Genomic DNA, 72,089 nt, shown 5'->3' on the forward strand with positions numbered 1-72,089 from the left:
CAAAATATGTTTTGAACGGTCATCCAGCTCAGAATTCCAAGTTGGGAACTCTGGCTTTTTCAAGAGCTCCGACCTGAAGATCACTAACGTCATGATTCGATCTTGTTTTTTTCAGAGTTCCCAGTTGTCTTGAAAGCACAATAAATCTAGAGAATGCCAAACTTTGATGACAACGTTTGATGACAAAATTTGCCCAGCAAGGACCGCCTCGCCACCTTCCTGTTCAAGTGAGCACAACACAGCAAGGTGAGTCCAAAAATCTCTTGTATGCTGCTGCATAAATTATGTAATATGCCAGGGAGATATGTATACTGTTGCTAAGAAAGTAATACTAAGTGTATGTTGTATAGTAAGCGGTTAATAGCCCATGTTCCTCACCCTAATAATTTGGTCCCTCTCCCCCCGCATAATTTAGCCTACACTTCTGACTTGGTGCACGTGTAGCCTATAGCCTATTTTAGAGAAATGTCATCATCGCATATTGTAAGAGCTTTCATTGTTTGCTTATATGCCCCCTTTATTTATCCTATGGTTCTGACTTGGTGTACAGAGAGAATACTGTAAGAATGCCACATGTTCTGACTTCTGTCTCTGTACATTTCAAAGCTGCTGAACAAATAGTTATATTGACTACGTCCGACGTCGCTCGCTCATTAATGTCTTAATCAAAATTATGGATAGCCTCTTATCCGCTCGTCGTCCCCTTATGCCATAGTTTGTACATCTCAATTGTCAGTACAAACCACATTTGTTTAAGCAATTCAGCCATATCAGCTATGTTTTTTAAAGGCAGTAAATGAGGCTGAATGAACTGTTTCGCTGCCATACAAGGCTCTGCTGATAGCCAGGTGTAACAGTGGTAATGTGTTGGGACTGCTGTTGGGACTCTGCTGTTGGGACAGCTTTATGTAGGCCCTAACAGTTTGTGGGCACCATTTGTCACTAGGCCCTAACAGTTTGTGGGCACCATTTGTCACCATTAGAGTCCAATTCATGTATTGTTTAGTGTTGTGTTGTGTAGTGACTTTGGCATGCATCTAAAACATTATTTTTGAGTTTGCCCCACCAAGATTTACATGCTAAAATCGCCACTGGACACGCCATGTCTACGCCACACACCCCTCCCCTTCTTGTTGCGCTGTGGGATTCCCAAATAGGCATAGGCCTAAGGCACCTATGATCTGTAACAATCCACAGCTATCTTTTTAAAAAATTAGCTAATGATCCACTGTGTCTACGTCATGCTCTCTGGTGAAGTTTGGGCGACGGGGTAGCCTAGTGGTTAGAGCATTGGGCTAGTAACTGAAAGGTTACAAGTTCAAATCTGTGAGCTGACAGGGTACAAATCTGTCATTCTGCCCCTGAACAAGGCAGTTGACCCACTGTTCCTAGGCTGTCATTGAAAATAAGAATTTGTTCTTAACTGACTCGCCTAGTTAAATAAAAGCATTGTGAATGTTTTTATTTAGACAGGAGTAATTCTATAATTATGGCAAAACATCAATTTACTTTAGGGGAAGCCAGCATCCTAACAGTGCACTGTGCACCCGCCAACTTTCCTTACCCATTCGCAAGAGGCTGAAACCAGAGATCTGTATATAATGACGAGATGGTTATGTCTCCGTCCTAACAATGGGAATCGTCCCAAAGGCTGGAAGGCAGGCAACAAGCTTAGGTCTGCATACTATGCCCATAGAAACGCATTGTGCTTATTCTGAACAGATTATGGCAAAAGTGAGCCCTCTTGCATCACCTCTTTCTCTCTGCTGAAGGTCATTTCAATTTCAATGTCAATTTAAGTGCTTTATTGGCATGGGAACCATATGTTTACATTACCAAAGCAAGTGAAATAGATAATAAACAAAAGTAAAATAAACAATAACAAAAATTAACAGCAAATATTACAGTCACAAAAGTTCAAAAAGAATGAAGACATTTTAAATGTCATATTATGTGCAAATAGTTAAAGTAGAAAAGGGAAAATAAAAAAAACACAAATGTGGGTTGTATTTACAATGATGTTTGTTCTTCCCTGGCTGCCCTTTTCTTGTGGCAACAGGTCACACATCCTGCACCAAACACTCTCACCGGAGAAAGCATCTCAGTGAGCGAGATGTAACCCATGTGACTGATGGTGTCTGGCCAGGAATAGAACGACAGGCCACACTCGTTTCGTCCAGACAGCATCAGATACATGGTCGACATGTACAAAGACAGAGGTGCGCTGTTTCGCTAACTCAGATGCTTTATCTGCTTAGATTTCTGTTTTATTGTGATCTCTTTTAGTCCTCATTTGGACTAATCTTCCAAAAGTCCTTAAACATAAAAATACAATTTATAATACGATCACATTACAAACAGACATAATACACTGACATATTGACCAGATAAATACTCTAACAGTCTAAACAGATAGATGAGTTCCTTCATCTACCATAGTCCTGCACAACCTTCCAATTTATATTTAAATGGTTTTAAAGTATTGTTTGAATGTATATATTTAAAGGTTTCTGATTTGCTCAGATAAATTATTACATTTCTTTGTTGCTCTGAATCTAAATGTTATTTTGCCGATTTCTCTTTTCTGCTGGGATAACACATGAACTCAGCAAAAAAAGAAACGTCCTCTCACTGTCAACTGCGTTTATTTTCAGCAAACTTAACATGTGTAAATATTTGTATGATCATAACAAGATTCAACAACTGAGACATGAACTGAACAAGTTCCACAGACATGTGACTAACAGAAATGGAATAATGTGTCCCTGAACAAAGGGGGTTGTCAAAATCAAAAGTAACAGTGAGTATCTGGTGTGGCCACCAGCTGCATTAAGTACTGCAGTGCATCTCCTCCTCATGGACTTCACCAGATTTGCCAGTTCTGGCTGTGAGATGTTACCCCACTCTTCCACCAAGGCACCTGCAAGTTCCCAGACATTTCTGGGGGGAATGGCCCTAGCCCTCACCCTTCAATCCAACAGGTCCCAGACGTGCTCAATGGGATTACGATCTGGGCTTTTCACTGGCCATGGCAGAACACTGACATTCCTGTCTCGCAGGAAATCACACACTGAACAAGCAGTATGGCTGGTGGCATTGTTATACTGGAGGGTCATGTCAGGATGAGTCTGCAGGAAGGGTACCACATGAGGGAGGAGGATGTCTTCCCTGTAACACACAGCATTGAGATTGCCTGCAATGACAACAAGCTCAGTCTGATGATGCTGTGACACCATGATGGACCCTCCACCACCAAATCGATCCCGCTCCAGAGTACAGGCCTCAGTGTAATGTTCATTCCTTCGACAACAAACGCAAATCCGACAATCACCCCTTGTGAGACAAAACCGCGACTCGCCAGTGAAGAGCTGTCTGGTCCAGCGACGGTGGGTTTGTGCCCATAGGCGACGTTGTTGCCGGTGATGTCTGGTGAGGACCTGCCTTACAACAGACCTACAAGCCCTCAGTCCAGCCTCTCTCAGCCTATTGCGGACAGTCTGAGCACTGATGGAGGGATTGTGCGTTCCTGATGTAACTCAGGCAGTTGTTGTTGCCATTCTGTACCTGGGCCGCAGGTGTGATGTTCGGATGTACAGATCCTGTGCAGGTGTTGTTACACGTGGTCTGCCACTACGAGGATGATCAGCTATCCGCCCTGTCTCCCTGTAGCGCTGTCTTAGGCATCTCACATTACGTTTATTGCAATTTATTGCCCTGGCCACATCTGCAGTCCTAATGTCTCCTTGCAGCATGCCTAAGGCACGTTCACACAGATGAGCAGGAACCCTGGGCATCTTTCTTTTGGTGTTTTTCAGAGTCCGTAGAAAGGCCTCTTTAGTGTCCTAAGTTTTCATAACTGGGAAACAGTGTTTAAACCCTTTACAATGAAGCTCTGTGAAGTTATTTGGATTTTTACGAATGATCTTTGAAAGACAGGGTCCTGAAAAAGGGATAGATTGTAGTTTATATGGTAGACAACCTATTCCTAGTATTGACTGAATGTCTGTCTCTTACCAACTGAATATGATTGATGAGATTGATGTGTCTTTCTGTTGACGTGCGCCTCTGTCAAAAACATCAATATTTCAATATTTTATTTGGACCGGCAAGGAGGTGCAAACAACACAGACAGGAATGCAGGAAGATTTTAATTCCCTATATAGCAAATAAGGCAGGTGAGTCTCATCACCAGTAGCCTATCTAACTCTTCTAGTTTGTGTGCATTCAATCCTATTGACATTCAGCTTCCCTGAGTTTATGCCTTTCATTCAAAGAAATACAACTGTATTCACTTCTTATGTTGTGGAGAAAATATGTTTAATTTGGTTTGATACTGTATTTATTAACACAATCATGTTGTCATTGTCACCAAGACCCATGCAGCTTCAGTCTTGAACACCATTGTAATTATGCCATACTCTCTCTACATAAACTCCTGCTACCTCCTCTTCCTAATAAGTATACTCATATTATGCCATACTCTCTCAGCAGGATAGTTCTGGGCACTCCACTGCCACAAAGCAGCCATTGTGTGACTGGGGCTCGGCTGATTGGCGTTGCCACACTTGACCAACTCATGGGTTCAATCACGCCATGGGATCACACAGGGAATGAGATCACTTCTTAAACGTTCAGTCATTTCAATAGCAGCAGACTGCATCCAAATCTAACAGTAGCCTATGCACTTGAATTCAGCAATAGTCTTATAGTTAATACTTACTTACATTAAAAAGGAATGTTATATAATCCAGTCCATTGCTATGATCCAAAAGTAGAAATTGTGATTTATGCAACAGGCTTCATGTCGGCCTTTTGTCGCACTTATTCTGTGCCCTCCAATCAGCCTAATGGATGACATTTAGACCTAAATCAGAGTTGCTAAATATGGAAAGTACAATGCTTATGAACCCAATCCCAATCTGACTGTGTTGGTGCCTCGTATTTTTCCTTGTGAGCAAGGAAAAGTAAGCTTGACTATTCTCTGGAATTAATCATCTGTACCCTACTGTATCTGTCTGACAGAGCCAACACAATACATTCGACTTATTCTTTAAACTAACAACTATACAGATCATTAATAATGACATCCTGTAAGCATAGACAAGCTAGAATAGCTGTATTGGTATGGAGTGCATTGTACAGTATGAGGTTGATTTGGTAAGAAAACAGAGCCATCTAACGAAGCAAGGAACAATATAGGATTAAGGTGGAATCATATTACGCAGGTTCCGACGTCCCCCGCATGTGGCAGGGGCTGCAGTCTATTATGGATTATAAAGGAATACCCAGTCGTGATCTTCTCAACGCTAACTCTCTACCAAACGAAGTTAATGCATTTTACGCACACTCTGACAATATCAACATCATGCCGAGTGTGAGGGCCATCACGAACCCAGAGGACTGGAGGATCTCGCTCTCCTAGGCCAACATGAGTAAGGTCTTTAATCAGGTAATCACCCGCAGGGCCTGACGGTATTCTATGGAGCGTTCTCAGAGTATGTGCAAAACATCTAGCAGGCATATTCAACCTCTCCTTGTCCCAGTCTGTAATCCCCATGTTTTAAAATGACCACCATCATTCCTTTACCCAAGAACTCTTAAGGCATCATGCCACAATGACTACCGCCCTGTAGCACTCACATATGTAATCATGAAGTGGTTTGAAAGGCTGGTTATGGCACACACCAACTCCACCATCCCAGACCCACTCCAGTTTGCACACAGATCCATTGACAACACAATCTCAACTGTGCTCCACACTGCCCTCATCCACCTAGTCAAGAGGAATATCTATGTGAGAATGCTTTTCATTGACTACAGCTCAGAGTTCAACACCATTGTATTCTCCAAACTCACCACTAAGCTTAGGACCCTGGGACTGAACACATCCCTCTGCAACTGGATCCTTAACTTCCTGACGGGCTGACCCCAGGTGGTGAGGGTAGGCTATAGAGGGTGGTGTTGACAACCCAGTACATCATGTATGCATGTCAATCTCTCCTGGCTCAAAGTAGAGGACAGATTGACTTCATCACTACAGTACAGCATTGATATGTTGAATGCACCGAGCTGTCTGTTTTAACTACTGGCACACAGCCAAAACACCCATGCATACCCCACAAGATGTCACTTCACAGTCCCCAAGTCCAGAAGAGACTATGGGAGGCGCACAGTACCACATAGAGCCATGACTACATGGAACTCTATTCCACATCAAGTAACTCATGGAAGCAGTAAAATTAGATTTTAATAACAGATAAAAATGCACCTTATGTTACAACGGGGACTGTGAAGCAACACAAACACAGGAACAGACACATGCATACACACACGATAACATACACACACACATACACATGGATTTTGTGCTGTAGATATGTAGTAGTGGAGTAGGGGCCAGAGGGCACACACTTGGTGTGTTGTGAAATCTGTTTTGAATGTGTATATATGCCTTAATTATGCTGGACCCCAGGAAGAGTAGCTGCTACAAATACACAAACACTCACTTCATAATTTGCTCAAACACACATAATATGCATACACAGTTGAAGTTGGAAGTTTACATACACTGAGGTTGAAGTCATTAAAACTCGTTTTTCAACCACTCCACAAATTTCAAAATGGTTAGGACATCTACTTTGTGCATGACACAAGTACTTTTTCCAACAATTCTTTACAGACAGATTATTTAACTTATATTTCACTGTATCACAATTCCAGTGGGTCAGAGGTTTACATACACTAAGTTGACTGTGCCTTTAAAACCTTGGAAAATTCTAGAAAATTATGTCATGGCTTTAGAAGCTTCTGCTAGGCTAATTGACATCATTTGAGTCAATTGGAGGTGTGCCTGTGGATGTATTTCAAGGCCTACCTTCAAACTCAGTGCCTCTTTGCTTTACATCATGGGAAAATCAAAAGAAATCAGCCAAGATCTCAGAAAAAAAAATTGTAGACCTCCACAAGTCTGGTTCATCCTTGGCAGCAATTTCCAAACACCTGAAGGTACCACGTTCATCTGTACAAACAATAGTACGCAGGTATAAATACCATGGGACCACGCAGCCGTCATACCACTCAGGAAGGAGACGCGTTCTGTTGCGAAAAGTGCGAATCAATCCCAGAACAACAGCAAAGGACCTTTTGAAAATCCTGGAGGAAACAGGTACAAAAGTATCTATATCCACAGCAAAAATGAGTCCTATATCGACATAACCTGAAAGGCCACTCAGCAAGGAAGAAGCCACTGCTCCAAAACCTACAGTTTGCAACTGCACATGGGGACAAAGATTGTACTTTTTGGAAAAATGTCCTCTGGTCTGATGAAATAAAAAAATAACTGTTTGGCCATAATGACCATCATTATGTTTGGAGGAAAAAGGGGAGGCTTGCAAGTCAAAGAACATCATCCCAACCGTGAAGCACAGGGGTGGCAACATCATGTTGTGGGGGTGCTTTGCTGCTGGAGGGACTGGTGCACTTCACAAAATAGATGGCATCATGAGGCAAGAAAATGATGTGGATATATTGAAGCAACATCTCAAGACATCAGTCAGCAAGTTAAAGCTTGATCGCAAATGGGTCTTCCAAATGGACAATGACCTCAAGCATACTTCCAAAGTTGTGGCAAAATGGCTTAAGGACAACAAAGTCAAGGTATTGGAGTGGCCATCAAAGCCCTGACCTCAATCCTATAGAAAATTTGTGGGCAGAACTGAAAATGCGTGTGCGAGCAAGGAGGCCGACAAACTTGACTCAGTTACACCAGCTCTGTCAGGAGGAATGGGCCGAATTCCACCCAACTTATTGTGGAAGGCTACCTGAAACGTTTGACCCAAGTTAAACAATTAAAGGCAATGCTCCCAAATTCTAATTGAGTGTATGTAAACTTCTGACCCACTGGGAATGTGATGAAAGAAATAAAAGCTGAAATCATTCTCTCTACTATTATTCTGACATTTTACATTTTTAAAATAAATTGGTGATCCTAACTGAACAAAGGCAGGGAATTTTTACTCAGATTAAATGACAGGAATTGTGAAAAACTGAGTTTAAATGTATTTGGCTAAGGTGCATGTAAACTTCCGACTTCAACTGCACATTTATCCGGACTCTACACAAACGCACTCACATACATGCCGCTGCGACTCTATTTGTCATATATTCCGATGCCTAGTCACCTTACACCTATACATACTGTATCTACCTCTATCCCTGCACATTGTAAATATGGTTACTGGAACTGACTGACCCTGTATATAGTATGCTTACTGTCTTGTGTTCTTTTTCCTTATGTTCTTTTTCTACCTTACAGTGCATTTGGAAAGTATTCAGTCCCCTTCTCTTTTTTTATATTTTGTTACGTTACAGCCTTATTCTGAATGGATTTTTGAACATTTCAGCAATCTACACACAATACTGACAAAGTCAAAACAGGTTTATAGAAAGACCCATTGCGATGAGACTCGAAATTGAGCTCAAGTGCATCCTGTTTTTATTGATCATTCTTGACATGTTTCTACAACTTGATTGGAGTCCACCTGTGGTAAATGCAATTGATTGGACATGATTTAGAAAGGCACACACCTGTCTGTCTATATAAAGGTCCCACAGTTGACAGTGCATGTCAGAACAAAAACCAAGCCATGAAGTCGAAGGAATTGTCCATAGAGCTCCGAGACAGGACTGTGTTGAGGCACAGATCTGGGGAGGGGTACCAAAGCATTTCGGCAGCATTGAAGGTCCACAAGAACACACTGGCCTCCATCATTCTTAAATGTTAACAAGGTTTGAACAACAAAGACTATTCCTAGAGCTGGCCGCCCGGCCAAACTGAGCAATCGGGGGAGACGGGCCTTGGTCAGGGAGGTGACCAAGAAGCCGATGGTCACTCTGACAGAGCTCCAGAGTTCCTCTGTGGAGATGAGAACTTTCCAGAAGGACAACCATCTCTGCAGCACTCTACCAATCAGGCCTTTATGGTAGAGTGGCCAGATGGAAGCCACTCCTCAGTGAAAGGCATGACAGCCCACTTGGAGTTTAACAAAAATAATCTAAAGGACTCTGACCATGGGAAACCAAGATTGGACTCTTTGGTCTGAATGCCAAGCATCACATCTGGAGGAAACCTAGCACCATCCCTACTGTGAAGCATGGTGGTGGAAGCATCATGCATCATCTTGTGGGGATATTTTTGAGAGGCAGGGGCAGGGAAACTAGTCAGGATTGAGGAAAAGATGAACGGAGCAAAGTACAGAGAGATCCTTGAAGAAAACCTGCTCCAGAGCACTCACGGCCTCAGAATGGGGTGAAGGTTCACCTTCCAACAGGACAACAAGCCTAAGCACACTGCCAAGACAGTGGTGGAGTGGCTTTGTGACAAGTCTCAATGTCCTTGAGTGACCCAGCAAAAGCCTGTACTTGAACACGATTGAAAACCTTTGGAGAGACCTGAAAATAGCTATGCAGCGACGCTCCCCATCCATTCTGAGAGCTTGAGAGGGTCTTCAGAGAAGAATGGGAGAAACTCCCCAAATACAGGTGCTCCAAATTTGTATCTGGCTTTGTCATTATGGGGTATTGTATGTAGATTGATGAGGGGAACAAAAGCTATTTAATCCATTTTAAAATAAGGCTATAACGTAACAAAAATGTGGGAAAAGTCAAGGATACTGAATACTTTCCAAATGCAGTATTATGTTATTGATTACTGCATTGTTGGGTTCAAAAAGGCATTTCATTGTACATGTGCACGTGACATTAACTTGGGGAAAAAACAGATCGGCTGTCTTTCTATGCTTAACTGTGTGGAATTGTTGGAGAGGAGCATCTCTAACACTGCTTTGTGTGAATACCAGTGTCTAACAAGTTGCCTCAGGCTCCTTATGTGTGTGAATCTTAAATTGGGTAAATAAAACGCGAACTGACTCATAAGTATTTTCCCACTGAAAAAGCTCCTGTAGTGACAGACAACATAGAATGTGAAATAAGCCAAACACTGCTCCTGGTAAAGATTACCAGCTTTCTCTTTTTATTGAAAAATATAGCTGTTATTTCAGAAGAGGAAGAGTGAGGAAGGTAAATATATATTAATATACAGTAGAACAAGAGAAAGAAGAAAAATAGCACATACTTGGCATAAAAACTAGCCACAGAAGGAAAATAAAATGTAACATTCTACATCAGACTGAAAAAGAACAAACCCTTTTTACCACAGGCATCAGGCAGGACACTTTCAACTGCAAGAGGATTTCAGCCACTTTACCTTCTGATGGCTCTTACATTAGCGTCACTAATGCCTATAACGAAACATAGCAATAGTCACCATTTGTCATAGATGATACAATTAGCATTTAACTACTTCTCATCAGCAGCAAATAACATGGTGGTGAATAGGAAGGAGTGTTTTGACAGATGAAAATATCCCCATATTGGGTAAGAACAGATAAGAGATTACAGCAGCTCAACCCACTTTCCATGGACAAATTCTACAACAAATGGAACAAGCAACAGAGTTTCAAATAACAAAGCAATCCCAAATTTTACCCATTTACAAATGAACAGTGCGAGAGGCCTGAGAATTATCGTAATTAGCCTATACTGCTGTAGCCTGTAAATGTGTCATTCAAAAATCAAAATGTCAAAAGGTTGACTATTACATAATTGGCACATTTACATCTAGTCATTTTAATCAATGAACTCGACTGATCTCTTTAATACAGACATGTACACATGGAACTGACATACATCGCATGAACGCATGGCTGAGTGATGTCACATCCTGGAATTGTCCCTTGCCTCACTTCAACACCATAGGATAATATGTGCCCCCCCTCCCTCCCTCCCTCCCTCGCCCAACCAACGCCATAACAGGAAACAAGAACAGTGCTCCCCCAGTGTCACAAATATAATTTCCTTTCACAGGCATAAAGGCAATAGATTACTCAGGGATCCAGGAAGGATTGAGCAGGTACTTCCTGCTTTACCATAACAGATGAGATCATAATCTGACCAAATTAATGAATGTGAGTGGGGGGGGGGGAACCTAGTCACATTGCATGCATCTCAAAAGGAACCCTATTTGCTATATGGGCCTTGGTCAAAAGTAGTGCTCTATATAGGGAATAGGGTGCCATTTGGGATGTACAACTGTAGGAGAAACTAAACAGGTGCACCTGTCCTTTCCCAGACATGTGACTCATGAAGGGATGAGTCGTTGGGTCAGTTACCGACCAATCAGCCAAATATGTTTATGAATGAGAGGGTGGAGCGAAGCCAGATGGTGTTGATTCAATCTTCTCCTACGGTAGCCCAGGCCTACATGGCGCAATGGAGAGAGGTGGGTAACAGTCACTTATCACTAGTGTTCTCTTATTACTTATATCCTCCTCCCTTCAGACGTCTCTCCTCTTGCTCCTAACCTGCTGATCCTACAAGCATGTGGTGTGTGTGGGGCAAGAGATGACCACATACAGATATAGTATCTTAATTAGATCACCCTGTTGCAGAAATTTCCTGCAATGCAGGAAATGTAAAGGTTTTAGTGTATTAAAGGTTTAAAAAGGCTTTGAAGTTTAATTTCCACTTTGAAATGTCAGACTTGATTTTCCCTTATGAAAAATGTATCAACCCTTACAAAAATGTAGAGGAATTATAATTCCCATTTCCTGTTGCTGCAGGATTATTTGTAGGAAACTGGCTCAAATTAAGATCCTACATCTGTAGACATGACAGTCTACTACTGTACGGTCACCACTCTTGTTCACAACCACTTTCTCTGCTCCTGTAAATTGTCTTTTAAAAATCAGTTTCTAAAACATATGTACAATAAAAAGTGCTACTGGACACGATAGCGGCAACAAAAAGGGCACATTTTCTTAGCAAAATGTACATTTGTCCTTAATAATAAGTCAAGCAAAACAAAAGAGAAAAAAATGTACATGAAAATAAAATAAAAGTGATTCTTTATGTACAATAGTGTTTTAGGGAGTGGGCCATCGTGCTATACCTTGGCAGTGCTAGCAGGGGATATATGACTGAGATCAGTGTTGTGTGTGTTTCTACTGAGTCCATTGATCTGAGCTAACAAAGTGTCATGGACTCATGGCCTAACAAAACAACTCTAAAGCTAAGGCCTAAATCGGTTAACTGGGTTGGATAGTACCACCTTAGTTCATCTAAGCCTAACTTTAACAAAGCTCCCTATAAATCAAAATGATGGTGACTTAAAACGGGGCACATCCAATAAGTAGTTTCTAACAAATGAAACTTTTGCCTCATTTATGACATCATAGTGTGCTGGGTATGTATAGAGCATGTTTAGAAAACGGGTCCATTGTAAGTGAACAGTTGACACAAAAGCTGACTAATGGTTAGAATAATGAACCACCAAGTTGTGACATTGATTTAGAACCTGCTAGAAGACCAACTTATCAATTATGTATGTACATACAATGTATAAACTTAGGGAGAAAAAATAAAAGAACATTAACAAACCAATATTTTAACTGCATCTCACAATTCTCACTTCACTCAACACACACAGTTAATTCAAGGCCCCAAGGCTACGCTAGCTAAACCCTGGGATACTTTTGTTCTTCATTTTATTTCCCCCCTCCAAAGCTGTGTGAGAAACATACAGTTCATCCCATTACATCATATGACCCGGCCTCCACCTAACGCATCACACCTCCCTCGAGGAGGACTGCCGTTTGATCAAAAAGTAACCTCGGTCAACCTCCATACTTCCGCTGTTAAAGAATGTGACGATCAGTGTGACAATCAGTGACCGCTGGTTGGTGGTTGGCTTTCCCTTCCTTATTAATGCGCTATAAGGAATGTTAGCGAAGGGAAATCCTCTGGATGAAAAGACAATGGGGGCGTGGGTGGGATATGTTCATGTTGGATATAAGTGGATATGAGGGTTGAGATCCTTGAGATGTGCCCCCTTAAAGCATAAACACACTGATGACATATTGGAACTGTGGGATTAGATTATCATAATGACAGATCGTATTTCTACAAAAGGAAACCCTCAAACCAATAACCGGTGTGTGTGTGTGTTTGTGTGTGGAATTCCGTAATGGCTAGAGTAAAAGGACTCATAGGACAGGCATTTTGTTTCTATGAACTGTAGAACACACACACACACACACACACACACACACACACACACACACACAGGAGTGAATAAGGCTCAGTAACAGACAGTGAGTGATTGAATCCTAATACAGGAAGTAAAGCAGAATAAGGTGTGCACATAGAGATTCGCTGGATAGATCCATATGTAAAAATGTAGGCGCACCAACCCTTCCCTCCCAGGCTTGTACTAGCTTCAAAACTCATGAAGAATACTAGTCTCCATCTGTGTCCTCGCAAACCATGTTCTGGTGTCTTTATAAATCACGTTCTGTGTCGGTGGTGTTACAGCCCTGTTCTGTTTCACACCCTGATTTCATCTTCGTCCTCGTCCATAAAGGAGAAGTCTTTGTCATCCTCCCCCCCAACACCTGGAGAGCTGTACTTGGCGCTGTCCGTGTCCCCCTCCTGCAGGTGGTGGAGTGGTTTCTCCTCAAGAGCGGCGGAGCCGGAAGAGGAAAAAGAGCAGCTGTCCAGGTGGCTGTGGTAGTTCCTGGGAGGAGTGTAGGGGGGGTCTGCCATGATTTTCTGCTGGGGATAGGTGCTGCGTGGGGGCCTGACTGGCGGCTGTAGATTCACCTGGTCCTCAACATTGTCCTCCGTGGTGGGAGGACTGAGGTGGGGTGACCCACGGCCCTCGCTGCCCTTCCCCTCCTCGTATCCCAGGTCGTCCTCCTCCCAGCCCTTCTTCTCCATGACGCTGAGGATGTCCCCCAGCATAGAGGGACCCAGGTCGATGTGGAATGACATGATGGATTCCGCATGCTTCATCCCACCACCTCGAAGATGGGACGGTGGCAGGTCAGTCAGTTCACCGAAGTTCCGCTCATCGAACTCCAGGTCCATGGCCGCGGCACCGTTGACCGGTTTTCTGATTCCTTCGACCTCGAGCAGCTTCTTTAGAGGGCTGGAGGAGACGCTCTTGGGCATCGGGGGATCACCGCCCATCCTGCCCTCGTCGTTGAGGTAGGGCAGGGAGATGGCATTTTTCACAAAGTTTGGCGAGCCACCAGGGGTAGCCAACGCGTTCTCGCCACGGTTCACGGACTGGGAGCGCTTACTGCTCCTGAAGGTTCGGGATAGCAGGCCTGGTTTGGGGACAGGTCCAGGGGAGCTCTGCTGCACCTCTGGAGCTGGTTCTTTAGGGGGCTCCCCAGACCGGGTACTGAGGAATGAGGTGTCCCCAAAGGCATCTCCGCCACGACCCACATGCATGGTGTGTCTGAAGTCCCCGAGAGGGGCGCTGATCATCTCTGCAGTCAGGTCGACTCGGGAGCGACGCTTGGACTGGTTCGAGGTTAGCTGCTTGAGGATAGGCATGGTGATGTCTGATGAAGTCACTCAGTGATATAATACTCAACAGGAACAGAAACAGTTCAACAAAGAAACTCCTGGTTGATGCTAAGTATTCTGAGATGTTTGTGTCTTTCTCACGTTTAATTGTAAACTGTATTGTCAAGGCAAGGAGAAATCCAGGTGTCTGGAGTACACAGCCATTGTGGTCTGGCAAACAGCTATGTTGAGGTCTGGTGCAGATAATCCACAAATCAACCTAAGGGAATAACAGAAGAGAGGACACATTAAAACCACATTGCAAGACCTATGCAAACCAACTCAGATACTCAAAGTTAGCAGGGAACATGGAAACTAACTTAACACAGAGTGGCTTTGTCATTTTATTCCCTTGGACTGGAAGCAAACAGCAATTATTTCCAATCGCTGCTGATTGCATCTGAGGCACAGAATCAAGACAACTTTCTTAATCTATGCCGCTGTGCCTCAAATGTGGAAACCTTTGTTGCCAGGCCGGGGCTTTTAAATAAAACCTCCAGTTGAGTGGTTCATTTCTTTCCCACTTAACTGAAACTCGTTAACCTTCCAAGTTTTAAAAAAACTGGGAAACACATAAATCCTTGATTGTAATACATTGGTATTCATGACCATACTTGATTTCTTAAAAATGGCACTTCCAAGCTCCCAAAAATGTTGAAAAATTGTTTAAAATCGGCAGCCGGAATATTAATCAGTTTGGCTTTTCAATTTTTAGGAGGCGGCTGTCTGTCATCTGAAGTCCGCACTGCCAATACAGTACTCTGCTCCACTGCTGCAGTTCCCATTTGGGCCCCTGCATGCCTCCCTTTGTTACATGACCCTATGGTCCCAGGATACTGAGAGCCCGGTGGCTCCAGCTGCCAGGGATAAAGACAAGATGGAAAAGGGAATGGAGAGGAACATAATTTCTTCAGCAGCTTGGATTAATTTAGAGCAACAGATCAGACTGACTGCTCGCACCCTTCTGTCACCGGCAGATCAACTCGGTCTTGGCGTTTTCTCTCCCTCCGTGTGTGGCTCTCAGTTCAGACACCTTTAAGGAGGTTGTTTAAAGCTTACTCCCACCGCCACATCGTCCATATGGTCAAAGGTGACTTGCATTACTGAAAGCATGGTGTGACTGATCACTGTGTTCAGAACTTAAATTGTGATTAGAGTCAGGGACCCTGATAAGCCTACAGCACTGCCATTGGGAGATGATGTACTGCTTAAGTGCTCTGGATTTCACAGCAGATACTTTGATCTGCAACCCGGCAGCACTATGACCTATTACTCAATAAGCCAGACAATATGGGCCATTTCAGAACCTGGTGAGGAGTATCTGCTTACCCAGGCCAATCGGTCTTAGTGTTTCATTGCTGGGTCAATGGTGACACGATCCCAAAACATAATGGTGTGAGTGGACAGATCAGCAAAGTTGGTGGCTTTTCGTCTTTTCCCTCAAGTAGGGCAGCAGCCTGCAATAGGGCCTACTAGGCAAATGAGTAGGCCTAGGTGATGTCAGCGGTCTCAAGTGTGGCTGCTAGGCGCCATCCAAGCATTCTCGTGTTTTCAAACCAGAGCGCATGCATGCGCACACACACACTTCACAGGCCTCCTCTCTGGTCTTGTGTGTTCATACCTCTGGATGAATGGGGCCTCTGGTAACAATATTCCAAAAGCAGGGTCTCCTTCAAACTTTTACATCTAAGACAACAAGGGCCGATTCGACTGAAAAGGCAACTGTAGCAGCAGAGAGAACAGACAGCTTTTTGATAGCCGTGTTAACCCAGTTCTTCGCCTTTCAAAAGGACAGAACATCCCCAAGGACAACTCAATTATCTTCTCGTCTGCCTAACATGGATGAACCTTTTTATTCAATAATCATTCCTCAGTCATTAGGACTCAAGGTGTAGAGGTTTAGCCCCCTCAAGAAAGAATTCCCATTTAGACAGATACAATGAAAATATTAGCAAGGAGACAAAAACTGAGCATGAATGACTGCACAAGAGGTTTGCAAAAGTAGAAACTTAATACAAACTATTAAGTCTTCACCAACAACTGAAATACTTTAGCCATTATGAAAGAGCAAATTGTTTCAAGAACAACCAAACGAATTAGCTTGGTCATCACAGCTTTCAAGGGACAATTGTGAAACCTCACATTGTGCTATTGTGGCTAAGAGTCTCTTAAGTAGGCCTAGCTTACATTACTGCAGGGTGATCCATCATTACCCATTATTATCCAGACACATTATTACACAACTCACTATGCATGAGAACGCAATCCTCCAGCCGGCTGCTTCTCCTCTACATGTCAGCGTCTCGGTCTCATTTAATGGGCAGGCCTATGACCTTAGCTGTGTAGTGTACCACTGCAGGCAAAGAACAACCCACTTATATAATCATAACACTTTAATACAACAACATGTTGCTTGCCAATCGTAGTGTAAGATTTAATAGGTTGACATTTTCAATAAGGCTGAAAAAGTAAAAGCAAGACAATATGTCACTGTCAACAACAGCAGTTAAGTTTACTACCTGGTAATAGCCTACACAGGGTGCCCATGCCCATGTTTGCCAGGCCAGGAGGAAGCAGCCAACTAGGGAGACTTGGCAACATGGATTGACAACAGAGAGTGCCCTGTTCTGGATTTCAGTCAAGACTCCTCATGTGTCCCTCCCTGCCCTTAACTAGTTCTCTGCCCATGTCTCCATGGCGACCTTAGGCCAAGTACTGCTTGGCTGCCCAGCTAGCTAACTTCCTGCCCGTAAGCCTCAGATAGTGGCCCTTATCCCCTCCAGGGTGACATCACCTTTTACTCATGGCTGCCTGCCATAGAACCATCTCAGTCCCAAATGGAATCCTATCCCTTATGGGTTCTGGTCAAAAGCAGAGTACTATAAAGGGAACAGGGTGTCATATGGGATGCATGCCATGTCTCAGTCCCTACCGGTTGGGCTCAGAGTGGAATAGGAGGTAGAATACCAATAGGACTGCTAAACTAGAGGCAATGGAATGCGTTTGATGTGATTCATCATTAGAAAATATTCATACTCTGGATAAAAGATCAGCCGGTTCTCCTCAAAAGGGCGGAACCTCACACCTTGGGTCCTTATAAGAAATGACCCATAATCCCCCCCGTGTGTGTTCGGGAGCAGTGTCTTATCGCAACAGTATTACCACTTGGTCCCATTATCACATGCATGACAAAAGGAGAGGAGAAGACTCCAGGCAGCACTGCCATCTTCAATTACATCCTTTCAATATGAGTTTACATAAATCATGCAAGCTACACGAAGCCACTGACATTCCACATCAATCTCAAAACATTCCAAATGGATTGCCTATTTCTAGCCCCTTCGTTGCAGGCCAGGGGCGACAAAGCTGGGCAGTTAACTTTGAGCACCATTTCACCTCAGTGAAAAGTCCAGACAACTATGAAAATACTACTAAAAGCAAAAGCCGGGCCATTTGATTCTTTGCCTAGTACGTCCTGCATGGATGGGTAAGAGTAGTCACTTGGGAATCGACAACCAAGCTGTACGTCCCAAAATATGCTGCTCCCCACACGTTCTAAAAACACAGCCGGGGTCTGGATTCCATCTCAGTAATCTTTCAAATGCTGCCCAGAGCTGGACGAGTGGAGCAGGCCCTGCTAGCTACACTCCAGACCTTAGAGAAACACATATGACATCACAAATCTTTGTTCAACTTCAAATATGGTGTCCAGATTCATTTCAGTAACTCGATAAACTGGGTGGAGATGAGAATGAGTGGAATGTGTGCTCTTTTTCAATCTGCGTTTTGAATCTGAGCGTCATGCCAAAGCATTAGCCAGCGATGGTGACTTTATGTAACACACTTTCAAGTTGAAATATGGATCCACCCAACAAAATTCACATAGAAATGGGAGTTATAGATCGATCATTCTACTTGAAAGCAAAGTCTAAAAAGCAGAAGCAGTACATCTGTTCTGTGTATGACATTTCTATGCTTCCCGTTCTTAAGTTTATTTTTTTCGTCTTTTAGTTTAGGTTTTGGATACCAGCTTCAAACAGCTGAAACAACTTTTTATGCTATGGAAAATATTTCACTGCGGTTTAGATGGTACAATGATTCTCTACACTATGCTATCTGATTTTGTCACAAACTGAAATTATGCGAACTATTCGAGTTTCAGCAACCAGGAAATGGCAGAGTGATTTCTGCATAGTGCATTTTTAAGCACTCAAAGCATCACATGATAGCAGATCCAACTGGCAGAAAGGTCTATGAATGATTAACAGATTGTTATGGTCGCCCTCGCGCCAGGGCACCAACACAGAGGATGACGTCATAAAATGCCCGAGTCATACTGTGCTAACTTGGATATTCTCCATATTTTCCTTGGTTCCTAGAACTACGGTGGACGTGTGGAGCGGCCAGCCCAGTACAGCTTGTGCTGTTAATCAGGAACGTCCCCATTAACTTCTGTATCACACACAATCAACCTCTTACTCTGATAATCCTCCTGGTTTACCAGCTAGGCCACAATCCTACAACCATGTTCCAATCATGTTCCGCACCGATTACTATCCTTCTTTAGAAATGTCATCAAGTCAATCTTCCGTCTCTCCTTTCACAGCTGGACCACCTTGGAGAGAAACAACCACACCACACCTAGTTGTGGGCTGTGACTTGTATTTTTGGGCCCTTTACATTTTTCAACAGAAAGAGAGAGAACATGACTTTTTCACGAGGCGGAAGGGAAGGCGCTGCTGGTGTATTGTACGCAACTGCAGAGTCACTGTAACATACTTTATGCCCTGTTAAATATTGAATTCTGACTGGGCATAGTCACATTTTAGTTGACATTGTTATAGGCTGTTAGCTGTTAATAAGAAGAAAGAAAAGGTTGACATTCTTGCTCAATAGACAAAAAAAAAGTAGTTTCTTTTAGGGTTCCACAACCATTGCTCATACTACATGCTCCCAACTTGTGTCAGCCATGTTCGGGGAACCTATTTCATGGCCTAACACAGTAATTATGTTAGACATGGTATATTACATTACCCATGTTTAGTTAATATCGCATCTGGACGATGCCTTGTACATGCAAACCCATGAGATCATTACTGTCGATTCGGCAAAAACATTTAAGGCTACTTACTTAAAATGGTGGTATTTTGGAATACGGAGGCCACATTCTTACTACTAGGGTGTAGTGAAATAACTAGTCTAATCCATTTAACCAATGAGAGTATTCCTGTTTTGTTTACCTTGAACTGGTAAATCCCTCATCTCCCCTACCCCCATCCCTCCCCATCACTGACCCGCCTTGAGAAACAACCATATTGAGGTGATAATGTCATTAGGAGGATGGGGCTGCTGCAAGTTGTTACGGCCCATCAATAAAATTACAAATTAATTCAAACAAAGGCAACAAGTTCACAACGCCGGTGCCATCAGGGACCTTAATGGGCCCTGCAGGTCCACACATATCACAACATGCTGCTCTGTACCCCCTTGTGTTAAACTAAGGAAATTGTGTTTCTATAGCTAGGGCTGACAGTGTGAGAACTTGTGAAGAGCAGAATCAACAACATCTGCATAATTGGGTTAAATGCGGAACACACATTTCAGTTGAATACATTCAGCTGGGCAACTGACTAGGTACCCCCCTTTCCACTTAAAATCACCATGTGGCTCAGTTGGTAGAGCATGGCGCTGTCAGGGTTGTGGGTTCAATTCCCATGGGGGTCAAGTACTGGAAAATAAAAAATAAATAAAAAGTATCCACTAAGTTGCTCTGGATAAGAGTGTCTGCGAAATGACTAAAATGTAAATAATCAAAACAGTTGCTTTGTGAGGTGTTCAGTTGTTAAGCCATTGTTCAGTAATTGAAAGCTGAAAAGTACCTGTGGCCTGGCTTTGGCCTAAGTGAGACACTGGGTGTCGGCCCGCTTAGATGGAAACAGAAAAGTCTGGGCCTTTTGGATAAAACACTGGCGTAACTCCTATATGGAAGTGCATCATTAAGGACATTACTGTAGGTCAGCAGTGAAGCAGACATGTAACCCAACCTATATGGGTAATAACAGGTAGACCTGATTGTTTTTCATGATTTGATGAATAGACCTATTACCTTCCTGTAACTTAAATACAATATGGATGTTTCCAGGAAATATCTAACAGTATTCTTACATGGTGATTTCAGGGCGATGTACGTAGGCATGATGTCAATATCATATCAAGTATAATCTGACAATGGCGATGTAAACAATAGTTATTCTGGGCACAGTGTCACATGTACACAGAGTGTTTTGTAATGTCCCATTGTTCTCAGAGTAGTTACTTGCCATTGTCACCATAACCTGTTCTAGTTTATCTTCACAACCAAATGTGTTGGTATGTTATCTGAGCCTTCATATGACTAATGAGAGAGAAAAAACTATGGAAATAAAGAGCCAGAGAAATATCCCTCCCGATATGGTGAAATAGTGTTGTCAGCTCCTGGTCCGTACTGACTCAGGCATCACTAACTATCAGCAAACAGAATGTGTAAATAATTACTAGGGTCAATCCCTGTAGGGTTTGTCCACAGCTAAGCCACAGCCAAGCTTGTTTACAACAACGCTCACTCAATGCGTTTAATGTCGAAGTGAGTGAGAAAAGTCTGAAGAGCAATGTTTACGCTTTTCCAGAATTGACAACTTTAACGGACACGGCTATTCTGACCCCGATGACCTGTAGAATACAACACTCGAAAAGGTCAATAGTCTGTCGCAAATACAAAACACTCAACAACTCTAGCCTATAGCATGGGGGTCAGGCTGACGGCATGAGAGCGGTATAGTAACATTATCCCTGTCTGTGTGGGCTACCTGCTTAACACAGGAGGTTGGTGGACAGCATGGTGAAGTGATGTAGAGAGTTCTGCAAGGCAAGCCTGGACAGCTGACTGAGTAAATAGACACACCTCAGCAGGAACACTATAGGAAGTGTGTGTCTAAACCCACCTAACGGGCCGCATGTACACAGAAACAACCCATAGGAGCATTAAGTGGAGCATGTTCAACAAGGGAACATTACTTCAGCGTGCCTCAACCAGCAACTAGCCAGCAGTGTGTTACTCTACTCTGTGTGGCCCCCTCTCCAGCACACACCCCCTACCCTCCACACCCGCCCCACTATCCATTTCCCCCAGTGTCATGGTTCAAATCCATCTCATGTAACTTGCGGTTAGCTTATTGTCGTTCATCCCTTGTTATATCCTCACCACTGCATTGCTAGCTAACCGTTAACTGTTGATCTCATGTAACACATTTCAGCCACGTGTTCCTGTGGCGGACTGCAGGAGAGAGATGTTTTTAATCTTTCCATATCCTGCCATCAGTCAGCAGCTAGGGGCTTCCAAAAAAACAGACTCACTACTAGTCTGCCTGCCTCCCCCCGCTGCACTAGTTGACTGCTTTTAGAAACCTGCTCCACTTGCATGGTTGGACAAACAGTGTGTGGTTCAAACCTGGGTGGGCAGTGTGTGAAGTGATCTCAGCCGTAACCAGCAATCAAATGGATGATGAACATGTTTCAGTCTTGTCAAAATCTCCCTCTGTACAAGATGATCCCCTGAGGCGTTCCCTCTGGATTCCCCTCCGTTGTACCTCTATAAATAACATCCTGTGTGAGAAACGCCGCCACCGCTCATTCCCTCCTAAAGGAGTCGCACGCTTCCCATCCAGAACATATATTATGACCACATTTTGGTACGTTTTGGTCTTGAACAACGGTTTCATTGGCTGTTCGTGCACAAATTATTTCTCAAGGCAAGTCGAAGACTTCGGAGTCGAAGTCTACGCCCGTTCATCGGCCAAATTCATTCTTCAATGAAGCGTTTGTCATCCCACACTTTTTTCCAAGTGAAGGTATTTCGAGGGAGTATGCGAGCACACTCGTTCGCGGCTAGGCGCCAGCCGAACCAAAGCATGCAGAAGCCTTAAGGGCCAAGCCAACGGAGGCCAGCCAGGATAGGAGGCATACCACCCTGTCCTTGTGGAGTAACAGGGACTTTCTAAAGGAAAGACAGATGGGGGCACCAAAGAGAAACATAATAGGGGTGTGGTATGTTACCACTTTACCCCCCCCCCCCTGCCCAGGAGGAATGCATGCCAACAGTTAATGAACACATGCTTTTACACTGTCCTCCAAATCTTGCATGCAGCGCTTGCTGTCATTATCCCCATAGAGGGGCACAGAAGGGGATTGAGTGTGTGAGAGATTAATAAGTGTTTCTATTATTTCTCCATTTTTCTTTCTCTCTGCATTGTTGGGAAGGGCCCGTAAGCATTTCACTATTAGTCCACACCTGGTGTTTACGAAGCATGTGACGTATAAAATGTAGATTTGATCTGAATCCCTCCCTCTGTCAGAGAGGCCTAAGTAGCAGCTAAGAGGATACAGACCAGGGGGATGGACTCACTCAACAGGGTAACAGCTGCTTCATTATGGACGGACATTGGTGCTTAAATAGAACCTTTTGGCATAAAAGGAGAGGCTGGAACCCAAACTTTATTAGATTGTTAAAGATGCCCATACTACTGACAGAATTGGGCTACAGTTTGTCGTAGGAAAAAGAGCATGACAATGTGCCATTTCATCAAAACTCAGGTGAAGTTATTACTACAACGTTACTGGACAATGGAACACTGATTGGCTCTCCCTCCAAATGGAGCTCGATTGCCCTGCCTGTGCCCCAGAATGAGCGGAGCAGCAGCTGATTTTTTTTTGTTGCCAAATCACCAGAAAGATAAGCAGATACCAGCGTTGTACAGTGCATAATCCAGCCAGCGCAGCAGCTACTGCTGATTAACACAGTTACAGTGAAACTCATGGAGTTCCAACTGAGAAGCTCGCTCTCTCACGGACAAGAATGAGATAAAAAAAACGCCAAGGTGCGCCCTTTCAAAACACCAGCAGATGTCAACAAAACCTGGCCCCAAAGACAACAGACAGCCTCACAAATATCTCTTTACTACAGCCATAATAATGATTCACAGCAGTTTGACAAGCTGAACAATCAGTAAATAGGCTGGTCTGAGTGTGAGTCTGCCACAAACACTACAAAGCACCATAACACACATCGTTAGGTTGATTTAATTGAACCTGACTAAATTGCCCGGTATACTGTGTGCGCACACACACACACACATTTTATTCCATGCAACTTTGCAGGAATGCCCAGTTCAGGCCCAGCAGATGGGGATGGGTTACAGGCCTCAGCTCACCCACACACGCCAGACAGCCTTCTCGCGGGAAAGTGACAGCTGGATGATAGGGATTTGACATTTGCCCGGGGAGGACTGGGTAATAGGACACATTTGCCCGGGGAGGACTGGGTAATAGGACACGTTTGCCAGGGGAGGACTGGGTAATAGGACACGTTTGCCAGGGGAGGACTGGGTAATAGGACACGTTTGCCAGGGGAGGACTGGGTAATAGGACACGTTTGCCAGGGGAGGACTGGGTAATAGGACACGTTTGCCAGGGGAGGACTGGGTAATAGGACACATTTGCCAGGGGAGGACTGGGTAATAGGACACGTTTGCCAGGGGAGGACTGGGTAATAGGACACGTTTGCCAGGGGAGGACTGGGTAATAGGACACGTTTGCCAGGGGAGGACTGGGTAATAGGACACGTTTGCCAGGGGAGGACTGGGTAATAGGACACGTTTGCCAGGGGAGGACTGGGTAATAGGACACGTTTGCCAGGGGAGGACTGGGTAATAGGACACGTTTGCCAGGGGAGGACTGGGTAATAGGACACGTTTGCCAGGGGAGGACTGGGTAATAGGACACGTTTGCCAGGGGAGGACTGGGTAATAGGACACGTTTGCCAGGGGAGGACTGGGTAATAGGACACGTTTGCCAGGGGAGGACTGGGTAATAGGGCACGTTTGCCAGGGGAGGACTGGGTAATAGGACACGTTTGCCAGGGGAGGACTGGGTAATAGGACACGTTTGCCAGGGGAGGACTGGGTAATAGGACACGTTTGCCAGGGGAGGACTGGGTAATAGGACATGTTTGCCAGAGGAGGGATGGAGGAATATGATCAATGTGATGCAAACCAGTGGCATTGGTCCAGCTGAACAGATACTCAGACGGATGGTGTTACCCCACAACAGTGTTTAACTTTAATGTACACTCTAGTGTTATTGTGTTTCCATCAGGAGTGAGACACTAAAAACTTGTGGCGTCCGTTTGTTCTGACCTCTGCCTCTAAAAATAAAATACATTTAAAAAAACATTAAAACTGAAATAATATTTCAGTGTGTGAGTGTTTTTCCTTTAAGTTGACAGTTAACTACTTAACAATGGCTGAGAGCTGAAAAGTACCAGTGGCCTTACTTCTGCCCCAAGTTAGAGCAGGTCTGCCGGAGCCATGGCCCAGTGAGACATGGCTAAAACACTGGGGTAAAACACTCATTGGAAATACGCCACGAGTGTCACATCTAATGGATAGAGACAAATACTTTGAGACACTGCGGCACTTAATCACAAAATCAGTGGGCAGCACATGATCAGCCAGACGAGTCCCTCTTCTACCCACATACCACTCCTATCACACAGTCTCATTCGGTTTCCTTGTACTGTAACTATCCTCACCATCTTTCTCTGTGTGGATTTGGCATTCAACTAACAAGCAGGTCTGATTTCCTAGAAAACTATAAATGATTTATGTTTGACGACAGTGAGACAATATGCAGTAGAGCCCTGGGAGAATGTCTTCATGTATGTTTACCAGTCCGCAGGCTATAAGAGAATGTGTGTGTGTGTGGGCGCATTAAACTCAGTCCATCATCAGCTCCTTACTCACACAGCCCCATATGGAGGTCAAGGGTCATAAAGGCTTTGCACAGTGCGCACGCATACACACACATCTCTGAGTGTTACTGTGTTTGAGCAAAGCGAGAGGTAGAATCGCTAATCTTGATCACATAATGAGTAGCTAGTTGGGCTTCCCGAGTGGTGCAGCGGTCTAATGCAGTGCTTGAGGCGTCACTACAGACCCGGGTTAGATCCCAAGGTTAAGCGGGCGGGTGTTAGAGTGCAGTTTGGCGGGTCATGTTTCGGAGGAGGCAAGACTCGACCTTCACCTCTCCCGAACCCGTTGGGGAGTTGCAGCGATGAGACAAGATCGTAACTGGATCGCAATTGGATATCACGAAATTGGGGATACATTTAAAAAAATAATAAGTAGTTATTTGGGATGCATTGCAAGGTGATTTGAAGTGCTTCTTCACAGTCAGACTAAGATGTAAACACACGCTCTCTCACAGCTAACAAGCACACACAAACACTGCCCCAGTCTGTCCCTATAGGCTACCACAAAGCCAGTGGAACTGACGAACCGACAAAGTCACTGAGATCACAATGGACCCAGATCAAAAAGAAACAAAAAGAAGTGCTTCCAGTGTAAAGGGAGACGGGAGCCAAACCTTAACGGGGTTCCACATACAGGACACACACACACACACACGGCCATCTCCTGAGAACCAACCCAGTGGACATATCCAGCCAATCCAGTCCAGAACACCCTCTATTCATATTCACACAGAGTAAAAGGAAATGCATGACAAGGATACTGCTGACAGACAAAGGACTATTAGAGATATTAATTCATCAGGGTAGTGTTACGCCTGACTATACAGACAGGCATAAGGGCACAGTGGTCTAGGAGTCACGGGATGGATAAGCCCTCTAATGGAGTGTCCAAGGCTAGCACAGAGGAGACCACTGGGGAGAGATGACGGCATTCCTTTGTCTTTTCAGCAGCTGAAGCCTACGCTTGAGAGACACCACCGGTTTCTAAGCCCATACGGAGGGAGAGAACGATGAGAGGGAACAATGGAGAACCACTGAACTGTGAACAGACCATAGCATTTCACTGATGGACAGACCAGATGCACACTACTCAGCACAATGTGTGTTTTGAATACATAGGACTCCTCTGGCGTCTAGCCTACACTTTATTGCTCAGCTGCCCGGCTACTAGGCCAGCCAAAGCAGTGGCGGTGTGTCAGAGTTGAAGGGAATTAACCCGGTGAGGGTTAATGGTTAACCTCGTCTCCATAGAGACCTTTTATCAAATCTGGACACAGACAACCGAGTCCCACCATAAGGAGGGACAATTCAACTTGGAATCTACAAAAAGTGTAAACACTGCTGCATCAATTACATATTGTAATGACCGTGAGAACACAAACACAACCCTAAAACACTGTTCAATTTGGTTGAAGAGACACTGATGCCCCCCCCCCACCAAAGTCAACCATTTTTGGACTATAGAGCCAATTTATGGAGGCAAAAATGAGATTGCATAAAGACTCAGGGTTCTCTTTCTCAAGAGTGTGTTGGTGAGGTAGGGTTTCATGACTCCAGCTGTAGGTATGCATCTCCTTTCAGGTGGAGTCTTCACTGGAATGCTCAAATCACTGGGTGGCTGTGACAAATGTTTCAAAACATGTTGGGAGGTTCAGGTGTTCGGTGACAGATTCCAGTGAATGGGCAGAGCAGAGTAGGACAGGTGTGTCGAGTTGTGTCATTTCATGGTGACGCAAGGAATGTATTGTACTGTGACAAGTGACAGTCCCACAAACTACTGATGATGCCTCAGGACGTGACTCACCCTGGGAAAATGAGGACTTTGTCTTTTCTTTTGAGCTCAGGACATGCTAATAAGGTAGTATTACTAGAAATGTCACAGCTTCTCTCTTCATTCAAACCTAGACTTCAGGCTAAAAACTGTACTGTAGAAGCTGTGTGTAAAATAGCTGCTGGTCAAGTGCTACAGTATAACCAGTAGTCCAACAACCATTAGATCACAATCAATCTTGTCAAGCAGAAACTGAATACAGCAGCCCGGAGTAGTGTTGAACCACAGATTCATACATAGCCGGTTTGGCTGGAAATGTATCTAAATGCTTGTCAAATTACATTGACCGTAACCAAAGCAGGTAGGTTTTTGGAATGCACTGTATAGAAATCAGGTGCATCTCAACACAGCGCTAAGAGCCAGCTAGCTTCTGAGTATCATCCTACCTATCCCTGGCTAAACTCTGTCCTTTACGGCAAGGCCCAGAGCATTTGATGGGGTTGTAACCAGTGTTCATTTTGTTTAGTCAAAGTAGGGCGGTGGCAGCCATGAAAATTGTCAGTCGGTGATTGTCAAACAAATAACTGCTGGTCTCACGGTAATTGACCGTTAATTAATAAACACATTTTGCATCTCATGGCTTCCACAAGCCACTGATGCAGACCTTTGAAACATCTACATTTAAAATCAATCCATTTAATATAGCCTACACCATCACATTAAATCCATTATTCATTTAAGTCTATAGAAGCATGATATGAAGAAATGTTTTATTTCAGAAGAACAGAATGCCATACGGCTGTGGGCTACACTAGTTCATTTAGCAGACAAGATTTGCTTAGAATTATGTGGCATTATTTTATACACTGCTCAAAAAAATAAAGGGAACACTTAAACAACACAATGTAACTCCAAGTCAATCACACTTCTGTGAATTCAAACTGTCCACTTAGGAAGCAACACTGATTGACAATAAATTTCACATGCTGTTGTGTAAATGGAATAGACAACAGGTGGAAATTATAGGCAATTAGCAAGACACCCCCAATAAAGGAGTGGTTCTGCAGGTGGTGACCACAGACCACTTCTCAGTTCCGATGCTTCCTGGCTGATGTTTTGGTCACTTTTGAATGCTGGCGGTGCTTTCACTCTAGTGGTAGCATGAGATGGAGTCTACAACCCACACAAGTGGCTCAGGTAGTGCAGCTCATCCAGGATGGCACATCAATGTGAGCTGTGGCAAGAAGGTTTGCTGTGTCTGTTAGCATAGTGTCCAGAGCATGGAGGCGCCACCAGGAGACAGGCCAGTATAGGAGACGTGGAGGAAGCCGTAGTAGGGCAACAACCCAGCAGCAGGACCGCTACCTCCGCCTTTGTGCAAGGAGGAGCAGGAGCACTGCCAGAGCCCTGCAAAATGACCTCCAGCAGGCCACAAATGTGCATGCGTCTGCTCAAACTGTCAGAACCAGACTCCATGAGGGTGATATGAGGGCCCGATGTCCACAGGTGGGGGTTGTACTTACAGCCCAACACCGTGCAGGATGTTTGGCATTTGCCAGAGAACACCAAGATTGGCGAATTTGCCACTGACGCCCTGTGCTCTTCACAAATGAAAGCAGGTTCACACTGACCACATGTGACAGACGTGACAGAGTCTGGAGACGCCATGGAGAATGTTCTGCTGCCTGCAACATCCTCCAGCATGACTGGTTTGGCAGTGGGTCAGTCATGGTGTGGGGTGGCATGTCTTTGGGGGGCCGCACTGCTCTCCATGTGCTCACCAGAGGTAGCCTAACTGCCATTAGGTACCGAGATGAAATCCTCAGACCCCTTGTGAGACCGTATGCTGGTGTGGTTGGCCCTGGGTTCCTCCTAATGCAAGACAATGCTAGACCTCATGTGGCTGGAGTGTGTCAGCAGTTTCTGCAAGAGCAAGGCATTGATGCTATGGACTGTCCCACCCGTTCCCCAGACCTGAATCCAATTGAGCACATCTGGGACATCATGTCTCGCTCCATCCACCAACACCACACCACAGACTGTCCAGGAATTGGCGGATGCTTTAGTCCAGGACTGGGAGGAGATCCCTCAGGAGACCATCCGCCACCTTATCAGGAGCATGCCCAGGCATGGTAGGGAGGTCATACAGGCACATGGAGGCCACACACACTACTGAGTCTCAGTTTGACTTGTTTTAAGGACATTACATCAAAGTTGGATCAGCCTGTAGTGTGGTTTTCCACTTTAATTTTGAGTGTGACTCCAAATCCAGACCTCCATGGGTTGATACATTTCATTTCCATTGATAATTTGTGTGTGATTGTGGTCAGCACATTCAACTATGTAAAGAAAAAAGTATTTAATAAGAACATTTTATTCATTCAGATCTAGGATGTGTTATTTTAGTGTTCCCTTTATTTTTTTGAGCAGTTTAGTATGAAGAATAACAGAACAGAACATAGCTAAATAAAATAGAAAGGATATTTTCTCCAGTCGATTTGAGGGAGTGTGTTGAGCGGTTAACAAAAGAAACAGGTTATTATTATTATTATTATGCTTCATTTAGAGTTATTTATGACACTTTAGTTCTGATTTTTAATACATTCCAAGGCTGCATAATATGATCAATGATTTGAAATAAGTTGCATGAAAGACATGAGCTCTGCTTTGTTTGTATTTTTGCGAGGTTTGCACACACTTCAGTAGTCTCTCATTTACAATTTGACAAGTACTTGATAATGCCTCGAATTTCCCAGTGGCATCCCCTTTGTGTGGCCTTACTGCCCCTGGAAAAATACATGCCTTTTGCAGCCAGTGGCCATTGTGCCCTTGGGCTGAATATAACAATTAACATTTCCATCTTCTGGCTGCGTGCGCCAAAGTACCTCTCCCTCACATGGCTCTCTTAGCTCAATTCTTATTAGCTAATGCCCATCATGTGATCACGCTCACAGGCTACAAGTGTAGACAGACACGTCGGGGACGCACCTGAATATCGAAGATGTTGAAGAAAAAAAGTCCACATTTACTTTGTCAGACAAGATAAATAGGCCTAACAAATCTACAGTGCCTTGCGGAAGTATTCGGCCCCCTTGAACTTTGCGACCTTTTGCCACATTTCAGGCTTCAAACATAAAGATATAAAACTGTATTTTTTTGTGAAGAATCAACAAGTGGGACACAATCATGAAGTGGAACGACATTTATTGGATATTTCAAACTTTTTTAACAAATCAAAAACTGAAAAATTGGGCGTCCTACATCCTATTCTCTTCCCAACCGCAGAAATATGACAAACATAAGAATTATCTTGCCATGTAAATTCAGCCTACATAGACATTGTACATTAAATACAGAACAGACACAAGTATTGGCAAAGTAGAATGGTTTGCACTTCAGTCACACAATTGTTAACAATGTTGACAGACTCCTCAGCCACATTGCTGTCCAAAAGTAGAACTGGAGCTAATGACTGTGTCGCCCAGTGATGTAGTCAAGTCACTAAACCTAGAATCAGAATCAAGTCCCCTGTGTGCGAGTCCACGTCCGAGTCACGAGTCCATGGCTGAAGTCCGAGTCCTCGAATTCTGGTCCATGTGCTCAGGTCTGAGTCACTGGGTCCCCATGAACTAAAAATAAAGTTATTTACCCAGTCAGATAATGTTTATTGCAGTGGCAAGATAAATGTTTCAATAAATTGTTTGCTATCCCTTTTCCTTTCTGTGCCACCAAATGTTTGCATATAAGCTACTGGTAATGTTACCAGGGCCACGTTCAGTTGCAAGTCAGTCTCAAACGTTGCAGATAGAAATCTATGAATAGCGCCAACATTATTCCTTAAAATATTTTGTTCTACCTGAACGTTTCAAAAATGTTGCGTCCTGCTGAACTTGCCCCAGGTTGTTAGCCATAGCTAGCTAATGAAGTGCCTTTTGCACACAATGTATATAGACTCCCCTTTTTTTCTACTGTGTTATTGACTTGTTAATTGTTTACTCCATGTGTAACTCTGTGTTGTCTGTTCACACTGCTATGCTTTATCTTGGCCAGGTCGCAGTTGCAAATGAGAACTTGTTCTCAACTAGCCTACCTGGTTAAATAAAGGTGAAATAAAATTTTAAAAAATTAAAAAGTAAGATGTAGCCTAAACAAATAGTTTACGGTCCGGTCCGCAAGTAACCTCGCCTTAAAATGGCCCATGATATGCTTTATCAATGTAAAATCCAGCCAACAAAATGCTCAATAGAAAGAACAAAAATGTTGAACGGTAAGGGCTAGAATCAAGCTGTTTCTCTGATGAAAAGGATAGACTTGGCTACAGAACCAGGCTATGCAATGGAGAAAGTGGGAGAGTTGAGCAAGACTACATATTCAAAGACAGCCTACTTTTCTATACTCAAAGGAAAGAAAAAAAGCATAGCTAAACTGTGGTTTTATCTTTAACAACTCAATGCTGCTATTGTTTTTATTTCGTAAAGCAGCTTCTGTTTCTTAACCAAGGGTAGTTAACTAGAGAATGTTTTGCAACTAAATGTGGCCCCTAAACTAGAAGGCTGGTGAGCTATGGGAAAGCAAGAGTTGCCTGCCCGATGTGCCTCATTGCTTGATCCCCCGCAGCTCACCAGCTGATGTAGGCTGTACAAGTTCAGCGCATCCTTCCCACTGCTGTACAGAACTGCACTTCGCATCTGTACTTGCTAATTTTAAATTGTGCTGCTAATATTAAAATTGTGCTGATCACTGAAGAACTCACAATCTTTAAAAAAATAAAATAAACGTTGAGTCCACTTTGAAGTGGTTCGAACCAGGGTATCTGTAGTGACGCCTCTAGCACTGAGATGCAGTGCCTTAGACCGCTGCGTCACTCGGGAGCCCCGAGATTATTAGTTTGTAAACAAAAACAATCCATGTTCAAGTAAAAAGATTAACATGGCAATTAATAAGTCCGCGGTGCCGTCACATTCAGAAATAAAAACTAATGATTTAGTATTTACTTTAAAATTGCTGACGAAGGACAAGAAACACTTTTCAGTGAGAAAACAGAAATCCCCCCCCCCCAAAAAAATACTTCTGTTTTCAAAGATGTAACCTACAATGCAATACGCAGTCAGTTTATTAAGGAGAACAAAAACTAGTTAGAAAATAAACTATACTTTAAATGTCTAAATATCGCATTTATTACACTTTCCTTTTCCGCATAATCAAATGGCCAATTTAGAACGGCAGTATGGGTATTCGGACATGGCCAATATTTTTGTTGACGAAATTGCCACTTGTAGTAACCCACTGCACTAGAGCTACAGAGCCACAGGAGAACCCTGTAAGTAGCTCAGAGAACTGTCATAGGATTACAGCCTAGTGACGACAAGAGCTGGAATGTGGTTGCTTTTTTTCTCCAAGGGTTAGCTAGCTAACTACAATCTCAGTTGACAGCGTCCATAACAGTTGCGTAAATACATTTGTAAAAGACACACGCCATAAAAACACATGTTTCCCATTATACATCAGACCTGCCGTAAAACTGCATGAGTGAACGAGCATTAAAACTCTGCCCGGGAAACTCAGTCACCTTATGGCAGTGGTGGGCCGTCAGGGCCAGCAAGGCCTTCTCTGCTGGCCTAAACATCCTCAGAATATAATTTTTTTTATATATATTTTCCCACAAATATGTATTAAATTATTCCCCAGAGTAAGAGTTACACTCTTCATTTCATAGCGTTCCTCTTGGTTGCACTGCTTCCAGCCCCAGGTTGAGATTTGGAGGGCTGGTCTTTATGTTAGATATTTTATCCAATCATATTCAGCCATCATGTGTTGCCAGGGGTCTAAAATCTGCCCTCAGAATCAACAGTGTGGGCGCTTGTAGCTTAAAGTGAATGGAAATTAAAATTTAGTGTCAACCAATCAGCTTTAGAGTTGGCTATTGTACGCCTGCTGGCTGGCTCCAGTGTTACACAGGAGGCAGCTGGCAGGCGTAGTGCCTGCATGTCTTTTGATTGGATTACCAATATTGAGAGGCAGGTCATATATGGGCAGGTCTCAGAACTAGGAAACTGAAATTGATCAACGAATTAATTCGCATACTACTAAACTGTTTTTTCAACCCACAATGGCGGAAGGAGAAGATATCGATTTGGTCGAGGATATAATTATAACGCCATTCTCAAGACAAACTTTTCAAGAAAAGTTAGACATTGTCAGGAGAGGTAGACGCCGACGCTACAAAGCCGACGCGACAAAGACAGGCTCCGAGAAGCACTGCAAACTATACTGCTGGGAATGCCTATTATTTGCAAGTGATCGATTTGGTGTTTGGAGCCACACTGGCTTTGCAAACCTGAGTTGTCTAACCAAGGCAGCAACGAGACACCAAAGTATGGCTGGGCACTTACAAACAATGGTGCTTTTGAAAACTTTTGGGGACACCCGAGTGGATCTACAGCTCAACGAACAAGCGCGCAGGGCAACGAAGCTGCACAATGAAAAGGTATTGTACTCTTCCCCTGCAATTCTCCAAATAAAAATGTCAATTTCAAGGTGACGCAACGCCTGGTTATACTGCGTTTCTGTCTAAATGTATAGTGTGTAGAGCCATGGCATCATAATGATGGTAATAAGAGGTGGATTAATTCGGGTGGGACTGTGTAGGACTTCACTGAAGGCCCAGGCCCCAGAACCACGGCACGCTACTGCCTTATGGTGACAATCATGCCCTTTATTTGCTGTATAATTTGGAACTATTGGCACTAGGCCACAGCATGTAAAAGAAGGATCGTTGTTCAATATTTAGTTTTATCAACAGATTGTGTTTATATGTCCTGCTTTTGTTTAGGCTCTACGATTAAATAGGCAACGATGTCGCGCTCCTATCTCACAGCAATACTGTGACCTACCCATACTGTTAAATAGTTTACATAAGCTACAGATCTATTTACTGTATTAGCAGAATGTTTTCATCTTTAGCTGTCATTTATGCTGTACCTGGAAAAGGATGGTCAATTTCTGAAAAAGAAAACAATGGCAAATGGCTGAATGTTTGAATTCAACAATGTTTGTCATGGACTTTTCTCCCCAACCGAAATATGATGGACTGAACGCAAAAAAAACATTGTAGGGCAGGCAAATAAAATACAAATAATTTTCTAGTGTATTTGCATTTTTATGTCTAATTATAAGATTCCTATGTGTAATTGTTTGTTCTATTCGCAGTAAACAGCAAATTGTTGCATTCTTGTTAATACCTTTCCCTGTTAATTATTATGGATGCTTTTCATAATTTCCCCCATTTGCACAAGATACTTACTTGCCAGCTTGCAATATAATATTGTAGCAACTCGCAGATGTGCGTACGCATGGTCTAAAGTCTGCAGGGAGGTGAGCACATTCTCAAGTTAAGTTACATTTTTATAAATGCCAACTTGTGTTAAAACTGGCCCAAGGTTTATAAATTAGGCACCTTGCAATTTCAGAAGCATTTCATACTCATTCAAGTAGCAGCAGGTGAAGATTCCTAAGACCCATAAAAATTAAGTTCAACACTTAAGTTCAAACAGGTAAAGTTCAAACACCCAAAAAGTACAAAGACGTCCATTTTCAAGTTAAACTGTTTCTTACTTCAATGTAGAAAAGGGTTCAACGGTTATATGCCCTCGACAAGACATCTCGCAGTTCAAAGGCATCTGCTTCCCTTTCAGGAGAAAGGTAGTTCCTGTAATTGTGCAAGACACAATATCCCTGGTCTGGGACTCCAGTACTGTCCAAGATCAACAGGAGGGAATATAACCAAGACGAGAAACCTGTTATCGACCACAAGAACTTGTGCACACACTAGCAAGGCCTATAGCAGGGGCATTCCCATCTTACCCTAGGACAGGGATCATCAACTAGATTAGGCCCGTGCCGGAATATAATTACAAATAATTTGTAGACTGCAAATTGACCACAAGAAGCCCAAACAGATATGTTTGACTGAAACATATCAATAAAACACAAGTAGGCTACACAAACAAGTGCACACAAAAAAATCATTACTCAAATTGGTCTTATGGGCCATGAGTATCGGTCTACAGCCCTAAGAATCACTTTGAGGACAATGCAACTTCCACTGAACTCGTTGACTCACAGTGAGATCACTGGGGAATTTGTTTGGCAACTCAAGAAAATGTACACAATTTGACTGAAAGACGCCTGAAGTCAGCGGTTTTATGAAAAGCAGCCGTGGTCAATGCGTCTGAATCCTCCCTCCCTCCTTCTCCAGTGGTGCAGACTGTAGGGAAAGCATGACCTCAGAGAAGTGCAGAGCAGAACTGGGCAGGTAGCCAGCTGAGCCCCTTTACTGTGCAGCAGCCAGCAGGAGCCTCAGCCTTCACAACACAGACCAGCAGGCAGCAGGTCCCATGCAGCTATAAAGCAGCTAGACTCCAGGAGAGATGACACACACTAATAGACACACAATAGATTGGGATGGAATGATCACTGGGAGACCCAGAGAGGCTTTTGAGGCAGAGTTGAGGAGGGGTCTGGAGTGTGTGCCAACTGTCAAAACAGCACACCAAATTGTAAGAAGAGAGCAGGGGAGGAAGAGATCGATAGTAGGTTAGGGTTGGTTAGTAGAGAGTGATATAAAGAGAACGGGAGAGAGAAGTGTGAACATCAATGCAGTGCCACTCTCCCTAAAGCTCAGCCAGAAAGCCTGCCAGGACAGGACAGGCACACAGCTCCTCTAGTTCAGCGTCGGTCTGTCTGTCCATGAGCTAGAACACCCACACTGCACCACTTTCAGTTCCCCATTCTGCCGCATCTCCTCTCCAGGTGTCATGGGGTGAGGTTGTCTGCTAAATGCCAAACGCTGACCTTAGAATCCAGTACAGCTGAGTAGAGAGGGGTTACCAAGAGACCCAGACACCATCAATCACACAGCTTCAAATAAAGCAGTGCAACCCAACACCAAAACACAGCTCATTTGTCAACACGTCTCAATACTTTTGTTTAGAATAACAGTTGCTACGAGAAGGGAGGCGTACATGCATACTTATTGAACTTGTATTGAGAAAATACATGGTCAATTGGGGGCTATGTTATGGCTGACACTGTTTACAGCTGATAATTGCCCTAAATACTTACAGTACATGACTCAAACATAACGCAATACCAGTTCCTGTAATTATCCATCAGGGCTAATCGAAATCACTCAGCTGATGTGATACCCGTCCACTGAGGAACAAGAGGGGTGCCAAGTTGCCTCAGGGCACATATAATGAACTGGAAAAACATGCAATTTGGCTGTGGAAGAGGAGAGAGACACTCAGGGAAAACATTTAATAATAAACAAAAGCATCAACTCAGAACAACTCCAGGCTAGATTGTTTAGCTTTTTGTACATTTCAAATCATGTTCAAAATGGCATGAGATGATGATGCTCATTGTCTCCCCACTAGAGTCATTTTTGTGTAACCGGTCATACTAATGGATCAGTGATGCACTATACCACATCTTCCATGTTCAGATTAAGCCAAGCATATAGCCAAGTCCTAAAGGACATTCCATCTACAATATTAACAAACTAGTTATTTGGAGTGTTAATGATTTTTTTTCACTCAAAATAAACTACTTCATAATCTCAAATAAATATTTAAGCCTCTCCATATCCTCTTATGCTCAAATAAAGTTCATACAATAAAAAGGAGGAATCAAGTACCTCACATTACTTTGAGCTCCTCACAGATCTGTCCATCCAAGACTTCAAAACGCCTTGTAAACAACATGCTGTGCAATGCTGCACCTGGGCCTTCTAGTCACATATCTCCCGCTTCAATGAATGCAGCCAGCAGACGCCACTATACTATAGAAGTAACAAAGCTGGGCCTACGCAACACATACATTCATCATGTAGGTCATTGATTTAAAGTGTCAGAAAACAACTTTCAGACAAGCAGCTCACCCAAGGTGAGGTTCAATTGTTGTACTGATGGGGGTCTTATCAAAACTAACCGAGATGATAATATATTTTGAACATACTCTGCGGTGGGTAGAGTTACAGACATTGATAAAGAGAAAAGGGGGAATCCTAGCCTGTATGGTCGCACATTGGACTACGGTCTCCCATAAAGGAACCAGCCAGTCAAACTGAACAAGCTGCAAGGCGCTGGGATTTCCCGCAAACATATTTGACATTCAAATGAAATGTAAAAGAGAAAAGTATAATCTACCAACGTTATCCTCCGATTCAACAGTAAAGCTATTTGAAAGTAAAATGAAAGATGTTATGATCCTCAATAATAAAATATGAAAAGTGTAAAAAAAGAAACAGAAAAATCAGTATTCAAGCTGTTCAGCAGTTCAAACCATACAAATAGATCCACAATTATAATGCTACTTTCACTTCCTGACAGGGAGGTTAACAAAATTCCAATTAGATAAGAGAAAGTTGAATTTCACAATTGTGCTCTGAACAGAGCAGGATTACATGTCACGTTAGTAAGAGGACACAACCGCTGTTAAAGGACAATGGATCTCATCCTTTCACAGAATCAAATATCGTTAAAATAGTTTTTAAATCTGAGTACTTCACCTCCAAAGTGTTATGAATTTCCCACCAGTCCAGCAATAAGATAAGTTATCGGTGCGCTGTCCTCATGTACGTCCGTCAAGTTTGTAGTGCAGTGGCGCACAAAACAGTCCTTCCCACTCCTTTCTCTGAGCACCACCTCTCCCACCTCCTGCCGCGGTTCATTAAAGGGCCAGTAACAATTTATAGGCTGAGTCAAAAAGGAATAGCTGTGTACACGTTTTGACTAATTACATCTTACTTGATAAATCAAGTTGGCTTCTTTTTCATTTGTGAAGTTTCACATTCAGTTTCTACAAGTCATCATCTTCATAATCACCATCTTCATCATCATCATTATCATCATCACCATCATAATGATCATATGAAAGGTGGAATATGCAGAAATCGATCTGCTATTTCCTGGTCACAAAAATTCTAAAAGTTCACCTAATTTCAGTTTATGTCACAAAACAAGAAGTCATTGTGTACCTCCTAAACCGCTGTGAAATATATTTTCCATAACTCGCTGTTTGAAGCTGGTGTACAAAAAGCACGGGAAGCATAGAAATAGTGCAAATAGAACAGATCTACCACTTAGACTTGCTTTCAATGAGAATGACAGATATATAACTCACATTTCCATGTGAATTTGGTGGGTTTGCCTAAAAAGGTGCATATTGCAGCTTTAACACAGTATAAAACAGTAACTTAGAGAAAGCAGGCGACGACAACAGTTTGTAGTTTTTTTAAATATTTTTTTTTATTTCGGCAATAATACATTTTTGTCATCATCAGATTCAGATCAGGTCACCTCAATGTCATGCCCAGAGCCAGCAAAGCATTAGGGTGCCTTCAAATAATTTTATTTTTCTCATCATAGTATCATAAAGAATATATTTCATCACACAGAATACATAGTCAGTATATTACAATAAATCCTGGTAGATACTATAGGTTTCTCATTTGGAATGCACACTGTCATTCTGAAGGTCCCACAGTCAGCTCCACCACTGTGTCTAGTAACTGCTTGAAATGGCTTTTCCAGTGGCACGGTATGAGATCATGATAACATAAAGATATTCTGAGAGAATATTGATCATCTCTGAAAGGCTTGATATCACCAAAGCTATTACTGTTCTATTGTTCCATAACCTTCTGTCAAATCAATCAGCATCATTCGTTTAAATCAATCGTACGTGAATGATAAAAATAAAAAACATTTGATGGACATAAGAGGAAAACACTAAAGCAAAAACAAAATGTGGCACTGTTGGTTTAATCAATTTGTATATTGAAATAATTACTTTTTCATGTTGGACACTGCAAAACATATATCATCTTAATAAGTCACACCCATAGTAATGGAATGTTTTAGCTGTTCTCTATCAATATTTTTAATAGAAATTGTTCAAGCCCTGGATGCTGATTGGCTGAAAGCCGTGGTATATGAGACAATATAACATTGGCATGATGCAAATCTACTTGTTTACTGTTCTAATTATGTTGTTAACCAGTTTATAATAGCTATAAGGCACCTCGGGGGTTAATGGTGTATTGCCAATATATCACGGCTGTGGGCTGTATCCAGGCACTCCGTGTTGGGTTGTGTGCAAGAACAGCCCTTAGCCATATTAGCCATATCGACCATATACCACAACCCCTCATGCCTTATTGCTTAAATATCCGCTCCGTGATTGGTCCCTCGCCCAGTCGATAACATCATCAGGGATCATTAGATATCATAATAGGCCAATTAGGGGTCCAGGATTTTATGGCTGGCTCTTGAAGTCGGGGTCCGTCAGAACTTTAATGGGACGGTGCCTAAATACAATGCTTTGATAGTGGTACGAATACCCTTCTACCCCGGGGGCCCAGGGATTTATGATTACTTCCTTGTGTGCCCCCTTGTGTTATCTAATCAAACATGGACTGTGTGTGTGTGTGTGCATGCGTAGGGGGTACAGGGACTTCAATGACCCAGAGGGAGGGGACCTGTAATTTCTTAAGTAGAACACATCTCACCCAGATTCTTCCACATGTGGTAAATTACCCCAAAAGGGTCTGGAAAAGCAATAACCTGGCTAATTAATTTATAATGGGCAGATTTAGCCAAAAAAGGAAACACTTGTGGACAGCTGTTTCACAGGACACGTGCAACTACAGCATGTGGTGAAAAATACATACAATTCAGAGAGAAGCAGCAAAATAGTAAATATATTTCAATTTCTGTGATTTGTAAAAGCAACTTTTTCCCTCTTATGGGAGTCTCTTAGTTCCCACAGTAGTTCTGTCAGAAGCCACAGCCTACAACCTGGCCCATGTGTCCCAACTCCCCCAGCCAGGCATTAGCAGAAGGAGAGCCTTATTCAATCATGGAGGATCGCTTTATGAAAAGTCACCAAGCCACAGATGGAAATGAGTGAAGTAGTCCCAAACTGGTTCCCCGTGATTAAACAGGCCCTGCTTTTCATCTTCCAACAGCCTTTGAACTTTGCTTCTGTCAATATCTTTTAATGTCCTTTCCAGGCTGTATGTCTGTCTCTGAGGCTCAGAGAGGCTCTGTGAAGCTTTTCAGTACCTCTGAGGAGTCCCCTAACCCCAGTTAATGGGTATAGCCTCCTGCCTCTATCCCCCGTCTCTACCGTCAAGAGATATGTTTTCAACAAAAGGATTAACCAAGGGTGTAGGCCAGCCCATTCCAATCCCTGTACACTATCTTCTCTATCCTCTGTCCTAACCAATCATATCCCTGGCTTGGGCATTTTAGTAGGTTAGTGCTGGATCAGGTTGACTGGGATCACATTAGCTTCAACACCATCTGACACACATCCTCTACAAACAACATTATGGCACAGTCTGAGTCTGCCTGTGTCCACGACTCGGACAGAGGGATGGGGTTTGGACAGTCTGCTTAAAATAGTGATGAGCTGATGAATGATTTACTGTCATTGATGTTTTTCAACTCCCTCCTCTCATTGAGATCATTGAGTTATGTCATTTCCCCTCATTACTCTCTCGCGCTCTCTCTCTCTCTCTCTCTCGTTTCACTGTAGCCTCTGTGTTACTCTGTTTGGCTTGGCTAGCTGGTTACAGTGGGATAGGGGTGAGAAAAGAGGGAGGGAGAGAGAGCAGGAAAAAACAAGAGAAAGTGAAAGTATTTCTTTGAGCACTAAGGCTTGCAGACAGACCATACCAAGCCAGGCCATAAATAAGGTACTGTAATAAGGCTCTGTGTTCCTTCACCTTGATAAAGCGGTCCGAGTGGAGCAGAGTGGACTGGGCAAGGTCAGGAGGGGACAGCTGTAGCCGCGTAAAATCATTTCACAGGCCTATTGATACGATTTATCACTACCCGTTAACACAGACAGCACCTACACACTGATGAAAGTCAGGTGGGTCACACAAACACTGACTTCATCCTCCTCAGTGTTCCTCTGAAGTGTTGGATATTCCTATGTGAAAGACTTGTGGGCCGTTATAGGGAAACAATCTTAGATAATCATTGTTACAAATGAGCTATTATTAGTTATAATTTCATGTGATGTTCCTACTCAACACATTCGCTGTTTACTAAAAACATTGTGTCAGCGTATGTTACCATGGTTACAGTCATACAATTTAATTTCACTCTGCATTCACATCAGCACCATTCCTCCATACCCTTTAAAGTATCCATACCATTATTGAACATTTATTCATTTATTTATTTTGAGAAAAAACAGTGATCATAGACTACATGACCAAAAGTATATGGACACCTCCTCATCAAACAGCTCATTCCAAAATTATGGGCATTAATATGAGTTGGTCCCCCCCCTTTGCTATAACAGCCTCCCCTCCTCTGGGAAGGCTTTCCACTAGATGTTGGAACATTGCTGCGGGGGCTTCCATTCAGCCACAAGAGCATTAATGAGGTCGGACACTGGGCGATTAGGCCGGGCTCGCTGTCGGCATTCCAATTCACCCCAAAGGTGTTTGATGGGGTTGAGGTCAGGGCTCTGTGCTGGCCAGTCAAGTTCTTCCACACCAATCTCAACAAACCATTTCTGTATGGATATCGCTTTGTGCACGGGTGCATTGTCATGCTGAAACAGGAAAGGGCCTTCCCCAAACTGTTGTCACAAAGTTGGAAGCACAGAATCATCATCTAGAAGGTCATTGAATGCTGTAGCTTTAAGATTTTCCTTCACTGGACGGTGGCCTAGCCCGAACCATGAAAAACAGCCCAAGACCATTATTCCTCCTCCACCAAACTTTACAGTTGGCACTATGCATTGGGGAAGGTAGCGTTCTCCTGGCAGCCACCAAACCCAGATTAGTCCGTCAGACTGCCAGATGGTGAAGCGTGATTCATCCATCCAGAGAACGCATTTTCACTGCCCCAGAGTCCAATGGCGACGAGCTTTACACCACTCGAGTCAACGCTTGGCATTGCGTATGGTGATCTTAGGCTTGTGTGCAGCTGCTCAGCCATGGAAATCCATTTCATGAAGCTCCCGACGAACAGTTCTTGTACTGACGTTGTTTCCAGAGGCAATTGAGAACAGACCATTTTTACACGCTACGCATGTCATCACTCAGTGGTCCCATTCTGTGAGCTTGCATTGCCTACCACTTCACGGCTGAGCCGTTGTTGCTCCATTTCACAATAACAGCACTTTCAGTTGACCGGGGCAGCTCTAGCAGGGCAGACATTTTAGGAACTGGCTTGTTGGAAAGGTGGCATCCTATAATGTTGCCACTTTGAACGTCACTAGCTCTTCAGTAAGGCCATTCTACTGCCAATGTTTGTCTATGGAGATTGCATGGTGATGTGCTCGATTTTATAAACTTGTCAGCAACGGGTGTGGCTGATATAGCTGAATCCACTAATTTGAAGACGGTCCACATACTTTTGTATATATAATGTATATCCATTCAGATTCTGTATAATGATAGGCTTATTTTGCGTACAGTGAAAACACCCCACAGAGAAAAAAGCAGATGAGACTTTTGGTATTCTGATAAAACTGTGACTTTACCAACACTCTGTAATTGTATGTCTATGTGCCCTGAGTCTGTGCTTGTAAGTGTATGTACATTACAGGTCAAAGGTTTGGACACACCTACTCATTCAAGTTCTTTTTTTGTACTATTTTATACATTGTAGAATAATAGTGAAGACATCAAAACTATGAATTAACACATATGGAATCATGTACTAACCAAAAAGTGTTAAAAACATTTAAATATATTTTATATTTGAGATTCTTCAAAGTAGCCACCCTTTGCCTTGATGACAGCTTTGCACTCTCTTGGCATTCTCTCAACCAGCTTCACCACGAATGCATTTCATTTAATAGGTGTGCCTTGATTGTGGAATTTCTTTCCTTCTTAATGCATTTGAGCCAATCAGTTGTGTTGTGACAAGGTAGGGTTGGTATACAGAAGATAGCCCCATTGGATAAAAGACCAAGTCTCTATAATGGCAAGAACAGCTTAAGTAAGCAAAGAGAAACAACAGTCCATCATTACTATAAGACATGAAGGTCAGTATATCCAGAAAATCCGAAAAACTTTTCAAGTTTCTTCAAGTGCAGTTGCAAAAACCATCAAGCGCTATGATAAAACTGGCTCTCATGAGGACCGCCACAGGAAATGAAGACCCAGAGTTACCTCTACTGCAGAGGATAACTTCATTAGAGTAAATTGCACCTCAGATTGCAGACCAAATAAATGCTTCACAGAGTTCAAGTAACAGACACATCTCAACATCAACTGTTCAGAGGAGACTGTGTGAATCAGGCCTTCATGGTCGAATTGCTGCAAAGAAACCACTACTAAAGGACACCGATAAGAAGAAGAGACTTGCTTGGGTCAAGAAACATGAGCAATGGACATTAGACCGATGGAAATCTGTCCTTTGGTCTGATGAGTCCAAATTTGAGATTTTTGGTTCCAACTGCCGTTTCTTTGTGAAACGCAGAGTAGGTGAATGGACGATCTCTGCATGTGTGATTCCTACCGTGAAGCATGGAGGAGGAGGTGTGATGGTGCGGGGGTGCTTTACTGGTGACACTGTCAGTGATTTATGTAGAATTCAAGGCACACTTAACCAGCATGGCTACCACAGCATTCTGCAACACTACGCCATCCCATCTGGTTTGGGCTTAGTGGAACTATCATTTGTTTTTCAACAGGACTCCTTCAAAACTGTTGGAAAAGCATTCCTCAGGAAGCTGGTTGAGAGAATGCAAAGAGGGTGCAAAGCTGTCATCAAGGCAAAGGTTGGCTACATTGAAGAATCTTAAATATAAAACTATTTTGATTTGTTTGGTTACTACATGATTCCATATGTGTTATTTCATCGTTTTGATGTCTTCACTATTATTCTGTAATGTAGACAATGTAAAAATAAAGAAAACCCTTGAATGAGTAGGTGTGTCCAACATTTTTACCTGTACTGTATATATACAGGTAAATGCCAAAATAAAGGTAACACCAGCATAAAGTGTCCTAAGGGTGTTGGGCCACCACGATCCACAAGAACAGCTTCAATGTGCCTTGGCATAGATTCTACTATTGGAGGGGTTCGACACCATTCTTTCCTGAGAAATTCCATAATTTGGTGTTTTGTTGATGGTGGTGAAAAACGCTGTCTCATGCGCCCCTCCAGAATCTCCCATAAGTGACTGAGATGGCCATGGCATATGATTTGCACTGTTTTCACGCTCATCAAACCATTCAGTGACCACTCATGCCCTGTGGATGGGGGCCTTGTCATCCTATAGGGGCATAACCATGGTAGCCAAAATAATGGCTGCCCAGCATTTTTATACATGACCCAAAGCATGATGGGATGTTAATTGCTTAATTAACACAAGAACCACACCTGTGTGGAAGCATGCTGCTTTCAATATACTTTGTATCCCTCGTTCACTTGTGTTTCCATGATTTTGGCAGTTACCTATATGTGAAGTGCCCTTTCAGCTTGGCATGGAGAGCAGGCACCAGGTGGGCAGTGCCTACCTGCCCTCCCTCTTCTTCTCCTGGGCATCCTGTACAGTCTCTTGTATCCAGACACACAGTGGATGCTCTGTGTAAAGCTTATGTTGAAGAAGTGTTATCATGAATTATCACATGTCAGCACAGAAAATAGTCCCCTACTCAGATAGGATTCACAGTCAGTCACACCTGCATTGTGCATTTCATCATCATCATCATCGTTGTTACACAACGTGAGAGAAAGAGGTGAATCCATTCCATGACATCATCTCTTGGCGCCGACTCAAAGGCTTCCTGCCCACGATGATGATGTCACTAACAGAGAGTAGCACCTGATCCAAGTGAGAGACCTGCAGATGTGCCTATTCTCTGTCTGTTTTTCATAATGGCCCCCGTGTCTGAGCTTGCTCCTATCTGTATGACCCCGCATGTAGGAACCATTGAACTCAAAGAACACTTTAGGCTGTGTTTTTATAATGACACATTATATTATACATCATTAAACATTCACTGTTAACGCTTAACGCTGTCTCAGTGTATTTTACCAGGGTTACACTCATACAATTTCAAGGCCCCTCTCCATTCATATCAACCCCTCCCCTATTTGTCTACTCCCCCCCCACTACTTCCATCCCTTCCCCTCCTTTGCAGTATCCATACAGTACCAGGAAACCCATTGAAAAATAATTTATTTTGGAAATGTACCGTGATCATATATCCATTCATATTCAGTATAATGATAGGCTTATTTTGCGTACAGTGAAAACACCCCACAGAGAAAAAAGCAGATGAGAATTTTGGAATTATGATAAAACTGTGACTTTACCAACACTGAGTCTGTACTTGTATGTATGTGACTTTTCAGCTGGCCATGGAGGGCAGGCACCAGGTGGGCAGTGCCTACCTGCCCTCCCTCTTCTTCTCCTGGGCATCCTGTACAGTCTCTTGTATCCAGACACACAGTGGATAATGCTAATGTTGAAGAAGTGTTATCATCAATAATCACACATCAGCACAGACAATAGTCTCATATTCAAGTAGGACTTACAGTCAGTCACACCTGCATTGTGCCTTTCGCTCATCATCATCTTCATCCTCATCATCATCATTGTTACACAACGTGAGAGAGAGAGGTGAATCCACTCCATGACATCTCTTTGCGCGAGCTCAAAGACTTCCCATGATGATGTCACTGACAGAGAGCAGCACCTGAGCCAAATGAGAGAGATCCCAAAGGGCCTGTAGATGAAGAGCTCCAGAAACTGCTTCTCCAATAGAAATCCCCGATCACGTTTGTCGGCGATGTCATGGCGACGTTAGCTAGCTATGCTCACGTGCGGGCCGTCAAATCAGAAACACCCCTTCGATATAAAGTTGTTTTTTGACTAAAATAAAAAGTGTCAGTATCACCTTCACAGGGTGGGAGTAATGACATGTTAAGACCTTGCCTTGAATCTACTCTGGGTTTGAAAACTCTGTGGAGACCAGCGGAACTGTCTATTTTCTGTCTGTTTTTAAAAATGGCCCCAGTGTCTGAGCCTGCTACTCTCTGTGTGCCCGCATGTAGGAACCATTGAACTCCAAGAACACTTAAGATGCTGGCTGTGTTTTTATAACTTCCACTCTTTATAGTTTGATGTGGACGCAGGACAATGTCACTGTCTGATGTTGTTGTTGTGGGCCACTGGGCATGTGCGGTGGCAGTCTGTTGATGAGGGCTGTGCGTGAGTCGTGACTCCACAGGGTAGGTTAGATCATCAGGTTAGGTAGAGCTTTTAGATGTCTTCCCACCCACCACCTGTCAGATCAAGGGAAGGCTCATAGTGGCTGATGAGCCCCTGTAGTAGTAATAACATTTGGGATGTGCACTATTTATTTATGTAGGGAATAGGTTGTCATTTGTGCCGCAGACCCTGGTAAGGTCCCATTCAGCAGTCTGTATTCTTAAGTGGTGTCAGATCTCACAATAACTATGTTATAATTAGGGATTAACACAGGAATCCGGGATCCCAGGATTTCCTGACCAAGCTCCTTCCCGATTCTCGAGAAGAAAAATTACGATCACTGGAACAATAATATATCATTTCTTTGGAAGAATACAAAATACTCATGTGCGAATATCTGCATGAAATGGATTTTAACTATCCAACTTCATTCACACATTAGTCTAGGGATCACAACACAAGCAGCCTACCAATTTAGTCTACTCAACACAAGTCCCCAATAAATGCCTTTTAATTTTTAACAGGCATTGTTAACTATCATGAAACTGTAGCAGGCTACACGCGACCTCTCAACGTAGTTATGGTAGGCAGTCTCCATCTCACATTCACAAATCTCCTAACTTTAGCTGTGTGGCACTGGCAGAAGCTCCAAAATATAAACTGCTTCTCACTGTTAACAAAACGACTGATACATTGTGTCTGCAATAGCGCTCAAGAGGAAATAGACATTTGCAACGTTATCCCATGATGTTACACTAACAATAGCGAGGTCACGGGCATTAAAGTCAGATTTGCGGGCAATTTATAAACTGCGGCTCCGTCCATGGTGCTGAATCTCCGCCGCTCTTACGGCCATTTGCTTATCTGTTTGTTTAGTGCAGCATCGGATATGTTCCCTGAGACCAAGTCACCACAATAAGCAGATTACCATGAAGTAAAAACAGCCACAACCTTCCTGCAATCCACTGATAGCCAGGTGCAAGGGGAGAGGGAAGGAACAACAAGCTGGCTGAAATATTTCAGTAAATGGTAGGCTAAAATGAATATCATTTTCACTAGGCTGTATAAGCTCATTACATTTTAACCAGTAGGCCAACAGTGCCTATACTACAACTAAAATACAGTGTCAAACAGTATGTGAAACCTTTGGAATTACCTGGATAAATTGCTTAATCTAATAGCATACAAATTATTGTATTTTTCTTGTCGATATTGAATACATCATGTAAACTTTCACAGTGTAGGTTGGAAAAAAGTATGTGAACCCCGAGGCTAATGACTTCGCCAAAAGCTAATTGGATTCAGGAGTCAGCTAACCTGGAGTCCAATCAATGAGACGAGATCGGAGATGTTGGTTAGAGCTGCCCTGCCCTATAAAAAACACTCTCAAAATGTGAGTTTGTTATTCACAAGAAGCATTGCCTGATGTGAACCATGCCTTGAACAAAAGAGATCTCAGAAGACCTAAGATTAGAATTGTTGGCTTGCATAAAGCTGGAAAGGGTTACAAAAGTATCTCTAAAAGCCATGACATTATCAGTTCACGGTAAGACAAATTGTCTATAAATGGAGAAAGTTCAGCACTGTTGCTACTCTCCCTATGTGTAGCCATTCTGCAAATGACTGCAAGAGCACTGTGCCGAATGCTCAATGAGGGTAAGAAGAATTCTAGTGTCAGCTAAAGACTTACAGAAGTCTCTGGAACATGCTAACATCTCTGTTGACGAGTCTACGATACATATAACACCAAATAAGAATGTGTTCATGGGAGGACACCACAAAAGAAGCCACTGCTGTCCAAAAAAAACATTGCTGAATATCTGAAGTTCGCAAAAGAGCACCTGGATGTTTCACAGCGCTACTGGCAAAATATTCTGTGGACATATGAAACTAAAGTTGAGTTGTTTGGAAGGAACACACAAAACTATGTGTGGAGAAAAAAAGGCACAGCACACCAACATCAAAACCTCATCCCAACTGTAAAGTATGGTGGAGGGAGCATCATGGTTTGGGGCTGCTTTGCTGCCTCAGAGCCCAGACAACTTGCTATCCTCGACGGAAAAATGAATTCCCAAGTTTATCAAAACATTTTGCAGGAGATTGTAAGGCTATTTGTCCGCCAATTGAAGCTCAACATAAGTTGGGTGATGCAACAGGACAACGACCCAAAACACAGAAGTAAATCAACAACAGAATGGCTTCAACAGAAGAAAATAAGCCTTCTGGAGTGGCCCAGTCAGAGTCCTGACCTCAACTCAAATGAGATGCTGTGGCATGACCTCAAGAGAGCGGTTCACATCAGACATCCCAAGAATATTGCTGAACTGAAACAGTTTTGTGAAGAGGAATGGTCCAAGATGTCTTCTGACCATTCTGCAGGTCTGATCCGCAACTACAGAAAACGTTTGGTTGGGTTTATTGTTGCCAAAGGATGTGATTGTTTACACGGTGTGTTCAATAAAGACATTAAAACGTGTAATTGTTTGTGTGTTATTAGTTTAAGCAGGCTGTGTTTGTCTATTGTTGTGATTTAGATGAAGATCAGATCAAATGTTAAGACCAATTTATGCAGAAATCCAGGTAATTCCAAAGGGTTCACATACTTAGTGTATTGACTGAGAACTTGTTTAATTGCAACAAATACAACAAGTAACTGTTAGATTCCTGTGTATATTTATCAATTTACAGTGGTATAACTCTGTCAGATTTTTTTTGCTGGTAATATATGCTTTAAAATAGCATTTCCGGTTTGAACGGGAATAACAGGATTCCCGGGAAGGGCTTGTAATTTTGTCGGGAAGGAAAAGTGGTAGATTTTACGGAAAATATTAATCCCTATTTATAATCAATCAATGCATGTCTGATACACTGACGGACATTGAAAAACAAAACTTGAAGACCAACCTGAACATTTTCTCTTTAGACATATAGTACATTTCACTTCATTTCCCGTCTCCTCCCTGGCCAGGTGACCGGGCCCTTGTATAGTACGTACAGCACAGAGGCACAGAGATGTGACTTGCCTGTGACATCGAAATGCTGTCAAACTCAATTGTGCATGTGGTATAGGCTATGCCACGCCAGAGAGCTGATTCCAAGGAGGGTCATGGTCCATAGATCTTTGGGCAGAGGTCACTAACATGTCTCACATGAAGACAGAAACTCCCTTTGGCCAAATTGGACAGGCCCCGGCATCTCAAAACCACCAGAATAATGGTGGGCCCATTTCGGCCTCAATTTCCCCCCTCCTCGTTTTTCACTTTCATCACTTTGTCCTGTCCTTTCTATACCCTGTGCCCCTCTTTATCATTCAAATTCGCTAGTATGGCTCCATTTTGGGATCCCACTTGGTGCTTATCACTTGGTGTTATCCGAGTGTGGATCGACGCCATGACACTTTTATCATCTTCTAGATATTTTTTTACAAGAATATCTTGACTTTTTACAGAACCTAACTAGATTATTCTCTTGTTGAATGTGTGTAGAAGTGTAACAATGAAAAATAAAAATAAATTATATTTTAAAAAAACTCATGCAACTTGATCAAGCAGCAACACTAACAGAAAAGCAAAAAGATACTATCATATTCTAAGGAGCTGTCTCAGTAGCTGTCGTCATTAAAAAATGAAAATAAAACTATACCAGCACACGCACACAAGAGGAAAAAAGTACTGAAAGAAAGTATGTAACTTCTGTCCTGTCTGTATACAGTATGTTCGTTAAAACATAACTCAGCAATAAAAAGAAAATAGAAATACAAGCAAGAATTGTTTTGAATAAAACCAGCCATGACAGAAACCAAAATGAAAATGATAGACTTTGAGGGTTTGTTTGTTGTGTGTTTTGTGTTTACTCTCTAAACAAACACACTTTGGGCGGCGGGGTGGGCTTTGTTTTCAGAAGGGAGCACGGATCCCTCTCTTTGCATCAAACGAAGGAAGAGAACCCGGCAATTGGGGCCCGAGATCCAGGGGCAGGGCTGGGGCTGCTGGGGGGCCAGTAGGACAGGGTGTTGGAGTGGCTGGAGGGGGTGGAGGTGGAGAGCTGCTGAGAGGGGGTGGGAGTCCGGCTGCCTTTAGGCCTGAAGAGACTACCTTGGCCCTGGGGTGGGAGGCCCTGGGGTTGGCCCTGGGCTTGACCCTGGGTCTGGAGCTTAAGCGGAGGGGTGGTGGAGGTGAGCTGGGGTGGCAATGGGGGCAGGGGTGGTGGCGGGGCGCAGGGCTCTGGGTCGCCCGACTCTGACTCAGTGTAGCTGTAGGCTTGAGCCCTGGAAATGCCTTTCTGTTGGCGGCGCCAGGAGTTGTAGTAGGTTGGGTCACTGATGTAGTGGCTCACGAAAGAGTGGGTCTTCTGTCTGTTCTGGTCCACCTCATACTCACTGTCACTGCCCTGAGAGGGGAGAGGGGAGAGGGAAGGGGGAGAGGAGTGGGGGTGATGGGACAGGGAGAGGGAGAGAGCGAGAGAGGAGTTATTATCAGAGTACTAGCACATACAATGCCTTCAGAAAGAATTCAAACCCCTTGACTTTTTCCACATTTTGTTATGTTACAAAGTGGAATTAAAATATTTTAATTGTCTTTTTTTCGTCAACGATCTACACAAAATACTCTAATGTCAAAGTGGAATTAAAATTACAATATAATTTTTAAATGGAAAATAAAACACTAATATATTTGGATTAGATGAGTATTCAACACCCTGAATCAATACATGTTAGAATCACCTTTGGCAGTGATGACAGCAATGTCTTTCTTTGCCCATGATTTAAAAAACATCATTCAAGCTTTGTCCAGTATTGTCATAGATTTTCAAGCCAATTTAAGTCAAAACTGTAACTAGGCCACTCAGGAACATTCAATGTCGTCTTGGTATGTAAATCCATTGTATATTACATTTTGGCCTTGTGTTTTAGGTTATAGTCCTGCTGAAAGGTGGATTTATCTCCCAGTGTCTGTTGGAAAGCAGACTGAACCAGGTTTTGCTCTAAGACTTTGCCTGTGCTCAGCTCTATTCCATTTATTTGTATCCTAAAAAACTCCCTAGACCTTGTGGATGACAAGCATACCCATAACATGATGCAACCACCACCATCCTTCAAAATGTGTATTGTTTTGGATTTTCCCCAAACATAATGCTTTGTATTCAGGACTAAAAGTAAATTCCTTTGACACATTTTTTTGCAGTATTACTTTAGTGCCTTATTGCAAATAGGATGCATGTTTTGGAATATTTTTTATTCTGTGTAGGCTTCCTTCTTTTCACTGCATCATTTAGGTTAGTAATGTGGAGTAACTACAATGTTGTTAATCCATCCTCAGTTTTCTCCTACCACAGCCATTTAACTATGTAACTGGTTTAAAATCACCATTGGCGGGTCTCCCGAGTGGCACAGCGGTCTAAGGCACTGCATCCCAGTGCTAGAGGCATCACTACAGACCGGTTTTCGATCCCGGGCTGTATCACAACCGTCTGTGAACGGGAGTCCCATAGGGCGGTGCACAATTGGCCCAGGGTCGTCCAGGTTAGGGGAGGGTTTGGCCGGGGGCTTTACTTGGCTCATCTCGCTCTAGCGACTCCTTGTGGAAGGCCGGGCACCTGCAGGCTGGTCTTGGTTGTTAGGTGAACAGTGTTTCCTACGACACATTGGTGCGGCTGGCTTCTGGGTAAAGCGGGCAGGTGCTTAGCAGGTCATGTTTCAGAGGATGCATGAATCGACCTTCGCCTCCCGAGCCCGTTGGGGAGTTGTAGCGATGAGACAAGAATGAAATTGGGGAGAGAAATAAATAAATAATAATAATAATCACCATTGGCCTTGTGGTGAAATATCTGGGCGGTTTCCTTCCTCTCCATCAACTGAGTTAGGAAGGGCGCCTGTATCTTTAGAGTGACTGGGTGTATTGATACACCATACAAAGTGTAATTAATAACTTCCCCATGCTCAAAAGGGTATTTAATGTCTGCTTTTTTCCCCCTTCCACCCATCTACCAATAGTTTCCGTTCTTTCCGAACCACTGGAAAACCTCCCTGGTCTTTGTTGTTGAATTGGTGCTTGAAATTGACAAGCTCAACTGAGGGACCTTACAGATACAGTGCATTTGTAAAATAATCAGACCCCTTGACTTATTCCACATTTTGTTACGCTACAGCCATGTTCTAAAATTGATCTACACACAATACCCCATAATGACAAAGCAAAAACAGGTTTTTAGAAATGTTTGCAAAAAAAAAAAAAAACTGAAATATCACATTTACCCAGTACTTTGTTGAAGCACCTTTGGCAGCGATTACAGCCTTGAGTCTTCTGGGGTGTGACGCTACAAACTTGGCACAACCATATTTGGGGAGTTTCTCCCCTTCTTCTCTGCAGGTCCTGTCAAGCGCTGTCAGGTTGGATGGGGAACGTCGCTGCACAGCTATTTTCAGGTCAATGATGTTCGATCGGGTTGAAGTCCAGGCTCTGGTTGGGCCACTCAAGGACATTCAGAGATTTGTCCAGAAAGTAACTCCTGCGTTGTCTTGGCAGTGTGCTTAGAGTCGTTGTCCTGTTGGAAGGTGAACCTTCGCCCCAGTCTGAGGTCCTGAGCACTCTAGAGCAGGTTTTCATCAAGGATCTCTCTATACTTTCCTCCATTCATCTTTCCCTTCGATCCTAATTAGTCTTGCAGTCCCTGCCTTCTTCCATTTAAGAATGATGGAGGCCACTATGTTCTTGGGGACCTTAAATGCTGCAGACAATTTTTGGTACCCAACCCCAGATCTGTGCCTCGACACAATTCTGTCTCGGAGCTCTACGGAAAATTCCTTCAACCTCAGGGCTTGGTTTTTGCTCTGACAACTGTGTGGCCTGTGTGCTTTTCCAAATAATGTCCAATCAATTGAATTTACCACAGGTTGTCTCCAATCAAGTCTAATATCAAAGGGTCTGAATAAGCTATTTATGTTCTGTTTTTTTATACATTTGCAAAAAAAAGAAAAATTTGCTTTGTAATAATTGGGTTTTGTGTGTAGATTGGTTAGGATTTGTTTTATTTAACACATTTTAGAATAAGGCTGTAATGTAACCAAATGTGTAAAAAGTGAAGAGGTCTGAATGCTTTCTGAAGGCACTGCCATTGTATGTGTGGGATATAGAGATTGGGTCCTAATTCAAAAACCATATTAAACACCAATATTGCACACAGAGTCCATAAATCGTATTATTTGACTTGTTCAGCAAATGCTTATTGACTCAAGACATTTCAGCTTTTCATTTTTATTAATTTGTACAAATTTCAAAAAACATAATTCCACTTTGACATTATGGGCTATTGTGTGTAGATCAGTGACAAAACAAATCTCAATTTAATTAATTTTCAATTCAGGCTGTAATACAACAAAATGTGGAAAAAGACAAGGGGTGTGAATACTTTATGATGGCTTTGTATTTCCCTGAGAAGTTAGAGATATGATAATGTGTATTATTGGGATGTTCAGAGCAATGTTCGATACACACCCACCACCAAACACCCACGCCCACGCCCCCACACCCACCCACCCGCCCACCCACGCCCCCACACCCAACCACCCACCCACCACCAAACACCCACACCCACCCACCCACCCACCACCAAACACACAAGGTTGTCTATGCATGATCATGATTGGAGAGGAAAGTGACTTGTTACTGGACGTGCAGAGTAATCAGATCATTAACACAAGGGTTGATTGACTGGGTTTAACGTTAAATTAACCATCATCACTACAACAGCCACATGTTGAGCTAACATCGACTATGGGCATCCATCATACACAGTACGACACCAGGAAGACACAGGAGAGATACCACAGGATCCTAGAGGAGCTTAACGGAAGGAGAAGAGAGGAGAAGAGGAAGAGAGGAGCAAGGGGGATGGGGGCTAGGGATAAGTAAGTCTCCGACTACCAGTCTACAGACACACAAGCAGGCAGAAAGCCACATAACCTCACCCAGTTCAGTGGAAGCACACGCAGACCACCCGTCGCATACGAGAACACCAGGGCCTCCTATGGGTGACATGGACAAAGACATGTATGGTTTAAAACACCACAGTACAGTATGACGGCCACCATGACACCTCTTTGGTTCAGATCCCTCTTTGGGACCATCATCACCACCACTTTAAGCGCTACACCGGTCAACTCACCTCCCTTAATAACATAATAAAATATGCCATTTAGGAGACGCTTTTATCCAACTCAACGTACAGCAATGTGTGCATCCAATTTCTGGATTGGTAACCCTAGCGGGAACCGGAACCACAACCCAGACTGGCAAGCGTCACGCTCTACCAACTGAGGACCACTTGAGCCTTGTTCTACCAGCCATACCTGACACACACCACCTAAAACTGATCTGACACTCTCCGAGGGTGTCGGGGGAGTTGGTATATGCAAAAAACACATTTCCAATTTACATGCGTGTGATACACACTTGTACGTGTGTGAAATAGGACAACTATAAACACCCACAGAATTATATTATTATTCTAGAATGTATTCTGTGAACTTCCTACCCAACCTTAGGATGTAGGCTGCCACCCAATGTTCCTCTCCATTTCATTCAAACAATCACAACAGGGATTTGAGTATTTCCAATAGGCACATTCTAGTCGCTGAACCCTTCATGTGTCTTTGCTAGAGGCGTGGCCTATGCTCCTTTGTTTTGTGACACCCGACATTCCAGATGAACAAACAAGAAACAACTCTTTTACCACTCTGTGGGGTCTGTTCATGATCACCCAATCGGCCCTAAAGAAAGCTGCCAATCGACCAATCGCAGCCAAAGATTGATGAGCTGGTTCACAAAAATGCTATCTCATACCAAAGGCAGTCGCTTTCATCATGTTCAGCTAAAATGCTAAGGCAGCATATAACAAAAGACAGTGTAACAAAGAGTTTTTCTTTTCCAGATAGTGTCAGTTTTCAGCAGCCCAGGGATGGTGGTGCTGATTTGGAGTGGTTCAAGTCTCTCTCTCTCTCTCTCTCTCCTTCTCTCTCTCTCTCTCCTTTTCTTTTGGCAACGGGTCACAAATACTGTTTCTGTGATGGCATACTGGTATTTCAGCCAATAGATGTGGGACTTTATCAAAATTGGATTTGTTTGCAAATTCATACATACATTTGGCAGGAGGTTAAGAAGTGCAGCTCAGTTTCCACCTCATTTTGTAGGCAGTGTGCCTGTCTTCTCTTGAGGGCCAAGTCTGTCTACGGTGACCCTTCTCAATAGCAAGGCTATGCTCACTGAGTCTGTACGTAGTCAAAGCTTTCCGTAATTTTGAGTCAGTCACAGTGGTCAGGTATTTTGCCACTGTGTACTCCCCCCCCCCCCCCTCTCTATTAAATTACATTTAAGGGCTTTATTGGCATTGGGAACATGTGTTCACACTGCCAAAGTAAGCAAAATAGATAATAAACAGAAGTGAAATAAACTATAAAAAACAGTAAACATTACACTCACAAATGTTCCTCTCGCTCTCTTTTACTCCCTGTCCTCCTGCCCCCCCCCCCTGTCCTCCCCCCAGGGCACTGGCATTGGCCCCTGATGTTCCACAGACAAAGCAGAGAGCACACTCAGCTCTCATGCTATTGTACTACTGCACCTGTGTTACACATGGCCACTCTCATATTCCATCCTCCCCTGCCCCCGCCCCCTCATCGCCCCCCAATACCCCACCTCTCATCATCCACTACAGCTTTCATGCCAAACTATTATATTAATGTATGTCAAAAGAATTTAGAACAGCCAGAGGAGCTGACGACAGCGATAAATCACAGTAAAAGGCCACGGCTATCTGATTCCTAGAAAAATCCCCCTCCTCCTCTGTGCTCTCTTTCTCCTCTTCTTTTCTTTCTACAGTGAATCAAAAACAGATATTGCATATAGAAAAGTCCTCAGCTTTTAACCACTTCAGTAGAGGGGGATGCTTAAAATATAGCACACTGTTTAACAGTTTCCCAACTTAATTTGAGTTGCTTAGCGAATAAATCTTGTGGTAATATCATTAGTTACATTAACATTTTTCTCTCTAGTGAAGAAATTCCCGATAAAAGGTTTTGCATCATCCAATGTGAAGTATCAATGGTCTCTGAGTGTCCCATTATAGCATTGTAGCTTCATTGTAAGCACTTCAACCCCACTAGGCAGAGATGGAACCGAATGAAAGGCATTCTTGTCATGCTTCCTCCACTTTCAGCAACACAACAAGAGACAAACAAGCAAAGCAGCCCTCACACTGATCTCAGAACAGATTAAGCCTCTCCATGTCAAGTGACATTACCTCACTCCAGAAGTATTAGCTAATGCTGTGTCCTGAAATGCTGCTGCTGTGCATGTTTGTGTAGACTTTGAGCGTGGGAAGTTTGTGTTATGTGCATGTGTGTGTGTGTGTGTGTGTGTAGCTGGTTGACACACTGGATTGCATCCCACTCCGGCACACCCTCACAAGGGCTTTGGAGTGTGTGGGGAACAGATGTTTCGTTCTCCTGAAATGTTACCATCCACCCTCCCTCTCTTCCACCTCTCTCTCTTCCACCCTCCCTCCTTTCCCTTCCTCACTCCCTCTCTTCCACCCTCCCTCTCTTCCACCTCTCTCTCTTCCACCCTCCCTCCTTTCCCTTCCACCCTCCCTCTCTTCCACCCCCCCTCCTTTCCCTTCCTCCCTCCCTCTCTTCCAACCTCCCTCCTTTCCCTTCCTCCCTCCCTCTCTTCCAACCTCCCTCCTTTCCCTTCCACATTCCCTCTCTTCCACCCTCCCTCCTTCCCTTCCTCATTCCATCTCTTCCACCCTCCCTCCTTTCCCTTCCTCACTCCCTCTCTTCCACCCTCCCTCCTTTCCCTTCCTCCCTCCCTCTCTGACACCCTCCCTCCTTTCCCTTCCTCCCTCCCTCTCTTCCACCCTCTCTCCTTTCCCTTCCTCACTCCCTCTCTTCCAACCTCCCTCCTTTCCCTTCCACCCTCCCTCTCTTCCAACTTCTCTCCTTTCCCTTCCTCACTCCCTCTCTTCCAACCTCCCTCCTTTCCCTTCCTCCCTCCCTCTCTTCCAACCTCCCTCCATTCCCTTCCTCCCTCCCTCTCTTCCAACCTCCCTCATTTACATTACATTTAAGTCATTTGGCAGACGCTCTTATCCAGAGCGACTTACAAATAGGTGAATTCACCTAATGACATCCCTCCTTTCCCTTCCTCCCTCCCTCTCTTCCACCCTCCCTCCTTTCCCTTCCTCCCTCCCTCTCTTCCAACCTCCCTCCTTTCCCTTCCTCCCCCCCTCTCTTCCAACCTCCCTCCTTTCCCTTCCTCCCTCCCTCTCTTCCACCCTCCCTCCTTTCCCTTCCTCCCCCCTCTCTTCCACCCTCCCTCCTTTCCCTTCCTCCCTCCCTCTCTTACACCCTCCCTTTTTTCCCTTCCTCACTCCCTCTCTTCCACCCTCCCTCTTTTCCCTTCCTCACTCCCTCTCTTCCACCCTCTCTCCTTTCCCTTCCTCCCTCCCTCTCTTCCACCCCCCCCCCTTTCCCTTCCTCCCTCCCTCTCTTCCAACCTCCCTCCTTTCCCTTCTTCACTCCCTCTCTTCCACCCTCCCTCCTTTCCCTTCCTCCCTCCCTCTCTTCCAACCTCCCTCTTTCACTTCCTCCCTCCCTCTCTTCCACCCTCTCTCCTTTCCCTTCCTCACTCCCATTCTTCCACCCTCTCTCCTTTCCCTTCCTCACTCCATCTCTTCCACCCTCCCTCTCTTCCACCCCCCCTCCTTTCCCTTCCTCCCTCCCTCTCTTCCAACCTCCCTCCTTTCCCTTCCTCACTCCCTCTCTTCCACCCTCCCTCCTTTCCCTTCCTCCCTCCCTCTCTTCCAACCTCCCTCTTTCCCTTCCTCCCTCCCTCTCTTCCACCCTCTCTCCTTTCCCTTCCTCACTCCCATTCTTCCACCCTCTCTCCTTTCCCTTCCTCCCTCCCTCTCTTCCAACCTCCCTCCATTCCCTTCCTCCCTCCCTCTCTTCCAACCTCCCTCCTTTCCCTTCCCCCCTCCCTCTCTTCCACCCTCTCTCCTTTCCCTTCCTCACTCCCATTCTTCCACCTTCCCTCCTTTCCCTTCCTCCCTCCCTCTCTTCCACCCTCCCTCCTTTCCCTTCCTCCCTCCCTCTCTTCCAACCTCCCTCCTTTCCCTTCCTCCCCCCCTCTCTTCCAACCTCCCTCCTTTCCCTTCCTCCCTCCCTCTCTTACACCCTCCCTCCTTTCCCTTCCTCCCTCCCTCTCTTCCACCCTCCCTCCTTCCCTTCCTCCCCCCCTCTCTTCCAACCTCCCTCCTTTCCCTTCCTCCCTCCCTCTCTTACACCCTCCCTCCTTTCCCTTCCTCCCCCCCTCTCTTCCAACCTCCCTTCTTTCCCTTCCTCACTCCCTCTCTTCCACCCCCCCTCCTTTCCCTTCCTCCCTCCCTCTCTTCCAACCTCCCTCCTTTCCCTTCCTCACTCCCTCTCTTCCACCCTCCCTCCTTTCCCTTCCTCCCTCCCTCTCTTCCAACCTCCCTCTTTCCCTTCCTCCCTCCCTCTCTTCCACCCTCTCTCCTTTCCCTTCCTCACTCCCATTCTTCCACCCTCTCTCCTTTCCCTTCCTCCCTCCCTCTCTTCCAACCTCCCTCCATTCCCTTCCTCCCTCCCTCTCTTCCAACCTCCCTCCATTCCCTTCCTCCCTCCCTCTCTTCCACCCTCTCTCCTTTCCCTTCCTCACTCCCATTCTTCCACCCTCCCTCCTTTCCCTTCCTCCCTCCCTCTCTTCCAACCTCCCTCCATTCCCTTCCTCCCTCCCTCTCTTCCACCCTCTCTCCTTTCCCTTCCTCACTCCCATTCTTCCACCCTCCCTCCTTTCCCTTCCTCCCTCCCTCTCTTCCAACCTCCCTCCATTCCCTTCCTCCCTCCCTCTCTTCCACCCTCTCTCCTTTCCCTTCCTCACTCCCATTCTTCCACCTTCCCTCCTTTCCCTTCCTCCCTCCCTCTCTTCCACCCTCTCTCCTTTCCATACCTCCCTCTCTTCCACCCTCTCTCCTTTCCCTTCCTCCCTCCCTCTCTTCCACCCTCTCTCCTTTCCCTTCCTCACTCCCTCTCTTCCACCCTCCATCCTTTCCCTTCCTCACTCCCTCTCTTCCACCCTCCCTCCTTTCCCTTCCTCACTCCCTCTCTTCCAAACTCCCTCCTTTCCCTTCCTCATTCTCTCCATTCCACATCCTTGTCCAAAAGAAAGTAAAGGGTCCTATTGTGGAATCTACACTAAAATAAGATGCGTTAAATTATGCCTTGAGGTGGTACAGCCTGTGAAATGGTGATTCATTCGAACACATTAAAGGCTAATTAGGGGAGATGCTATGAATGGGCCAAGGCTTTAGGCATGCAACTGAGCTCTACACAGTCCCCAGGGGAGTTACTCTTCTATCTAAGGAAAAGAGAGAGACACCATACCAGCCAGTGGCAAATCCAAGACTGCTCTTTGCATAATTATTATGTTAAGTAACTAGAGTATCTAGAGAGATTAAGACTTCATCTCATTAACATGTGGAATATTTCTGACTGACGTTTTCTTTGGCGGGGGGTGTTTTTCATTTTCACGTTGACAGCAACATAAGGTTGACATTTAATGCTGATGACTGGCTAAAATATGCTGCTGTCGACATCATCTGTATACTTCTGGCCCTTCTTTGTACACTGTGTTAACTAACCTCCAGACGAGCTTCAATGCGATACAACTCTCCTTCCAGGGCCTCCAACGGCTCTGAAATGCAAGTAAAACTAAAAGCATACTCTTCAATCGATCGCTGCCCGCAACTGACTTAGAATACAGTGGGGCAAAAAAGTATTTAGTCAGCCACCGATTGTGCAAGTTCTCCCACTTAAAAATATGAGAGAGGCCTGTAATTTTCATCATAGGTACACTTCAACTATGACAGACAAAATGAGGGAAAAAAATCCAGAAAATCAAAGAACACCATACCTACTGTGAAGCATGGGGGTGGAAACATCATGCTTTGGGGCTGTTTTTCTGCAAAGGGACCAGGACGACTGATCCGTGTAAAGGAAAGAATGAACGGGGCCATGTATTGTGAGATTTTGTTTGAAAACCTCCTTCCATCAGCAAGGGCATTGAAAATGAAACGTGGCTGGGTCGTTCAGCTTGACAAGGATCCCAAACACACCGCCCGGGCAACGAAGGAGTGGCTTCGTAAGAAGCATTTCAAGGTCTCAACCCCATATAACATTTTTGGAGGGAGTTGAAAGTCCGTGTTGCCCAGCAACAGCCCCAAAACATCACTGCTCTAGAGGAGATCTGCATGGAGGAATGGGCCAAAATACCAGCAACAGTGTGTGGAAACCTTGTGAAGACTTACAGAAAACATTTGACCTCTGTCATTGCCAACAAAGGGTATATAACAAAGTATTGAGATAAACTTTTGTTATTGACCAAATACTTATTTTCCACCATAATTTGCAAATTCATTCATTAAAAATCCTACAATGTGATTTTCTGGATTTTTTTTCTCATTTTCTCTGTCATAGTTGAAGTGTACCTATGATGAAAATTACAGGCCTCTCTCATCTTTTTAAGTGGGAGAACTTGCACAATTGGTGGCTGACTAAATTATTTTTTGTCCCACTGTATGTGGACGATTACAAATACCTAGGTGTCTGGTTAGACTGTAAACCCACTGGCTCCAGGTCATCTATAAGTCTTTGCTAGGTAAAGCCCCGCCTTATCTCAGCTCACTGGTCACCATAGCAACACCCACCCATAGCACACTCTCCAGCAGTTATATTTCACTGGTCACCCCCAAAGCCAATTCCTACTTTGGCTGCCTTTCCTTCCAGTTCTCTGCTGCCAATGACTGGAACAAATATCAAAAGCTCATAGATCATTGCACCTGTACATAGCCCATCTGTAAAAAGCCCATACCTCATCCCCATATTTTTTTATTTTTTTTTTGCTCCTTTGCACCCCAGTATCTCTACTTGCACATTCATCGTCTGCACATCTATTACTCCAGTGTTTAATTGTTAAATTGTAATTACTTCACCACTACAGCCTATTTATTACCTTACCTCCCTAATCTTACCTCATTTGCACACACTGTATATCAAGTTTTTCTATTGTGTCATTGACTGTACATTTGTGTATTCCATGTGTAACTGTTGTTTGTATCGCACTGCTTTGCTTTATCTTGGCCTACCTGGTTAAATAAAGGTTGACTTGAAGGAAACTGTCCTGAAAAAGATCTTCGGAAAAAAAAGAGATGGAATAACACTCAGAATAGGTCAGAAATCACATTGACCTTATCATCCTAGAGGTCAAACTCTCAACACCCAGGGATAAAGACAAGCTTCTTTATGGAGACAGAGATACGAAGGTGTGGAGTCAAACTGACATACAGTATTCTCTGAGAAAATCTCTAGACTTCTCAGAAGACTCGTTGCCCTAGAATATACGAAACAAAAATATAAACGCAACATGTAAAGTGTTGGTCCCATGTTTCTTGAGCTGAAATAAAAGATCCCAGAAATGTTCCATACGCACAAAAAGCTTATTTCTCTCAAATGTTGTGCACAAATATGTTTACATCCCTGTTAGTGAGTATTTCTCCTTTGCCAAGATAATCCATCCACCTAACAGGTGTAGCATATCAAAAAGATGATTAAACGGCATGAACATTACACAGGTGCATCTTGTTCTGGGGACAATAAGGCCACTCTAAAATGTGAAATTCTGTCACACAACACAATGCCACAGATGTTTCATGTTTTGAAGGAGTGTGCAGTTGGCATGCTGACTGCAGGAATGTCCACCAGAACTATTGCCAGATAATTGAATGTTAATGCTCTTCTATATCCGCCTCCAACTTCGTCTTAGAGAATTTCTCAATACGTCCAACCGGCCTCACAACCGCAGACCACGTGTAACCACGCCAGCCCAGGACCTCCACATCTGGTTACTTTACATGCAGGATTGTCTGAGACCAGCCACTGAACAGCTGATGAAACTGAGGAGTATTTATGTCTGTAATAAATAATAAATCCCTTTTGTTGGGAAAAACTCATTCTGATTGGCTTGGCCTGGCTGCTCAGTGGGTGGGTCTGGCTCTCAAGTGGGTGGGCTTATGCCCTCCCAGGCCCACACATGGCTGCACCCCTGCCCAGTCATGTGAAATCCATAGACCTAAGGAATTTATTTCACTTGACTGATTTCCTTATATGAACTGTAACTCAGTAAAATTGTTGCATGTTGGGCTTATATTTTTGTTCAGTATAGATGGGGGCAAGAGTGGAATGCATAGTTGGGTCTTCAGTGCTGTTCTAGCTGTCAGACTCTTGTGAACTTTATCTTGGGAATTGGGGTTAAAGAATCTCCCATAACCCTATACTTTATCACCTTGAGAGAGAGAGAGAGAGAGAGAGAGAGAGAGAGAGAGAGAGGTGACCCTTTGTCATGTAGTTATGGATCATAACAGAAAGGGAGGATGGGGGGTGCACTATTTCCCTCTCATCACTGTTACAGTGAGCACAGCAGGAACCCCAGGCAGCAGACAAACACTAGGACAGTACAGAGGGAGGAGGATGAGGTATGTTTGTGTGTGTTTATGCGCTCGTATAAGTGTGTGTCCGTGTGTGTGTATGATTATAAAAAGTTGATTGCGGAATCCCCTAAAATCCAGCTGTACATCATTTGAGACAGGGATTTAGTGTGACTACAGAGTTTTAATCCCCCTCTGCACACACACTGCTGTTGTTTAGGATGCACATATTCATCAGAGAGTACTGACAGATTTGGCTCTGGGCTATTGTCTGAAAATGTAACATTGCTGTCTCAGTATAAATGTCTAACATCAGAAATATATGTCAGGAATTATAGTATTTTATTGTCAAGTATTTCCTCTGTTTCTCTCTCTCTCTCAATTCAATTCAAAGGGGCGTTGTTGGCATGGAAACGTGTTTACATTGCCAAAGCAAGTGAAATACAAAACAAAAGTGAGAAGACACAAAACAGTATTTAATTAATATAATCTTTCTCTATCTTTTTATGATCTAGCATACTCACATCCTATTCTATTTTTGTTTGGTTCCAGGAAGTGACATCATATGACTTAATAATAGCATTTTAATAATGCTACAGACGAACCCTCGGAGTAGTTCCAGTCAAAACAATCATCTGCGTTGTTATGGGAGACAATCATAACACAGCAGACGTTTTTCAATGTGGTGTCTATGTCTCAGCTCCAGTAACACACAACATCCATGGGTGGAGAACACACAGATATTTTCTTTCCTCTCCCATGATGAAGCATCACACTGGTTGAGTTCCAAATGGCACTCTATTCCCTCTATAGTGCACTACTTTTGAAATGGGGCAATAAGGCACTACAAAAGGAATAGGGTGCCATTTGGGACGCAGGCATTATCTTCAAACCATCTCCCATCGCCTCAGAGATGAGCTCATTCCATTCTCTACCGCTGGTCTCTATGCAGAGTGTCACACACACAGACACACAGAGACACGGTGACACTTGACTGAACAAACCGCCTAACTCAACACGGTCTCCTGGCTTCTGGAGACTGTTTGTCTTGTCTACCTGCAGACAGTCCATGACAACCCCACAACTTCTTCTTCTTCCAAATCCCTTCTTAAGAGGAAGACAATAGCCAACTTATACCTGCCACTGGAGGCCCATAGGGCTTAATGGAGACAGCCCCAACCCCAACCCCAACCCAACACTGAACAGAGCTGATAGCCTGGGGTTGTGTGTGTGTATGTGTGTGTGTGTGTGTGTGTGTGTGTTCGCGCGCGTGTGTGTGCCCGTGTGCGTGTGCGCATGCGTGCGCGCGCGTGTGTGTGTGTGTGTGTAAGCTGATGGCCTGGAGTTATCCGCTCAATAAAACTTCAAAAGGAGCATCACATTCCTGGTCATCTGGGTGATGATATGCTGTCAGAGGGGATGGCAGGGGAACCGCGGGGCTAAGAAGAACAGGCTCTCCAATCCCATCAAATGTGACTCCTGTCTGGCCCCCTTAAGTCTGGGGTGGTGGCAGGGGTGGTTGGAGGGCTGGAGGGCTAGAATTGGCTACTGTATTTGAACTTGTTTGACAATACAGGGGTGTGGAACGGTAGATATGTCAGCCCGATGATGACATGTAAAAATGGCTCACATTGGAGGATGTTTTGGTTGTAGGGAAAGATCCTGTCCGTAGCAGTTCATTGGGTGGGAGATTTCTCCATTGATGTGAAAGAAGCTAAGCTCTTGATAAGGTGGAGAGAGACTTCTGGCTCTTTGGAATTCACACTGGAATGGATTTCGTAGAAACGGAATCCCAAATGGCAACCTATTCTCTTTATAGTGCACTACGACAGTGCCATAGAGCTCTGGTCAAAAGGAGTGCACTATATAGGGAATAGAGTCCTACATAATTTGGGAAAGCTAGAGTAAAAAATTCCAAGATGAAAGAAAACATAGAAGGAAGGCTGTTACCAGGGGAATTTAGAACCGCTTCCCCATCACTTTCATCTGACTGCCATCAAAACCAGACTACCGACCACAGGGTTTTCACACAAACCACAAGAGCAGAGTACAGGTGGGAAAGAGCGTGAACAAGAACAGCAACAAGGGGATCAGTATACACACAGGGGAAAACGAGCCAGCCAGGAAAAAGATCAAAATGAAAAGCGAGATAAAAATTTAATTTGAGATCTGAGGGATAAAGAGAGAGTGAGATAAAGAGAGAGTGAGATAAAGAGAGAGAGGAGAAGCAGAGAGAGAGAGAAAGATGAGAGAGAGGAAGTGAGAGAGACATCCAGTCCATTGATGAAAGCTGTTCATTGGGCCCCAGCCCTGTCTGTTCCTCTGATTCAGCAGATGCCAACAGCAGACTGGGACCGGTATTGAAGGGCATTATGGGTAACGGTTGCCCAAGATGAGGACAGGGCTGTGGAAGGAATCCAGTCTGGGCCTGAGAACGCAGCCGACACTCCAGTCTGTGTGTGTATGTGTGCATGTGCATCCTCTGTGCTTGATTCCGACCACCACCAGCGCTGGGCACTGGCCACTGGCCCTACTCCCAGAACCTGCCTCCAGCTCAGACTGACAGCCCCATAGAGACCAGGAGAGACATGGGACACATTTCACATCCAAACCTATCAATGCCCTGAGTGTGCTCACAGACAAGGTTACATTAGATCACAACCAGGCGCCTGGATAATGCACTGAGCCAATCACTCCGGCGTGCTGTTTCCTCTAGGTACAGATCTAGGATATAGCTGCTCCTCCCCCAGGCCTAATCTTAACCATTAGTGGGGGAAATTCTGATGCCCCACCCCTAGATCCACATCTAGGGGCATAGCATCAATGTGAAGGTGAGGTGCAGAGGGATTCAATATGTTGACAGACAGACAGTGTGACAGACAGTGAGATGGGAGACGTTAAGAGTAGTAGTACATACTGTTGGTACCTGAGAGTCTGATATCTCAGATGGCTTCTCGGTCAGGCTGCTGGTCTCAGCTGGGATCAGATCGTTGTACTTGGTGGTGCTCAAATCCTCATCAGAGTAGTTTAGACTGCCTGGGCTGGGCCGAGGAGGAGACCTGAGGAGACAGGACCATATTTATTTATATATATATATATATACAGTGGGGCAAAAAAGTATTTCGTCAGCCACCAATTGTGCATGTTCTCACACTTAAAAATATGAGAGAGGCCTGTAATTTTCATCATAGGTACACTTCAACTTCAAAAAAATCCAGAAAATCACATTGTAGGATTTTTTATGAATTTATTTGCAAATTATGGTGGAAAATAAGTATTTGGTCACCTACAAAAAGCAAGATTTCTGGCTCTCACAGACCTGTAACTTCTTCTTTAAGAGGCTCCTCTGTCCTCCACTCGTTACCTGTATTAATGGCACCTGTTTGAACTTGTTATCAGTATAAAAGACACCTGTCCACAACCTCAAACAGTCACACTCCAAACTCCACAATGGCCAAGACCAAAGAGCTGTCAAAGGACACCAGAAACAAAATTGTAGACCTGCACCAGGCTGGGAAGACTGAATCTGCAATAGGTAAGTAGCTTGGTTTGAAGAAATCAACTTTGGGAGCAATTATTAGGAAATGGAAGACATACAAGACCACTGATAATCTCCCTCGGTCTGGGGCTCCACGCAAGATCTCACCCCGTGGTGTCAAAATGATCACAAGAATGGTGAGCAAAGATCTCAGAACCACACGGGGGGACCTAGTGAATGACCTGCAGAGAGCTGGGACCAAAGTAACAAAGCCTACCATCAGTAACACACTACGCCGCCAGGGACTCAAATCCTGCAGTGCCAGACGTGTCCCCCTGCTTAAACCAGTTCATGTCCAGGCCCATCTGAAGTTTGCTAGAGAGTATTTGGATGATCCAGAAGAAGATTGGGAGAATGTCATATGGTCAGATGAAACCAAAATAGATATTTGTCGTGTTTGGAGGACAAAGAATGCTGAGTTGCATCCAAAGAACACCATACCTACTGTGAAGCATGGGGGTGGAACCATCATGCTTTGGGGCTATTTTTCTGCAAAGGGACCAGGACGACTGATCCGTGTAAAGGAAAGAATGAATGGGGCCATGTATTGTGAGATTTTGAGTGAAAACCTCCTTCCATCAGCAAGGGCATTGAAGATGAAACGTGGCTGGGTCTTTCAGCATGACAATGATCCCAAACACACCACCCGGGCAACGGAGGAGTGGCTTCATAAGAAGCATTTCAAGGTCCTGGAGTGGCCAAGCCAGTCTCCAGATCTCAATCCCATAGAAAATCTTTGGAGGGAGTTGAAAGTCCGTGTTGCCCAGCAACAGCCCCAAAACATCACTGCTCTAGAGGAGATCTCATGGAGGAATGGGCCAAAATACCAGCAACAGTGTGTGAAAACCTTGTGAAGACTTACAGAAAATGTTTGACCTCTGTCATTGCCAACAAAGGGTATATAACAAGTATTGAGAAACTTTTGTTATTGACCAAATACTTATTTTCCACCATCATTTGCAAAATAATTCATTAAAAATCCTACAATGTGATTTTCTGGATCTTTTTCTCATTTTGTCTGTCATAGTTGAAGTGGGCCTATGATGAAAATTACAGGCCTCTCTCATCTTTTTAAGTGGGAGAACTTGCACAATTGGTGGCTGACTAAATACTTTTTTGCAGCATATATATATACAGTAAAATGAAAACGTCAACTGATCGATTTTAAACAAATACATGCTGTCATCGAATAACCCCATGCCATGATTAGTGAAAAGTGAAAAAACACACCAATCTCTTTCATAAGTTTTTAAACAATACAAGCTAATTTACCAACATTTCTGAAAATGGATATATAGCGTTTTGGAAACAGAAAGTTCCATCCTCTTAAGCAACTTGTATTAAATCACTAAAAAAAATCCTGTTCACACATCAGAGTGACATGGCACAGAGAAACTGCATGAAAGGAACCAGGGAAACAGTTGAAAGATACACACTGATGATCAGTGAAATGTACTGAACTGTCTCCAGGCACTTAACACTAATAGTCTACTTTCAAGGGATAAAAATACTGTTCCCTCTAATATCTGATGGAGACACTACATTGACTTTTTGTTTGGGTAGTGGTGGGTAGGGGGCAGGGGAGTATGGTGGGGTTGTTTATTATCAGGATCATGGGACAGCCATTAGATCCCTGCCTGCCTGCATTCAGTATGAATCATCTCTTCTCATTAAACACTGTCACTGTGGGCTGCAATGGCAGGCACAGTTAGCCTTGTGACCAACTCATGAATTGAACCCTTATGGAGTGGAGGAGCTCACTGCATAGGCAGAAATCCCCATGCAGTCTCACATAGAAAGGCTCAGGATGTGTAGGTTAGGTTATTGTTCGCTCCCTTGTAAAAGTTATCATCCATATGAATCCATGTACGAGTCAACAGCCATGTTTCATGGAGCATGAGTGACACTTTAAAAACCTCTCCATTCATAGATACGTGTGGAGTGGAGGTTTACAAGGGCACGATTTATGAGTATGGAGTGAGGGATCTTTATGAGCAGTGGAGTGAGTGAATAAGTGTAGTGGATAGGGTCAAGGGGAGGGTATTGAGAATGCTTGTTATGAGAGCGAGAAGGGGAGAGAGAGAGACCTCACAACACCCACAAGTGGTGCCCTCTGAACAGCTCTCTCAAAGCACTCAAGGGTTCTTAAAATTTGGTGAAAAAAAGATGGCTTTGCGTTCTGCATAAATTCCTCGACATTGTCCTCCCTCTGTCCCTAAGCCTGTTAAACAATCAGACATCTGTTTTTGTTGACTGGCCCTGGTTGGTTTGGCCGGGACAGCCTCTCTCAATCTCTCTCTCCCTCACTGTCTGTCTCTCTCTCTCCCTCAGGCCACAGCAAACTGTTCAGTTTTACAGTCCAAAATCAACCTTATTTTGCATAAGTATTTCTTCCACAAATATTTTGTTTAGAGTTTGAGTGCATTCCCAAAACCAAACTTTGAAACCTCGACTTTCAAATCTCTTATTCCCCAACATTTGACAATTGGGGAGCCCCCCTCTCCCAGAAAAGCAATGTACATTTATTATTTTTTTGTCCTTCTGTATCAGGGGCTCTGTGTGTGTGTGTGTGTGTGTGTGTGTGTGTGGGGGGGGTAATCACGGGCGTGGTGCTAACAAATTTGAACTAAATCCCGACCCTTTAGAGAAATCACGGAGAGCTGCATTTCAATTCCATCTAATACTGTTAATAATTTGTAACAAGATTACATTTAATACACTTGGATACAGGAGTGAAATGAACACAATGGAAATCTATTCATGTATTATTGACATTTTCTATAAGTTAAAGGTCATGAACAGTCCAAATAATGTTTTTCTTGAAATTGGATGATGATATTTGAAGGAAACCAGATCAAAGTATAAAAAATGACTGTTGCTTCTTCATTGAGCAAGTTTGATCATAAAGTTACTGGTCTCCTCCCGCATTCACTTGCATTCATTATTAAGGGGACAAGGTGACATCACCTTAACTCTCATTGGAATACACCAATGATAACATGGTATTCTCTTCCCTAATTTAAATAAGTACAGCCTTATAACCAACATCACAGAAGGCGTGTTTGCAGAGGGTTGTGGTTTATATAGCTAGATACTCCACTCTCCAATATCTGACTAAGTTGTCAGCAAATATAATTAAAAGTTTACCCCATTTATCTATGGCAAAGATACTTAAATGTTTACTCTTTCATCTCTTTCATCTGTGTCTGGTGTTACTAGCTAGCTAGGTCTTCATCTGTGTCTGGTGTTACTAGCTAGCTAGGTCTTCATCTGTGTCTGGTGTTACTATCTAGCTAGGTCTTCATCTGTTTCTGGTGTTACTAGCTAGCTAGGTCTTCAGCCAGCATGGAACAAAAGGGGGGAAGGGTCGTTGAAAACTCAGAGGCAGTTGTCAAGTCAACACATCCGTCAGTGCTGCTGTGAACTGCATCACAAGAGACATGCAAAATGGGAAATGTATATAAAAAATAATTTAAAAAAATGATTGATGCAATTTCCATGTTGTTTGAGTTGCTTTGTGTGTCACCAAATTTGCTTGAGATGATTTTACTGCAACACCGCTCACTGCCTCCAAGTTGTTTAACAAGAGCTGTCATGAACATAAGCTCCCGCCAACTCAGCCTGTCTTTTCAAACTTCCTGGTAGTTAGCCATGAGAGTAAAAGTACTTTTCAGAAAGTGGAGTTCAGGACCTTTAATGTTGGCCCATAAATGGCTGTTAGTAGATCCTTGAACCTATAACCTCCAACACTGTAACCTTGCTGACAGCCCTGTTAGATAGAGGAGGACACACAGTCACTAATGAAGGACTGCACCGCTTGATAAGCGATACAAGTTGCAACATTAGTTGCAACATTCTCCTTGCTCCTCCAGATAAGGTCCGGATCATGTTGAGCTAGCTCAGGTCTCCCCTGTCACATCCCAGCTGTCTGGAACCTGGACAACACTAACATCCATCTTCCTGAAGCCGTTGGAGGAATTGCTGAGCAAGTCTGCTGTCCATTTGCTGTTGGATCAGAGCCTATCCCAGCCCGGCCCAAGTCTGCTGTCTGTCTGCTGTTGGATCAGAGCCTATCCCAGCCCGGCCCAAGTCTGATGTCTGTCTGCTGTTGGATCAGAGCCTATCCCAGCCCGGCCCAAGTCTGATGTCTGTCTGCTGTTGGATCAGAGCCTATCCCAGCCCGGCCCAAGTCTGCTGTCTGTCTGCTGTTGGATCAGAGCCTATCCCAGCCCGGCCCAAGTCTGATGTCTGTCTGCTGTTGGATCAGAGCCTATCCCAGCCCGGCCCAAGTCTGATGTCTGTCTGCTGTTGGATCAGAGCCTATCCCAGCCCGGCCCAAGTCTGATGTAGTCTGCTGTTGGATCAGAGCCTATCCCAGCCCGGCCCAAGTCTGCTGTCTGTCTGCTGTTGGATCAGAGCCTATCCCAGCCCGGCCCAAGTCTGCTGTCTGTCTGCTGTTGGATCAGAGCCTATCCCAGCCCGGCCCAAGTCTGATGTCTGTCTGCTGTTGGATCAGAGCCTATCCCAGTCTGTCTGCTGTTGGATCAGAGCCCAAGTCTGATGTCTGTCTGCTGTTGGATCAGTGACCATTGTTAGCCTATCCCAGCCCGGCCCAAGTCTGCTGTCTGTCTGCTGTTGGATCAGAGCCTATCCCAGCCCGGCCCAAGTCTGATGTCTGTCTGCTGTTGGATCAGAGCCTATCCCAGCCCGGCCCAAGTCTGATGTCTGTCTGCTGTTGGATCAGAGCCTATCCCAGCCCGGCCCAAGTCTGATGTCTGTCTGCTGTTGGATCAGAGCCTATCCCAGCCCGGCCCAAGTCTGCTGTCTGTCTGCTGTTGGATCAGAGCCTATCCCAGCCCGGCCCAAGTCTGATGTAGTCTGCTGTTGGATCAGAGCCTATCCCAGCCCGGCCCAAGTCTGATGTCTGTCTGCTGTTGGATCAGAGCCTATCCCAGCCCGGCCCAAGTCTGATGTCTGTCTGCTGTTGGATCAGAGCCTATCCCAGCCCGGCCCAAGTCTGCTGTCTGTCTGCTGTTGACCTTAAAGTCCCCAGACTGACATAGACAAGACAAGTCTCCCTTCGTCATTTAGATAAAAACCAGTTCACTGTGTCATAAAATGTCAACACAAACTCTCAATGACAAACCTGTAACTTTGTCCCATCACATTCTCCCCTCTGCAGTAAGAGCTATACAAATCTCCACTACTAATTCAAATTGCTTATTGGTCCTGGGCTAATCTCACGCACTAGATGTTACAACAAGATGCAGATACACATTGGGCTGGTTCCACAATAGTCTCTTCTGTGAGAAAGGACTAGTTCCACAAGATTAGTCATGGCTGGGATAGCCCTGCTATGAGCAGACAGGGTTAAGGAGTGAATGTGAAGAAATGTTATTGTCGGCCCAGTGGGAGATTATGATAAACTGCCTGCTTAACAATTCAGAGGAAGCTCTGCTCAACAGGCCCACTCCTCCCCTCCCTCCCTCCCTCCCTCCCTCCCTCCCTCCCTCCCTCCCTCCCTCCCTCCCTCCCTCCCTCCCTCCCTCCCTCCCTCCCTCCCTCCCTCCCTCCCTCCCTCTCTTCCCCCATCACTCAGATGCTCATCCACTGTTGAGTGAGTGAGGTGTGAAATATTTAATAGTTCTCAAATG

The 72,089-nt window shown here is 44.0% G+C and overlaps 2 protein-coding genes across 2 annotated transcripts in view; both read right to left on the minus strand.

The window, feature by feature from the left end:
• Positions 1-10,001: 10,001 nt before the first annotated feature.
• On the minus strand, positions 10,002-37,753 carry LOC135523604 (cdc42 effector protein 4-like). Its single transcript, XM_064950384.1, has 2 exons — positions 37,654-37,753; positions 10,002-14,689 (listed from the first exon to the last, which is right to left on the minus strand). Exon 2 carries the CDS (start codon positions 14,455-14,457, stop codon positions 13,441-13,443), a length of 1,017 nt encoding a protein of 338 aa, XP_064806456.1. The 5' UTR covers positions 14,458-14,689; positions 37,654-37,753; the 3' UTR covers positions 10,002-13,440.
• Positions 37,754-45,288: 7,535 nt separating this feature from the next.
• sdk2b (sidekick cell adhesion molecule 2b) overlaps positions 45,289-72,089 on the minus strand; it is a 476,242-nt gene continuing 449,441 nt past the window's right edge. The window contains exons 44-45 of the mRNA XM_064950386.1: positions 65,824-65,956; positions 45,289-50,729 (exon numbers count right to left, since the gene is read on the minus strand). Of these exons, the coding sequence (XP_064806458.1) occupies positions 50,268-50,729; positions 65,824-65,956 (595 nt within the window). The 3' untranslated portion in view covers positions 45,289-50,267. The remainder of the gene's footprint in view (positions 50,730-65,823; positions 65,957-72,089) is intronic.

Source organism: Oncorhynchus masou, chromosome 31 (assembly GCF_036934945.1).
Source record: "Oncorhynchus masou masou isolate Uvic2021 chromosome 31, UVic_Omas_1.1, whole genome shotgun sequence".
NCBI lineage: Eukaryota > Metazoa > Chordata > Actinopteri > Salmoniformes > Salmonidae > Oncorhynchus > Oncorhynchus masou.

What these genes read in the sequence shown, in the direction of transcription:
- LOC135523604 (XM_064950384.1), bottom strand. Translation starts at nt 14,457, where the DNA reads ATGCCTATCCTCAAGCAGCTAACCTCGAACCAGTCCAAGCGTCGCTCC.